At 41.4% G+C, this 59,963-nt stretch overlaps 1 protein-coding gene across 1 annotated transcript; it reads left to right on the plus strand.

Moving 5' to 3' along the window:
- Window positions 1-7,147: 7,147 nt before the first annotated feature.
- BLMH (bleomycin hydrolase) lies at window positions 7,148-54,627 on the plus strand. The gene is made up of 12 exons (XM_017855068.1): window positions 7,148-7,681; window positions 7,996-8,193; window positions 11,559-11,668; window positions 13,131-13,306; window positions 14,183-14,270; window positions 15,589-15,681; window positions 27,361-27,516; window positions 28,653-28,811; window positions 28,926-28,993; window positions 30,164-30,281; window positions 35,167-35,236; window positions 53,672-54,627. Exons 1-12 carry the CDS (start codon window positions 7,669-7,671, stop codon window positions 53,821-53,823), a joined length of 1,401 nt encoding a protein of 466 aa, XP_017710557.1. The 5' UTR covers window positions 7,148-7,668; the 3' UTR covers window positions 53,824-54,627.
- Window positions 54,628-59,963: the final 5,336 nt, after the last annotated feature.

Below are 59,963 nucleotides of genomic sequence, written 5' to 3' on the forward strand. Positions count from 1 at the left end.
TTTTTTTTTTTTTTTTTTTTTACTGATAGAGGAGGATTTTGTGAGTACAGTCATATCCCATGAGTAAAAGATGCATACTTTTCAAAGGGCTTCATGGTTTGACTATATTTTTTCAACCTCATTTCTTACCTCCTATATACATTTTTTCCCCTGCCATTTACTGTATGCTACTGCCACACCAAATTCTAGAGCAGCCGAATTTTCTGAAAGGGATACATTCCTGAAATCTTCACATAAAATTTAAAACTTCCAAAATTCAAGACTATTTTTCTCATAGCAATAAATGTGAATTTATTGAAGGAAAGATACTATTTTTCCAGCTAAAATGGCTCCGCCATGTGGCACTAGCATAAACAGTTTCTAATTCACTTTACCGCCACCAGGTTTGAAAAGTATGCAATTCCTGACAAATATTAAATATTACAAAGGTTTCACACCACTTCAAATTTTGTGTATATAATGAAGTACTATTAACGGTTTATAATGAATGATTCCAAATTTGCATATCTCAAGTGCTCATAAAACTCGACCAAACTTTCTATTTGTTCTTGAATCAGACTCAAGGCCATTCATGCCTCTACCTTTGCATGTGCTGTTTCCTCTGCCTAGAATGCTCTGTGAAGTGCTAGCACCTAGAGCAGTGACTAGCAGAAATGTTATATCCAGAGGTGAGAATAATGTGGGTGCAAACATCAAGAACATTGGATCAACATTCAAGAACATTGGATCATGTTACAAAAAAACCCCAGACATAACTACAACTAATGTTGAATATGCTGAAACATTTAAAACTTGAATCTAAAGTTCTCTGGGCTTAAGGAGGGGCCACAGGGTTGGGTTAAACCCACATGGAGTTTAGGAGTGTCGGGGAAGGTGGAAGTCAGAAAGCTGCCAGTTCTCCTGGACTCAGATGGGGGCATGCCACATTCTGGAGAAAAATTGTAGTGAAGGGATATAGGCTCCTTTGGGCCCCAAAATCCCCGGGATCCAGTATCTCAAAGTTTTGGCAGGGTCAGCACCTGCTGGCTTTGCTCATCTTAGGGAGGCGGGAATTACAAGCATAAGAATGGGGATGAGAGTGGAAAGGGAGAAATAATTTTCCCAAACTCCACCCAGGACATTCTAAATCAGGGGTTGAAAACATAAATATCCACAGGCAATAAATGTAACACTTTTTTCCCCGCTTTTGATGCAGAAATTACTATTATGGGAAAACAACAGTATTTTTTTTTTTTTTTTGACAGGGTTCAGTTCGTTGCCCATGCTGGGGTGCAGTGGTGCAATCTCTGCTCACTATAACCTCTGCTTCCCAGGCTCAAACCATTCTCCCACCTCAGCCTACCAAGTAGCTGGGACTATAGATACACACTACCACCGCCTGGCTAATGTTTGTATTTTTGGTAGAGATGGGTTTCGACACAGGATTTTTCTCGGCCACTTTGCCAGCCAGAGACCTCTGGCCAGGTCTCGCTTGGCACTGGGTTTGTCGCAGGAGGCACTCAGCCCACTCAGCCCATAGGCCATGCCTGATTTGTGTTCTAGCACAGATCCCACAGGCATCACAACTGCACGCTCAGTCCCCAGTGGGAAGGGATGTGTGGGCGAGCGAGTGCAGGGTCTGGCCAGTAACTCCAAGTGCTGGCACAGGAGCTGGCTCCATGTGGTGCCTGTGGTTGAACCACACCTGTTTCAAGAGACTCCTGCGGTGGACTCTGGCATCCAGGTGAGGGGAACGTGGTGGTGCCCAAACAGGGAAGCCTGTGACCCTGAAGCCCCAAAAGGATGTGTTACAACACGCTAACAGCTCTTTTAGTCTGAGGTTAACCATTCTGTCAGTCCCACTGCCCTGCTCTAGCCCATGGCTCTGGAGTTGGCTCAGCCCTGCCACAGTGTGGGGCAGCTGCCAGGTGCCAATGTGGGGTGGAGGGCTACAGTGTTATTGCCTTTTTGTATTTGCATTCAGCAGGGTCCTGAGTTTTTGTCCCACGTCCAAGAAGAATGAGACTATGCTGACAATCAAAGGGTGAGAAGGATGGAGAAGAGTTTTATTGGGCGATGAAATATCTCTCACTAGAGAGGGAATGCGAGAATGGTCTCCCACCTGAAGTTGGGTGGTCTCTCTCCCAGGGTGGCTGGGTCCAGGGCTTTCATGGGCTCAGAATAGGGCAGTGTGTGCTGATTGGTTTGTGGGTATGGCAAAAAGGCTAAAACAAAGGCACAACAGTGTAAAAAATCAATTAGGGAAGGGTAGGTATATGTAAATTATGTGAAGGATGGGGTTCAGTCAGAGGAAAGCATGCCAAATAGGAAGAGGGGTTCTCAATTCAGTCCATGGATTTATCCAAAACTTGTAGCTTGGCTTTCAGGCTTTAAACTATCTTTGGCTTGAAGGTGGGATTTCGCTGGGGACCCGCCCCTATCTGCTTAGGCATTTGGCTACCTCCTGTTGCTATCAGTTTCACCATGTTGCCCAGGCTAGTCTTAAACTCCTGGATTCGAGTGAGCTGCCTCCTCGACCTCCCAAAATGCTAGGCATGAGCCACTGCACCCAGCCAAAACAACAATATTTTAAAGAGAAGCCAGCTACTGGATTTGTATCCAAAACTTTCCAATTATAAATATTGTCTCAAAAAAAATTTTCTTTGAGACAGGGTCTTGCTCTGTCATCCAGGCTGGCGGGCAGTGGCATGATCATGACTCACTGCAGCCTCAACCTCCCAAACTCAAGCAACCATCCCATCTCAGACTGCCAGGTAGCTGGGACTAAGGTGCACACTATCACACTGACTAATTTTTATATTTTTTATGGACACAGGGTTTTGCCATGCCATGTTGCTCAGGCTGATCTCCAACTCCTGAGCATTCTGCCTGCTTCAGCCTCCCAAAGTGCTGGGATTCCAGGCGTGAGCCACTACCCCGGCCAGCTCAAAAATTTTAAATTACCATGCAGGCCAAACAAAACATCTCAAAGCTGAATTTGCTCCAATAGGCTACCAGTGTGTGAACTCTGAAGTTGACTATCACGTCTGGTGAAATATAAGAAGGTTTCCTAACCAAGGCAAATCTTGGAGTTAGTGGGACAACACTTAAGTATGAATGAGTTTCACAGAATTAGAGAATGTTTGTGTTAGATTCTAGCGTAGACTTCCATTCAACATAAAAACCTGGTCTTTTCTATCGAAATAGAAGTAGCTGCGGCCAGGCACAGTGGCTCACGCCTATAATCCCAGCACTTTGGGAGGCCGAGGTGGGCGGATCACCTGAGGTCAGGAGTTTGAAGCCAGCCTGGTCAACATGGTGAAACCCCGTCTCTACTGAAAACACAAAAATTAACTGGGTGTGGTGGCCAGGCGCCTGTAATCCCAGCTACTTGGGAGGCTGAAGCAGGAGAATTGCTTGAACCTGGGAGGCAGAGATTGCAGTGAGCCGAGATCGTGCCATTGCATTCCAGTCTGGGAGACAAGAGCGAGACTTTGTCTCAAAAAAAAAAAAAGAAGTAGTTGACAAACACATGTCGAAGATTGGTGGACAGCAAAGGAGGAGACACAGAGTGGGCAATCAATTTGCCTTGAGGCTGGCCTTGTTTGCTTTAACTTGGTAGAGTGGTGTGGAAGCAACAGGCAGAAGGCATGTCTGCTGTGGCAGATGGTGCTGCCTCACAGGATTTATAAAGATTTTCTTTTCTTTCTTTTTAGAGACAGCTGAGTACAGCAGTGTGATCACAGCTCACTGCACCCTCAAACTCCTGAGCTCAAGTGATCTTCCCATCTCAGCCTCCTGAGTAGCTAGGTCTAAAAGTGTCTGCCACCACATTCAGCTAATTTTTTTCTAAAATTTTTTCTTTCTTTCTTTCTTTCTTTTATTGCAGTGGTGGGGTTTCACTATGTTGCCCAGGCTGCTCTTCAACTCCTGGCCTTTAACTCGAGGCAGGAATCCTCCCACCTCAGCCTCCCAAAGTGCTGGGATTACAGGCAATATTTTCTTTTTTAATATTATGGACTTCATACTAGAATTCTGTTTCTGGTTGCCTTGTCCCATGAGGTGTCACTGGGCTGTATAACATCTATTCTGGCTGGAATAAGAGGGATAGAATATAAGAATTTTCTTCTTGGAGAAATGTCTTCCTGGGTGGGTCATTTGGGGGCTACCCACTGGGAAACCAGTTTTATTCTGTACCTCCTCACCATGCCCACATGGGGGCTGAGTGCATGGGTGGAAATCTGGTAATAAGGGTGCCACCCTGATGATGAGGACAGAGCAGAATGCTGGCAAAGAGATGATGATAGAAATCTCTGGGCATGGGGTGGAGAAATGTAATTGCCAGCATGGAAAGGGTGGCAATAGCTGTAAAACTGGTCCCCTCCACCTTCCCCAGTGATTCCATCTCCTCCTGAGCTCTTACTCTTGCAATTGTATCCTCTCTGATGTGTATTTAATCTCTCATCTGTCCTGATTCCTTCCTCTCATCCTCCAGTAGACATAAATTTACCCTTTCTCCCCAAAGAGCTTCTCTAATATTTACCTCCCTCTCCACTCACTACAATGTGGCTTCTGCCCACCCTTCCCCTCCACTAAAACTGCCCTCTCTAAGGTTGCCTGCAACCCACTTGCCAAAACCAATCTTACTTGACTTTCTGCAGCTTTTAGTTCAATTCACTGTCCTCGCCTTGCCTTCCTGGGATTCCAGGATGTAACTCCCCAGGTCTCCTACTTCCCTGACTGCTCCTTCTATTTCTGCTGGCTCCTCTGTTTTCATTCATACTTTAAACATTATCATTTTCAGAGCTAATGCTACCCCCATATGGCATCCTTATAAGAAGTCGTGAAAGGGGCCGGGCGTAGTGGCTCACGCCTTTAATTCCAGCACTTTGGGAGGCCAAGGTGGGCGGATCACGAGGTCAGGGGTTCAAGACCAGCCTGGCCAACATGGTGAAACCCCCGTCTCCCTTAAAAATACAAAAATTAGCCGGGTATAGTGGTGCGTGTCTGTAATCCCAGCTACTCAGGAGGCTGAGGCAGGAGAATTGCTTGAACCCAGGAGGTGGAGGTTGCAAGTGAGCCGAGATTACACAGCGAGACTCTGTCTCAAAAAAAAAAAAAAAAAAAAAGTAGTGAAAGGTACATCATACTCTGTGCACAGCCTTGGCCAGGGTGCATGGCTTGGCAAGCAGAGCCTGGACTGCATTTTAGTCTCTACTTACCACACTCAGCCTGGTGCCCTTGTGCCATGAACACCCTGTGCCACTGCACATTGCAGCCCAGGGCACTATCTGTGGTCTTCATCTCTTTCTCGCTCTATCCTCTTTCCCTCTGTAACCCTGCTGACTTTCATGGTTCCAACTTGAACTTATGTGTCTCACCTAATCTCTAGGTATCTTTTCATCTACCTCCTGAACTTCTCTTCCTGGGTGTCCTGTGGGCATCCTAATTTTGCTATAGCCCAAACTCAGTTCAGATCTGCACACTTGCAAATATGCCTATTTTTCTGTATGCCCTCTCTTGGTTAATGATACCACCTTCCATCTTCTTATTCAGCTGAAAACCTCAAAATTATCGATGCCTCTTCCCTTTCCGCAATTTAAGGCTTTTGTCCCCTCCCAGGTTCACTACTGGAAGAACCTTCTAAGCAGTTTCCCTATCTCCAGAGCCTCTCCCCTCCAAATCACTCTCCCCACTGCCACCGGGTTTCTTTTTTTACACGGACTTCAGTATGTTTTTCCTTTGTTTCAAAACCCATTTTGTCTTCTAATTAACCATAAGATAAAGTCCACATGCTCAGGCATTGCACATAAAACCCTTTATATCTTGGCCCAAACTCACACTTTTCCAGTCCTACACCTTGCCTCTGCTCCCAACACATGCCTTGCTCTTAGCCACATCTGATTATGATGCACCCTTTCTCGAACATGATTTTATTCTCTGTGCCTTCGCTGGTGCCTTGAATGCCCTTCTCCTGTTCTTTGACTTGTAAAAATCTCATCCACTCTTCAAAATCATGCTCTCTTGTTACTTCTATTTTCAGGCACCCTTTGGCCCTAATTGATGGTGCTCTCCTCATTGCTTCTACAGTCTACAACGCTAGTGGTATGCTACTACAGAGAGTCTAAAAGTTGTTTTGCATTTCTTTCCTACTACACTGAGCTTCTTAAGGGCAAGATTAAGTTTTGTACGTCTCTATGTCATCAGTAGTTTGTCCAGTGCCTAGTACATGTTAGATATTGAATAAAAATTTATTTGAATTGGACAGGATGCTTGAACATCATTTTGTGAAAAGACCAGTGATTTCTTTCTGTATAATTTTCAGCCTCTTCTTTTTCAGATATTGAAAGAACCTCAGAATATGATGGTTGATGGGCCCACTTAAAAGAGTTGCTATGTTATAGCCCCAGTTTTTAGCTGAGTCTCTCTAGGGACATAGAAACTGTGCTTTCTCGAATGACTGGTGCCTCAGTATGGATTTTTCCAGATATCAGAGTTCCTTAGAACTGCGATGATTTTCAACCTAAGAAGACCTAGATTCTAGGTTCCACACACACACACAAAACCCTATTGTTTTGAATAGCAGATACAGGGTTTCAGTGCTTTTGTTTTACCTTTTCTGGGTTCTATCCCAACATCTTACTAAAGGCTGAGATTTCAGGGCATGAAAAACGCAATCAACAAAAACAAGGTTTTTACAATCTCAAAACTTTGGGAAACTGTTATCTTGAAAGCCTAGAGGGGGAGCATCAGTTAGTTTTGTAGAGAACTCGGCAAAACAACATTGAGGCATAAGGCTAGCCTGTCATTCTCCCGGGTTAAACCCAACGGGACATGCTGGACTATACAGTGCTGGACTATACAGGAGACACTCGTGAACTCCGTGAAGACCAAATGGGTAGCGTTCTTGAAATGAGCAGATGTCTATTTGTAGAACTCTGGTAATAGCTTTGGAGTGGGTGGGAAAGAGCTTGGTTCCAATTTCCCCTCAAAGACAACTATTTGCTTCTGACGAGAATCCAAGCAACCAGTTGCCATTGAGAATGCAGTGATTGGTCAGCAAACGAGGCCTATAGGAAGAGCCTTCGGGTGCATTCCTTGTGACCCGTCCTAAGCCTGATGCTTAATTATGGGACCTCTCAGCTCCTCCCTCACGCCTCGAGCTCCCTTTTGGCTTCTCACAAGGATTCCTGGGGACGATTTCCCGATGCTAGAGTACTTGGGGTCTGGGCCCGTAGGGAACACGTCAGCCTTCCTCCTCGGAGCCGGCCTGATACCGAGACGGCGCCCGCGCTGCCCGGAGGCGGGAACCCGGGGGCGAAGGCTCCGGCACCGCCTTGCCTCGCAGAGCAACTGCGCGGTAGTGCGCGGGGGGCAGGCGCGGCCTCGGGCCCCGGGCACTGGCTGACCCAGCGCGTCAGCGAGGCCGCCCCCGTCGGCCCTCCCCCGGGCGGGGCCAGCCCCGACAGCGCTGAGTCAGCAACGCGAGGGGGGAGTTTTGTCCCTCCGCGGACCCCGTTTCTCCCGGCCTCAGCCTCCCCGCCGCTACCGCCAGGCCGGTTTCCTTTTTCCGGCGCTCCGGGTGCGAGAGGCAGGTCCGGCGCTTTAGGCAGGGAGCCGCAGCGCAGCCCCGGCGCTCGCCCGAGGACACTGGAAGCTACTGTTACCCCGCCGGGCAGCGTGGGCGCCATGAGCAGCGCGGGTGAGGTGCCGCCGTCCCCCGCCGAGGCCCCGCCGCGGTCCTCTCTGGAGGAGCTCCGCGGTCCCCGTGAGGCCCGGCGGCGGGGAAGGCCGGGGGCTGGGACCCTGGGCGATGGCGGGGAGGGAGCTTTCGGGGCGGGCTGGAGCGGCCTGGGAGGGAGACAGCGCCTTGGAGGAGGATGCAGCTCATGGGCTTCCCCGCTGCAGCGGGCACCCCAGGATGCGCCTACGAAGTTAGATCCGGGACGCGGGAGCCCCAGATCAGCCCTCTTCCCCTTCTTTTTGGCGTTAAAATCCCGTTTGGTCTCCCAACAGGACTGAATTCGGAGAAGGTAGCTGCTCTGATACAGAAACTGAATTCCGACTCCCAGTTCGTACTTGCCCAGAATGTCGGGACCACCCACGACCTGCTGGACATCTGTCTGAAGCGGGCCACCGTGCAGCGCGCGCAACATGTGTTCCAGCACGCGGTGTCCCAGGAGGGCAAGCCAGTCACCAACCAGAAGAGCTCAGGTGTGGGCTTCAACTTCTCCCATGCTTTCCTTGACCTTCTTGACAGCGTCCCATTTTGGTGTCTTACTTAAGAGTGGTCTTAAATTCGTACTGAAAGAACTGGTTGTAAATTCTTAGAGAGTGAGGCACAGGTACAGGCAGGTCTAAGAACATTACCCATGTGGTTTGTTTTGGTATTCTGTGGCTTGTTAGCACATGTTGTTAGAGTACTAAAGTGACATGTCCACGAGTATACATTTGAGTGTAATTGACTATATTATGTTCCTATGTTTTGTGGTTTGTAGCCCATGTCTTGGAGATGCATGGTTTTGGTCACAAAACAGAATATGTGAAAAGGTTCATATCCTTGGAGGACTCACCAGAAATGTCCTGAAGGCCCTATACTATGAAATAGAAAAGATACAATGTAATTACGTTAAAATGTCATCAGATGTTACTTTTAAATTTGCTTCTTGGTTACAGTTGAAGCTGATGTGCTGATGGGCCCAGTTCCCACCAGTAGATCAATTTGTAATACAGAAAAAAGTTCTGTTCTCATGCCTTACTAGTCAAGAAGTGTCGTTTTGCTATCTGCTTTCTAGCACCACTCTCAGAAAAAAACAGGTATAGTGAAAGATTAGATATCCAACCATCTAAATAAGGAGCATATTCTCACAACAAAATTGTACTAAAAGGATTTTTTTAAAGTCTTTATCTACTTGAAAACGACCCCCAGTCTGTCTATATGGTCAGGAAGCACATCATTGCTTGTTTAGAGTCGGTCAGAACTCACAAAGCACACATTTAACTTGAGTACATTTTATTGTATGTACATTTTACCTGAATAAAGTTGATTTTTTAAATGTTAAGGAAAAAATCAAGACCCTACAATAATTAATGTTTTGCTCTAGAAGAAAGTACTTGGAGTGGTATGGACTCTCAGGCTACAGATGATCCAGTTAGTAATGTCACAGTGGTCCTACATAGTTTAGATTGCAGTGACCTGTTAGGGAACAGGTCAGGTCTTACACATTTTGCAGTGTCACTTTTATATACAAAAGATCCAAATAGCATGTGAGCTATGTAGTTTATTTTCATGCAGTTTTCACATCACCAGTGCATCCAGATCCGTTCTACTAGAAATATATAGCATATAGAAGAGAGGTGACGTACAGGTAAATCTAAGGTAAAGAGTAACTAATAGTAAGGCACTAGTGACTTTCAAAAAACACTGTAGTTAACTAGAGTTTTCTTCTTGTTACAAAATTATTTTTGTTCAATGTAGAATATTTGCAAATACCAAGTGAATATTTTTCCTGTATATTTGTCAGGTCTGTGTGTGTGTATGTGTGTGTAATGTGGGTTGATACCTTATGCATTGTTATGTAAGCTACCTATCTTTTTCACTTACCAATATATTATAAACATATTTTCATATTAGTAAAAAAAATTATACCCAATACAAGTCAAAGTTTTTCCCTCAGAATTTTCCTTCAGAAAAGAGATAATTTGCCTATATTTAAGACCTTAAAGGATTTTTCTAATGGGCGCTCTCAGTTAATTTATTTTGAAGTAGAGTACAATTTGGAGAAGACATTACTCTGAAAAACCTCAGATGCATACTACTTTTGCATGCTTACAGAGATCCTTTGATTGAATCAGCTTTTTTTAAAAGGCGACAAATTTGAATAAATTGATGTTGCATATCATTGTAAATAGACCTTTTAAAGATCATTTAAGTCAGAACAGGAAGTGGTGACATGGAGTTTGTGATTATACACATACAGGACAAATGAAGAATCTGATTGTATAGTGGATGCTTGGCATAGAATTTTCAGGGACAGCATCATGCATGGATTCAAAACATTGACTCAAATGTGTAAGGAAGGGAGATGACGTGTGCTGACTGAAAGAATGGATCTAATGATGGCACAGACACTGATGGCTAGGACATGTGAAGAGTATGAATCAGTGTGGAAATGAAATGTGAAGTGGGAAAAATAGTACTTCTAAATCAATTTATGTTAACATGATTTTAAGTATATATTTAAATTTATAAAATATTGGCCGGGTGCTGTGGCTCGTGCCTGTAATCCTAGCACTGTGGGAGACTGAGGCAGATGGATCACTTGAGGTCAGGAGTTCGAGACCAACCTTGCCAACATGGCAAAACCCTGGCTCTACTAAAAGTACAGAAATTAGGTGGGTGTGGTGGCACGCATCTGTAATTCCAGCTATTCAGGAGGCTGAGACACGAGAATCAGGAGGCGAAGTTTGCAGCGATATGAGATTGCACCACTGCACTCCGGCCTGAGTGACAGAGTGAGACTCTGTCTCCTAAAAAAAATTTATTAAAATATTATGGGTAGACAGTTTACTACTCATATGTATTTTGAAGTGTTTATAAAATCCAGTTAGGGAAATATCTCCACTTTTTTGACTTACCACTGGGAGAATGGAGTATTGACTTACGTTAAGGTCAGCCTATACCGAAGCATATACTCACCCTATATGGAAGCATATTGGGATACATATTCCAGATTAAAGGGTAGGGACTTTTTATTTTTTATTTATTTTTTGAGACAGAGTCTCCCTCTATCACCCAGCCTGGAGTACAGTGGCACCATCTTGGCTCACTGCAACATCTGCTTCCTGGGTTCAAGTGATTCTCCTGCCTCAGCCTCCTAAGTAGCTGGGATTACAGGTGCTCGCCACCATGCCCGGCTAATTTTTGTATTTTTAGTAGAGACAGGGTTTCACTATGTTGGCCAGGCTGATCTCGAACTCCTGACCTCAGGTGATCCACCCGCCTCGGCCTCCCAGAGTGCTGGGATTACAGGCATGAGCCACCGCCGGATGGGTAGGGGCTTTTTAAAGCTTTTGCTAGGTATTGCCAAATTGCATTCAGGTATTTTATACCTATTTAGATTCCTATCCAGATTGATAGTGATGCTTATTTCCCCAAATGAAATAAAAGAAATGGTCTTTCCCCACTTAACAGGTATCTTATCATTAACTTTTCAAACTGCTTCTTTGTCAGTTTTTATCTTTTTTGGCCACTGAATGATCTATTTGTGGTCTCTGTTCACAGTTTTCTAGCAATGTTTCTTTTTCTAATGTGATTTTCTTGGGTGATATGTAATGGATTCTTTATTTGATATGTAAAGAATGTTTTTGTGTTAAAGATATTAAACCTTTGCATATATATTGCTAATAATAATCGCCACCTTTCTTGTTTTGTTTTGTTTTTAATTTTTCTGCTCTTTCTGATTTACTCTTTCTGAATTGTCCAGATCTTGTCGTGAGTTCATTGGTGGGAAATAACAGTTGGAGCAGTGCAGTCGATGTGAACCCTCATAATTTCTTGATATGCTTTCTTGTTTCAGGGCGATGCTGGATCTTTTCTTGTCTGAATGTTATGAGGCTTCCATTCATGAAAAAATTAAATATTGAAGAATTTGAGTTTAGTCAATCTTACCTCTTTTTTTGGGACAAGGTATGGGACGGATCTGGCAAGATTCTTTTCGTATTGATTTCAGCCTTGGTAGGGACTGCCTCTTCATTTGTTGCTTTTCCATTTATACCCTGCGCTTTCATAATGGGTGAGACACCTTTTATTCTGACTTCCAGAGTATCAAAAGTTGACTGTTTCAAAGGCAAGAACTGTTTTTGGTTGGTAGGTGGCTATTTTTTGCAATGAAATAAGTTTACTGACTCATCTTACTTGCTTGTCTATTTAAAATTTTAAATTTTATATTCAATATTCAATTCAGTGTATCTCCCTTTTAATGTCTTTTAGGTTATTTGTTCTTTTCTAGGACCTAATTTCCCTTCTCAAGTACTTGTCTGAAAAACAGTAAATAATGTTATTTCATTGTTTATTTATTTATTTATTTATTTATTTTTTGAGACCGTCTCACCCTGCCACCTGGGCTAGAGGGCTGTAGCACAATCTCAGCTCACCATAACCTCTGCCTCCTGGGTTCAAGCTCTCCTCTCAACTCAGCCTCCCAAGTAGCTGGAATCACAGGCACATGCCACCATGCCCAGCTAATTTTTGTATTTTTAGTAGAGACAGGGCATTTCACCATGTTGGCCAGACTGGTCTCGAACTCCTGACCTCAAGTGATCTGCCTGCCTTGGCCTCCCAAAGTGCTGGGATTACAGGTGTGAGCCACCACTCCTGGCCATATTCCATTTCCTAATCTTCAAAATGTATATTACTGACCTGGTTTGGTGTCTCATGCTTGTAATCCCAGCACTTTGGGAGGCTGAAGTGAGAGGATTGCTTGAGCCCAGGAATTCGAGACCAGTCTGGACGTGGCAAAACCCCGTCTCTACAAAAAATACAAAAATTAGCCAGGTGTGGTGGTGCACACCTGTCCCCCCAGCTACTCAGGAGGCTGAGGTGGGAGGATTGCTTGAGCCCAGGAGGTTGAGGCTGCAGTGAGATTGTACCACGGCACTCCAGTCTAGGCAACAGAGCATGACTCTGTCTATAAATAAATAAATAAATAAACAAAATATATATTCCATAGGTGCTCATTAAATGTCTATTGATTAAAGACTTTAGATATCAGGTTTTGCTGTAGCATTGAAATGTAAACACTGTACACATATATACAATATATTGGAATACATACACAGGTATAAGAAACTTCACATGTTCTGATGAAGTCAGATACTGATGTTTATTTACCAATTTTAGTTTACAAATACTTATGGTGCTTGTTTCAGCATCACAGATACCCAGACTGGAGTGATAACAGAAAAGATTAGCAAGACCTCTATACAAGGATGACATGTAAATTCGTGAAGGGTTCATGTTTTTAAAAATAAAACAAAAAACTATTATGTTGATTCCATGGTAATTCCAAGACTCCCATTCTGTTGATAATGCCAATAAAATTACTAACTCTTTTTTCTTTTAATTTTATTTAACTTTCTTTATTCTTTAGGTTGAGCGCTGTTATTTCTTCTTGAACGCTTTTGTGGACACAGCCCAGAGAAAGGAGCCTGAGGATGGGAGGCTGGTGCAGTTTTTGCTTATGAACCCTGCAAATGATGGTGGCCAATGGGATATGCTTGTCAATATTGTTGGTAAAAGTTCTTTCTTTAATGGAACTGAAACTCAGCGTGATTAAGTAAGCCTGTAGTTAGACATTGGCCATTTCTTTGATGGTTATGTACAGAGTAGAATTGGTCTCCAAGAAGGATATATCATTATTTCTAAGAACCTTTAGTTCACATTCTCACCTGTAAAGTGCCTTTCTTAAATGAGGAGTAAGGAGAGAGCTACTGTGAAGGATGGGTTGGAGAAGAAAAGGTAGTATTAAGTAGAACTAATTTTCCATGAAAAAATTGTTTTCTTCTCCATTGATGTAATCAGGAAACACCTGAAAACTGTAGCTGTTTTAAAATGTCTTCAAAACATCTTTTGGGGAAATCTCATCATGCTGAGCACTTCACAAAAGTATGATAGATACACTTCATCTTGACCAAAAGTCTGAGAAGTGACAAAGTATAGTAGATAAAAAGAATAGAATTAATTCTAACATAGACAGATAAATATGCACATTAAAAACCTACTTAGGCTGAGTGAGGTGGCTCAGGCATGTAATCCTAGCACTTTGGGAGACCAGGGCAGGAGGATTGCTCAAGCCCAGGAGTTCAGTACCAGCCTGGGTAACATAGTGGGACCCTGTCTCTACAGAAAATAAAAAAATTAGCTGCACATGGTATCATGCGCCATAGTTGTGCTACTCAGGAGGCCAAGCCTGGGAGTTCAAGGCTGCAGTGGGCCAGGATTGTGTCACAGCACTCCAGTCTGAGTGACAGAGCAAAACTCTATTTAAAAAACAAAATAAAAAAAAACCCTGCTTAATAATATGAAGTATAAGATTTTCTGAATTAAGCCAGCAAAATATGGCCTATTTTTTGAAACAATCACTATTTTGCCAGGGTTTCTAATCTTTTACCTTATTTAACACTGGAATTTGTTTTCTTTTAGAAAATATGGTGTTATCCCTAAGAAATGCTTTCCTGAATCTTATACAACAGAGGCAACCAGAAGGATGAATGATATTCTGAATCACAAGGTACAATATATGAAGCAGGGTTGGATTGAGTTTAGTGTACTTTCTTTAAAACTTATTTTTTAGAAGGGGTTCCTGGGTATTTCAGTGTATACCGTTTGTGTACAAGATAACTACTGATGTCAATGTCTGTCATAAGCAATGTAACTATGTAATAACTTTAAAATAATTAATATTAGAGGGTTTTGCTTTTAAAAAACTTCCACTTTTATTTCCGTTGATGTTAATGTCTTCTTAGGGGGATAGTTAGGAAATAAAGTCCCATGTCCAATTAATACTGGCTGCAAGCACTCAGGATGCTGTGTCTCTCACTTGGTTCTAGTGGAGGTGGGCTAGGACTGCTTTATGTGCTAGTAAAACCAAAAGAACTATTCGCAAGGTTCCCTTAAAGAGTGTGCTGTGTTCTGAGACTTCCCCAGACCACATCAATGTGGTTTATCCACCCACTAAAGAGTTGTTGTAGTTATTGAACTGCTTTTTATTTGCTTCAGTTATCTTAATGAATCATTGTGTCTTCTCTACATAACCAGTTTTCCCGAGGAGAATTATAATTCCTGCAGGGATGCTGCTTTGCTAGCCAGGCCTTGTTTTTGAGAACTGGGAGTTGCCAGAATCTGCTGTCCTAATCCATGAGGCCAAAATTGGATTTTTCATCTCCCTGGGAGAAAGATTACATTTTAAAATAAACTATAGGTGTGTCTCCCCAACGTTAGAAGTGGGCTATTTTCCACCCTGGAAACGCTGGGGATTTTTGTCCAAAGGCTAAAAGATCATTAATAATATAGCATTTGATTCCATTTGAAGTGAGAGCAATGTCTTCTTTAGCACTGTGGTTAAATTTCAGACTCACCTTTATCTTAGTGAAAAAATGAAAATTTATTGGGGGCTGGCATAACCATAGTCATAGTCAGTTGGCAGAGAAGGAAAAATGGACAGCTATTGAAATCCTAAGTAAAAATCTACTAGAGTAACATAGTGGCATAATTATCTTGTCTCCTGCTTTTTCTGAGTGATAGGCATTATGTAATCACGTGTTTTCCCCATGCCCAGACACATAAAACATCTTTATATGATGTTTGCAGAACAGGAGCAGTTCCATCTAGTATTTTGGAGGAATAATTTATGCCTTTGCTCCTTATGGAAAGCATTTTTAGCTATGTGTTTAAGTGGACAAGTTGAAGAAAAACACATTTGCCTTTATGAACTTTGCCATGGGTCTGGCCTGAGTTATACTTCAAAATAGAACTTGCGTTGGTCTATGAGACTCATTTACAATTGAATTTGGGTAACTATTGGAGTGCTAAATAAGTTTCTGTCATAGATGAGAGAATTCTGTATACGACTACGGAACCTGGTACACAGTGGAGCAACCAAAGGAGAAATCTCAGCCACACAGGATGTCATGATGGAGGAGGTAATAACAAAATTTGGATTTTTTTGTGACCCTTCTAAAGAACTCTCAGAATATTCCCATCTGTTAAACTAATGATTAGGAAGCTTTAGTCATGGCAATGAATGTTTAATTGAATTGAAAATTACTTATTTTACACTGAAAAAACTGAAATTAAAACTTACTTTGCCTTTTATAAAAGTATAGGACTTGGACTTAGGTTTTCTAATGCCTAGTTTAGTGGTCTGTATAATCATTCTTTTATCATTTCATAAATACTAAATACCTTCTATGAGTTTGGCACTGAGGAAAAAGATGAGAAAGACATAGTCACTGCTCTTAAAGAGCTCAGTCTCTTGGGAAAAACACATCTCTAATTAGAATAAATCCTATGCTAGATGTGTAAAACTGATTTGGTGGTCATAGAGGAGGAAGTGACTAGCTCAGTGAGCTGAAGGTTTCATAGGGAAGATAGCTCTTGAAAGAGTAGTCACAATTTACCAGGTAGATAACAAGACCATTCTAGGCAAAAGGAATTGTATGAACAGTGCCATGAACAAAGATAGAACCTTCAGGGAATCGTGTGGCTGAAACATAACTTTTGTCAGTGTGATGGGTAGCAAATTAAGCTAGAAAGGCAGAGATGTAAGGGATGTTAGATAGATACCAGAATATTTGGCTTCTTTCTGTAGAAATAAAGACAGGGAGCTATTGATGGTTTTATTTGTTAAAATAATGTATGTAAAAACATTTTGGAAAATGTAAAAAGCACTAAAATATATGGTGGTAATACTATTTATGATCAAGACAGTTAAGAATCTTTATTATTAATACTATCCATGTCCAGAATGAATACGCATAAAACTGAAATTGGTTTGAGGAAAGAATAAATGTATCCGTTTGTCAGCCAGTGGGCCCTTAATTAGGCTTTGTTTCAAGACTGTATGGAGTTAAAATGGCCTACTTTTTTCCACTGCGATGGAAAACACTAATGCTTCATTCCTGTTTTCCTTTAAATTTTAGAGATGCAGCATAGTGGAGTAGTGGAGGGTGTAATCTCTGAAGTCGGGCTATCTGAGTTCTAGTCTTCTCATTACTTAATAGCCATATATCCTGGGACAAGTTCCTTAAGCTCTAAAGACTCCGTTCATGTTTAACATGTCTAGCCTAGTGCTTGACACAATAGCTGTTTCTTAAATATTTGTTGAGTGGATGAATGCAGAAATTTCATTTACCAAATGGATTTAAATAATATCATTTTTATCTCTTAAATTCTTATGGAAGAGAGGCATCTTAGTATAGTAGGAAAAAAATAGGCTTTGGAGTCAGACATACATGGGTTTAAATTCTGACTCTTTTACTTAACAGTCTGTGATCCTAGGTAAACCTGTCTGAGATTCAGTTCAGGATCTGAAATATTTTCCTTATTGGATTTTTGGGGAATCTGTCTTGCAGAGGCTACATCTGCTACATAATTTGCCTTTATTTAGGGTTAGATTAAGATGGTGGGGGCCAGGCACAGTGGCTCACGCTTGCAATCTCAGCACTTTGGGAGGCCGAGGCGGGTGGATCACAGGGTCAGGAGATCAAGACCATCCTGGCCAACATGGTGAAATCCCGTCTCTACTAAAATACAAAAAATTAGCCAGGTGTGGTGGTGTGCGCCTGTAGTCCCAGCTACTTGGGAGGTTGAGGCGGGAATCACTTGAACCGAGGAGGCGGAGATTGCAGTGAGCCGAGATCATGCCACTGCATTCCAGCCTGGCAACAGAATGAGACTCCATCTCAAAAAAAAAAAAAAAAAAGATGGGGTCATAGTAGGAATGAAGGTTCTGCAAACAGTTAGGGAAAAGGGCCTAGATAATACTTGCTGTAGATCATAAGCATCCTTTTGGCCTTTGATGTTTGCTTTAATGATCTTTGAACTAATGATGTGTCTAAGATTGATGTCTTCATCATTTGTAGAGCATGGTAATTGGCTGATAAGAATTAGGGCAGATATGTTTCACATATTTTTTTCCTCCCCTACTCCTGCCTCAGAGAAATAGTAACATCCAACTTTACCAAGTCCTGAGTATGAGTGTTTTATAGGATTATTTACTTAATGATTCTGCCTAAACTATTTACTACAGAATTCTATGTGTAAGGGTTTCTTCCCGCTTAGTGACAGAGCTCACTTTGTTGCCCAGGCTGGAGTGCAGAGGCGCAAACATAGCTTACTATTACCTTCAACTCCTGGGCTCAAGTGCTGCTTCAGCCACCCAGGCAGCTGGGACTACAGGTGCATGCCACCATGCCCAGCTCATTTATTAAAAAATTGTGTAGAGATTCAGTCTCACTATGTTTCCCAGGCCTATCTCCACCAGCTGGGCTCAAGCAATCCTCCCACCTCAGCCTCCCAAAGATTGCATGTATTATAAAGTGTGAGCCACCATGCATGGCCCTGTATATAAGGTTTTAAAATTTTTACAATCCCCCAGATGACTCCTTTTCATTGAACCTGACTCTTTGGTAATGAAGAATCTAGCTGCAGTTTTAAAGCCACAAATTAGTACCTATGATTTGTGTAACCTTGTAGGCAAGTCAAAATGATGACTTAATCAACAACCATGAAGCTCAGATAGCTTTGAATAAAATGTGTTTATGCTAAAGGCATTCTTACTGAGAAGTGAGGTATAGACTGCTTGTTGAGATGACAGGCAAGGCAGATTTGTTTTGGAGATGTGTGGTTACCTCTATTGCAATGTTATCTCAGTGTCCATTTTTTTAGCCTGCAGATCCCCTTAAGATTATTAATGTATTCTCAGTTGGGCGCAGTGGCTCATGCCTATAATCCCAGCACTTTGGGAGGTCGAGGCAGGTGGATCACTTGAGGCCAGGAGTTCAAGAACAGCCTGGCCAACGTGGCAAAACCCCGTCTCTACTAAAATATGAAAAAAATGCCTGGGTGTGGTGGTGCACGCCTATAATGCCAGCTGCTTGGGCAGCTGAGACATGAGAATCACTGGAACCCCGCATGTGGCAGAGACCAAGATTGTGCCACTGCACTCCAGCCTGGGTGCCAGAGCAAGGCTCTGTCTCAAAAACAAAACAAAACAAAAAACTTTGTTAAAAAGCAAAGCATAGCCAGGCATGGTGGTAACACTTGTCAATTTTTTGTTTTGTAACAAAAAGAATTCTCACTTGTAGTGCCAGCTACTTGGGGGGCTAAGGCAGATCACTTGAGTCCACATGCCCAGGAGTTCAAGTGCTACCTGGACAACACAGTGAGACCTCATTTCTAAAATCAATCAATCAATCAAAGACCAAAAACAATATTTGTCGGTACCACAAAAAGGGAAAAGAAGCCATTATGATTGACTTAGGAAATTCTATAGCAGTGGCTCTCAGCTATTAAAAACAATATATAGGCCTAACTTGTCCCAGACCCACAAAGTCAATTTCCCTGAGAATAGAACCTAGTTATCTGTATTTTTATTTTAAAGACATCTTTGATTAAAAAATATATGTTTAACATCAAATATATAAAATGTTCAGATGTGGTGGCATATGCTAGAAGGAGGCTGAGGTGGGAGGATCACTTGTGCCCAGGGGTTCCAGGCTGCAGTGAGCTATGATTGTCACCACTGCACTCCAGCTTGAGTGACAGAGCGAGACCCCATCTCAGAAACAAAAAATTTTTCAGGGTATTATTTTGGAAGTGAAGCTTTTGGGACTTGCTGATGAATTGGATGTGGAGGACGAGGAAAAGTATTGGGATAACGTCCTGGGATCTTGAAGGGTGGACTTACAGATAGGAAAGAAGGCTTTTTGGCAATTAGGGCAGTGTGAGGGAACCAATGTGTAGAAAAGGATAGCAGGTGTGAATGAGAGAAATAATAATTGAAGAAGCAAGGTTTTGGAAGAGAGAAAGAGTAGATGTGGTCTAAAGTAGTGCCATCAGACTTTAATGTGCACATGAATCACCTTGGGATCTTGTTAAGATGCAGATTGATTCAGTAGGTGTGAGGTGGGGCCAGATAGTCCACATTTCTGTTTCTTTCTTTGATATAAACACCTCTAGAAGTACTCTCAAGATCATTTAACTATTATCATCTATATGAGTTCATTCCCTTTAACATCACAGAAGTGCCTGTACTTTTAAAGTGTACCTTTTTATGTCTTTATGTGCCCGAAAACATATTTAATGCCTCCAGAAGGCATCTGCTTTTTTGCCTGCTTTTGCAAGCTTAGGTGTTTTACTTTAAAAAAAAAAAAAAAGGCCAGGCGCAGTGGCTCACCCCTGTAATCCCAGCACTTTGAGAGGCCAAGGCGGGCGGATCACGAGGTCAGGAGATCGAGACCATCCTGGCTAACACGGTGAAACCCCGTCTCTACTAAAAATACAAAAAATTAGCCAGGCGTGGTGGCGGGCGCCTGTAGTTCCAGGTACTCGGGAGGCTGAGAGGCTGAGGCAGGAGAATGGCATGAACCCGGGAGGCGGAGCTTGCAGTGAGCCGAGGTTGCGCCACTGCATTCCAGACTGGGCGACAGAGCGAGACTCAGTCTCAAAAAAAAAAAAAAAAAAAAACAAAATTTTGCCCTTCTTTCATTCCCTACCAGAAAGCAGTAGAGAGCTGTCTTCCCTTCTCCTCTTCCTCTGTGAATAAATAATCACTAAGGTAGGTTCCTTACTCCTCTCCTATAACTGGCTCATTGACCCACGGCACTAAACCTTTTTTCAGAGTTGAGCTGTTTTCTGTGACTACTTTAGTGTTCTCGTGACCATTCTATTCTTTGATCAATAGGTTATTTTACCCTTGAGACTATTTTCTCCATCAGTAAAACTAAAAAAAGCTAGGGTAGGCTGTGCACGGTGGCTCATATCTGCCTTGGGAGGCCAAGGCAGGAGGATCACTTGAGCACAGGAACTTGAGACCAGCTTGGCCAACACAGAGAGACCCCATCTCTACAAAAAAATGAAAAAATTAGCTGGATGTGTTGGTGCGTGCCTGTAATCTTAGCTACATGGTAGCCTGAGGCGAGAGGATCACTTGAGCCCAGGAGTTCAAGGTTGCAGTGAGTGCAGTGAGCTATGATTGTACCCCTGCACTCCAGTCTGGGCGACAGAGTGACACCCTGTCTCTTAAAAAATAAGTTGGGGTAAATGATTGTAGGGCTTTGCATTTTATATAATAGAAGTAACTAATATTTTTACAGTGCTTTAGACTTTACTGTACTACTTTCTCAACAACCCAGTATTTCAAATACAAATGAATACTTAAGATTCTGTCTTTTCTGCGGTGGTTTCAAGCACTGAAATCTTTTAGCCTTAACAGTGGAAAGGTAACATTAGACATAGATAGTAAGAACTTAGAGTACGAGCATGAGAGTTTGCCCCAATTCGATAGGCAATGAGAAGTCAGGAAGATTTTTGAGCAGAAGAGTTATATGAAGTTTTGCTATCTTTCAAGTAGTTTGGTTGTCATCTTCGAACTACCTTACTATTCTAACCTCTCCTTTTTTCTGTGTCTGCCTGTAGCTGCCTTAAAAAACTGTTTCAGGTTCTCATGCTTCTAAGATTTATGCCTGACTCTCAACTGCTGCATCTTTCCTTCTTCCTCTCATTTGATGTCTGTCATGGGTATGGGAATTAACTAAGTCCAGTATCATTTGTCTTTAAATTGGGATCTACACTTTCTTTCCCCTTATTTCATGTCTCATTCTTTTACCTTTCTCTCCTGATTCGGCTTCTTTTACCGTGTTGTACTTCAGCAGGTTGTTTAAGATAAACAGATCTCTCCATTAGAGAGATTTATTTTTTTATTTTTTTGAGATAATGTCTTGCTCTGTTGCCCAGGCTGGAGTGCAGTGTTACGATCACAGCCCACTGCAGCCGCAACCTCCCAGGCTCAAGTTATCCTCCCACCTCAGCCTCCCAACATGCTGGGATTACAGGCATGAGCCGCTGCATCTGGCCTGAAAATATTTTTAGAGATCAGTTACAATGGAGCTCCTTTATAAAATGAGACTTGAGAGGAAAGACCCTTCTTTATAACTCATCTTCTTATGAAATATATTTAAACTGGAAATAGGGCTTGGACCTTTCTGGCACCAGCTGCAGTTTTTCCAGTTACAGGTTGCTAGAAAGGGACTATATATAATCCACATTGTTGTAGGTTAGTTTAAGTTCCCTATTTAATTAGCTAAAGATACAAAATCTTAATCAGAAGATAAATGGCCCCAAGAGACAAGTACAGATGCACTCAGCATAGCTTCCCTTGACATACACCTGCCCCCAGGGTATAATTGAAGGGTCTCCATCAATCAAAAAATTTAGCTCAATTTTGGGCACGCTGTCCTTTATACTCTGGGACTCATATCACAATTTTAGGGGACCTTTCTCAGTAATCTATATTTAAGGGAATAATTAGAAATATTGACTGCTTCTGTTCTTTTTAAACCAGATTCAGAATTAATAGGATCACATCATTATTCGTTTAAGGAGTTGAGGAAGAGCAGAATCTGTTGCCAGGTGTCATTGAGCCATGTATATCTTTGCCTTCAGCTTTCCAGCATTTTGGAAAGCCCATATTCCAAGTCCACACCCTTTATCAGTTTGGTTCTAAATTTGGTTTGAAATGACAAAAGTGCTCGGGGCTGGATGTGGGGCTGGACGTGGTAGCTCACGCCTATAATCCCAGCACTCTGGGAGGCAGGTGGATCACGTTGGCCTGGCCAACGTGGCGAAACCTTGTCTCTACTGAAAATACAAAAAATTAGCCAGGCCTGGTGGGTGGCGCGTGCATGCAATCCCTGCTACTTGGGAGGCTGAGGCATGAGAAGCGCTTGAACCTGGGAGGCAGAGGTTGCAGCGAGCCGAGATCATGCCACCACATTCCAGCTTGGGTGACAGAGTGAGGCTTTGTCCCCCACTCCCCCCCGACAAAAAAGGAGGCATGTGTTCGGTAAATATTTCTTAATATATGTGCCTGACACTATTCTAGGCATTGGAGATTGAACAGTGAACAATGCGGAAAAGAATACCTACCTTTGTGTAGTTGATGTTCTAGTAGGGAAAGACAAGTGTGTAAGACGTATAGTATGTCAGAAGATAAGTGCAATGGAGAAAAATAAAGGAGAAAAGATGTGAAGTACTGGGATGGGAAGTGAGCAATTTCAATTAAAGTCACAAATACATTTCCCTAAATGGGCTAATTGTTGGTTTTAATATTAATTTAATGTGTAATTATATTCTGAGGGATGTGGTTGTACTCTTATTTTATTCAATTCAATATAATCTCTTGTGTTCAATGTCCAGTATCTTTTTTTGTGCTGAATGCCAAATAGATCTTGTGAGAAGCAGGTGACACTCCGGTGTTGCCCACCAGAGAGCAGACTTGGATATCTAAAGCTCACTGCCCAGGGGATGTTATTTCAGAACTGCAGAGTCTCTTATCAAAAAAATCTAGTATCAGAGACCATGGAAATTATTCTTCGGAGCATTTTTTTTTTTTTAATGAGAGCTTATTTAATTAACTAGTGTTGTTTGACTCAGAGTCAGATATTCCTTACAAAGTGTTACAAACTGACTTAAGTATTAATGACTTTGGATAATTTATAGTCATTAGTGTACAAATAGTATATATATATAGTCATATAGTAAACAAATAGTATAAAGCAATGCAACATATCTCAAGTTACAAAGTTTTACTAAAATCTAAAAGAGGCCGGGCGCGGTGGCTCAAGCCTGTAATCCCAGCACTTTGGGAGGCCGAAACGGGTGGATCACGAGGTCAGGAGATCGAGACCATCCTGGCTAACACGGTGAAACCCCGTCTCTACTAAAAAAATACAAAAAACTAGACGGGCGTGGTGGCGGGCGCCTGTAGTCCCAGCTACTTGGGAGGCTGAGGCAGGAGAATGGCGTGAACCCGGGAGGCGGAGCTTGCAGTGAGCTGAGATCCGGCCACTGCACTCCAGCCTGGGCCACAGAGCGAGACTCCGTCTCAAAAAAAAAAAAAAAAAATCTAAAAGAAAGAAATATCACCCTTATCCTTACTTATGCCTTAATTATATCTTTATTAAAATTCAGATTTATAAAATATATGTGAAGGGCATAAGTATTGTCTTACAAAAGGACCCACTGTAGAATTCATTTATGTATTTGGGAGAAGGAGGAATTTAACACTTTTTACTTTAAATAGGGAGTCAAGTACATAATAAGGTATTTTGCAAATTATAGTGTAAACATTTGTATTTATCTTTAGAATATGTTTAAAAATAAACAGAAATTCACTTAGTTATCTTCATCTTAATTGGGCCTGGCCTTGCCTCTCCTTTTTTGACCAGAACCTGGCTGAGCTGAATTTACCACCCTTGGATAACTGAGAATTGATCGAAATGATTCCACTACTACATGTAGATACACATGTAACAGTAGTTACTAGTTGAAAATACACATCATTTAGGTCTTTAAAACCTTTCTAATCTAAGTATGTTCTGACTGTACATCTTCATTGTCATTGAGTTGACCATAGTTACCAGTGGCAGTGTCTTCTTCATAATGACAGATGCCTAAAGTTGTCATTTGTAGTCTTGGCACTGAGCAAATGCAAAATGACTGTGAATCCCAAACAGAGCTCATTAATCCTTGGCTAGAGTAACTCAATTACAGTTGCTTATGTGATACTGTGCCTCCTTTCTGTGGTAGAAACCAACTTGAGAAGGATATAATGTTAAAAGAGAGATGGTTTAATGACCAGATGTTCAGGCTCATAGCACACACAGTAAATCTTAATAAAGGAAGGTTCTATCTTGGAAAACAACAAAACAAAACGACAGGCAAGCATAACTTCTTCTCTAAGTTAACTTACTTCTCTTAAGATAGAATCACAGCAGTGAAGAACAGATTGCTCACATACACAGCAATGTGTGTGAATCTCACAGACATTATGTCAACCAAAGGAAGCCAGACACAAAAGATATGTTCTATGAATACTTTTATACGAAGTTAAAGGACAGGCAAAACTAATCAATGGTTATAAAGTAAAAATAGTGGTTATCTGGTGGAAGTTGTGGGTTACTTAATAGCAAAGGGACCAGAGAACCTCCAGAGCCTGGAAATGTTATGTATATTGATGTGAATGATGGTTACATGGGTATATATGTATGTTTTTAAAAAACGAATTGTTAGTGTGTTTTACACACTTAACATATGTTATGCCTAAGTTAAAAAGTAAGAAAAAGGAATTAGGTCACGGAGTTTGGATTCGTTGTGGGAGGTAATAAGGAAACATTGGATCTTCAACAGGGACGTGAGTTGAGAAAAGTAGTCCTTTTAAAATTCTCCTGTGGTGATATGGAGAATGGAACAATGTTCAGATCAGCTGGTATATCTATGTCATGTCGCCAGCATTGCTAGATGCTATAAAGGACACGAAATATCCATGATCTGGTTCTTATCTTTAAGAAGTGTATAATCTTTTATGAGAGACAAGTTATATGAAAACTAGAAAGTTACAGTAAATGGCAAATAGATGGACTTTGGAAACAGCATATTAAAGTCAGCCCTAAGTTCAAATCCTGATACTGCCTTTTACTGGCTCTATGACTTCAGGAAAGTGATTTATTTCCCTGAACCTTGATTTCCTTATCTGTAAAAGGGGGATAATATCCACCATCTTTGCTGAGAGGCTTAAGAGATATGGTAATGAAAGATAGTACAGCAAAGTAGACGGTCGGTACATCTTCCCTTTTTAAATCCTGTAGCCAAGGAGCAATACTTTGTTGTTGTTGTCATTGACAGCATGTGACCTCAGTTTAGATTGTGGTTTTCCACTTGCTGGCTGTGTGACTTTAAGTAAATTATTTGGTTTCTTTGTGTCTTAATCGCTGATTAAAAAAAAAAGAAGAAGAAAAAGAAGAAAAAACAAGGTGAAGCGGAAGTGGAGGGAAATATACCTTGAGAGGGTATTACGAGAATGAAGTGGACCTAGCAAGTACATAGTATCTAGCACAAAATAGGCACACTTGGTAAATGTAAAATCTGTTTCTCTTGAATGTGATAGCAGATACAAATGTGTGGCGTAAATAATGCAGGTAGTAGATGATTGGATCAGGGTGGTGACTGTGGGTGCAAAAGGGAGAGGCAGATCATAGTGTTATGTTTTTAAAAAGACAAGGACATTTGATATAGAAGATGAAATACTTTTATTCTGTCCTTGTGCAGGGTGTATCTCTTTTTCTATTTTTGCATTGCTTTTTTTTTCTTTTTGAGATGGAGTTTCGCCCTGTCACCCAGGCTGGAGTGCAATGGCATGATCTCAGCTCACTGCAACGTCTGCCTCCTGGGTTCAAGCGATTCTCCTGCCTCAGCCTCCCGAGTAGCTGGGATTATAGGCGCATGCCACCATGCCCAGCTAGTTTGTTTGTTTGTTTGTTTGTATCTTTAGTAGAGATGGGGTTTCATCATGTTGGCCAGGCTGGTCTTGAACTCCTGACCTCATGATCCACCTGCCTCAGCCTCCCAAAGGGCTGGGATTACAGGCGTGAGCCACTGCACCCAGCCTTATTTTTGCATTTCTATAAAATGAAAAAAATATAAAATATATCCTTGGATTGTAATGTTAACTTGAAGGTGTTGTGACATCATTAGAAAATATGTTGTCTCACAACCCAAAAAATTATACCTTATTACTAAAAGTTACTCCTCTTTTTATTTTTGAGACAGGGTCCTCACTCTATCACTCAGGCTGGACTGCAGTGGTGTGATCTCAACTCACTGCAACCTCTGCCTCCTGAATTCAAGTGGTCACCCCACCTCAGCCTCCTGAGTAGTTGTGACCACAGGCTCAGGCTACCACGCCTGGCTAATGTTTGTACTTTTTTTTTTTTAAACCCTCAGGAGATCCTGAGAACATGTGCCCCTAATTTTTGTATTTTTTGAGATAGGGTCTTGTTCTGTCACCCAGGCTGGAGCGTAGTGGCACGATCATGGCTCACTGAAGCCTCTGCCTCCTGGGCTCAAACAATCCTCCTACCTCAGCTTCCTGAGCAGCTGGGACTACAGGCATGAGCCACTGCATCCAGCTGATTTTTTTCTTTTTTAAGATGGGGTTTCACTACGTTGTCCAGACTGGTCTTGAACTCCTCAGTTCAAGTGATCCTCCAACCTCAGCCTCCCAAAATGCTGGGATTACAGGCATGAACCACCGCACCTAGCCCTCCTCTTCTAATACTTTTGATAGGCATTGTCATCCAACTGCAGCTGAAAAATTAGTTACTTTCCTATGAGTAGAGACTCCTGTTGTAATAAGGAAAACATCAATGTAGAAAGGGAAGGAAATCCATTTATAAAATTTGTCATTATTTGTTACTTGAAAAATAATCAGCAGAGCAGCAACTCAGATCTTGCTGGGTATCAATGGTAGGCAGATTCTTGGCTAAGGAAGTTTTAATTTTCAGGACAAGTACTAAGCACTAAATGTTAACATTTCAGAATTGCATTGTTCACAGTGTTTATTTGAGAACTCATAAGTTGACTGGTACCAAATCTCAGACATCAGCTTTCCAATTTTTGACGCAGTATTAGATTTCTTGTGAAATTTTAGCTTGAATTTAGCCACTAACTTCTTGTGTTTCCTAAGCTTAAGGAAAAGAAGAGGTGAAAAAAATAACATTTCCCCCTAGCCATTTCTCGCCTTTCCTCCTCCTCTCTTCCAGATATTCCGAGTGGTGTGCATCTGTTTGGGTAATCCACCAGAGGCATTCACCTGGGAGTATCGAGACAAAGATAAAAATTATCAGAAGATTGGCCCCATAACACCCTTGGAGTTTTACAGGGAGCATGTCAAGCCACTCTTCAATATGGAAAATAAGGTTGGTGAATGGCACTGGTAGTCACTGGCTGTTTACTTTCAAATGGCTGGTAATCACAGGGAATGGTATAAGATTCTTGGTTAGCATGCATGAGTATCAAACTAGACAGCAAACATTTTTCCTCACTTCTTGGAAGTATTTTATGTAGTTAATGAAGTTGGTGGTGCCAGGATTTATCAGCCTTTCCCCAGTGTTCCTCTTCAGAGACTTTTTAAACTGTAAGCCAGCAGTGATTTTAATTCCCACATGCGCCCCTGTCTAGGACCAGAATCATTCTCAAGTGCAAAGACAATGAAAGTGTATTGGGTATTTCTTATCATGGAGTCAGAGCACTTTTGCACTGAGGTCCCTTGGGGAACTCTCTTGTTGAAGGGAGCAATCTTCGTTTTTCCTGTTCCCTTTAGGTCTTCCTCATCTGCCTAGCAGGATGATCAGAGCCTCTTCCTTTTATTGGCTTCTTGATCCTCTTCCAAGCAGATGCCTGTCTTGTAACTTGAGAATAGGGGCCTTGTGATTAGCTCTCCAGTTTTTCTTACTCAGTGCATGTAGTTTTTCAAAATGCGTTTTGAGGGCCGGGTGCAGTGGCTCACGCCTGCAATCCCAGCACACTGGGGGGCTGTGGTGAGTGGATCACCTGAGTTTGGGAGTTCGAGACCAACCTGGCCAACATGGTGAAACTCCGCATCTACTAAAAATACAAAAATTAGCCAGGCGTGGTGGCGCACGTCTGTAATCCCACCTACTTGGGAGGCTGAAGTGGGAGAATCACTTGAACCCAGGAGGCAGAGTTTGCAGTGAGCCGAGATCATGCCACTGCACTCCAGCCTGGGCGACAGAGTGAGACTCTGTCTCAAAAAAAAAAAAAAAAAATTGCTTTTGGAGCAGTTCTTGCTAGTAGGAAAAACAGGTAGATGTGTCTCCTAAGTGTGTCTCTTACACGAATTAGAATAAGCAAGGACTTCTCTCACATGTATTTTGCCACTTTTTGTTTCTTTGTTACTTAACAATGTGGCTGTAGTACTTAGCTTGTAGGCAGAGATGATGAGCTTGATGCAAACATGAACCTAGAGGAGAGCTGTGTGTTGCTTGACATTCCTGGTTTTGTGCCCTAATCAATATGTTTTTGCTCTCAATAGATTTGTTTAGTGAATGACCCTAGGCCCCAGCACAAGTACAACAAACTTTACACAGTGGAATACTTAAGCAATATGGTTGGGGGGAGAAAAACTCTATACAACAACCAGCCCATTGACTTCCTGAAAAAGATGGTTGCTGCCTCCATCAAAGATGGAGAGGTTGGTATTGTTTTTGTATTTTGCACATTGGGGTTAAAACATCTTTTACTTCTTTGGTATAATAGGAAGATGGGGTTTATGTTGACTTTCTTTCTCTCTCTCTTCTGTTTCTAGGCTGTGTGGTTTGGCTGTGATGTTGGAAAACACTTCAATGGCAAGCTGGGCCTCAGTGACATGAATCTGTGAGTTCAGGAAATTTAAAATAGAAAGTCATTTGTGGGTTGTTGCTGTTAGAGTGTGCTCTTGGTACAAAATGACTCTGCCGAGGTTCATCCAAAGATGAAGGTTGGCCTAAGGGCGAGTCTCTTTCTTTGCATCCTGTAGAGTTTGAGGATTCATAGCAGAAACTCCACATACTTAAATACTCTAACCCAGGACATCAAGATCACAATACTTTCTATCTGAGTAGAAATCGTTGAGTGTTCCTAAAAAGCCATCCTCTATGAGAAAGACACTTTAAAAAAATAATTAACTAGTGTGTAAATGTGTTCAGTACATTTGGGAATGTAATGAAAGATTTTGCAGGGCTCCCGTTTGCTGTGTTACTTTGGTAGCTTTGTATTTTGTCTTTGTGACAAGTGGGACTAATTTGCGTGCATACTTTAAAGCATTCCTCCTGGTCATTTATGACAATGAAGGTTAATTTGTAAACTGAATCATAGGATTCCTTGACAGTTCAGCATTCTCCATTTTAGGGTTACTTTTAAGTAGTTGTTACTTGTAGGAAGTTGAGTAAATATCTTGATAGAGAAATCTGCTAAAAAGAGAATTAATGAGGTTTAAAAATTTTTTGAATGCAGGTAGATGCAACTCCCAAGTGTCTCTCACATTAACTAGAACATGCAAGGATGTCTCTCACATGTATTTTGGCTTTTGTTTCTTTGTATTTAACAATGTGAGTGTAGTGCTTATGCAAAAACATTCCCCAATATTTTGGGCATTATTTATTTAAATTTTAATCAGCAATGATTTAAATGAATTCAGAAATTGGTTGGTTCTACCAGCTCAAAAGAGACCAGTTTTCTAAGAAGTTACTTCAAAAGCTTTTTTCATTATTTTTTAAAGTTTTCTTGCCTCAATGACAATGTAAACTTGTCAGCTCCTGATGTGGAGAATTTATGTTTAATCATCTCCTTTTTTTCCTGCATACTCTTGTGACACGTAGAGAATGGACTCCCACTGAGAGACTAAGTTCTGCATGTTCCATATTCTTTCTGAAGAGCTACAGCTAGAGCCTTATTTATTTGGAGCTGTTGAGCCCCTTTAGTTTATTCTGAATTCCTTTTGCAACCAAAAGCCAGTTTTCCCTATGATCGTACTCCCTTTATTTTGTACTATCATTCTTTTTACAGCTATGACCATGAGTTAGTGTTTGGTGTCTCCTTGAAGAACATGAATAAAGCGGAGAGGCTGACTTTTGGTGAGTCACTTATGACCCACGCCATGACCTTCACTGCTGTCTCAGAGAAGGTATGACCCTCAGCATGCCTGCTGGAGTGTTTGCACAGATGGATCTACATTCTCCTGCAGACTGTTTACCCAACAGAGCTTCATTTATAGTGTATATGATTTCTGTTAAAAGTTAGTTTCCGGCCGGGCGCGGTGGCTCAAGCCTGTAATCCCAGCACTTTGGGAGGCCGAGACGGGTGGATCACGAGGTCAGGAGATCGAGACCATCCTGGCTAACACGGTGAAACCCCGTCTCTACTAAAAAAAATACAAAAAACTAGCCAGGCGAGGTGGCGGGCGCCTGTAGTCCCAGCTACTTGGGAGGCTGAGGCAGGAGAATGGCGTGAACCCGGGAGGCAGAGCTTGCAGTGAGCTGAGATCCAGCCACTGCACTCCAGCCTGGGCAACAGAGCGAGACTCCGTCTCAAAAAAAAAAAAAAAAAAAAGTTAGTTTCCAAGTAAGACATTGTACCTGCGTCACTTGGGGCTTGCCTGTGTGCTTAGAGGTAATATAAAAATAGAAACTTTCTATGAAGAGAATTCGGGTCAGCAGGGAACGACCAAGTAGCTGTGTAACTTTGGAAGGTCATGGTGTGAAGAGAAATCAGCAAGGGAACTTGAGAGAAGGTAACTTCTGCTTTATAAGGAATCAAAATGTGCCCTGAAAGTGTTCATATCTTGATGACGTATGTTCAGATTTCCCTTCATTTGTCATTCAGATTCTTCTTCAGTAAAATGTCAATAACAGTAATTTGTGGACTCCATACCCATTACTAGTTATATACAGAGCTTCAGGAAGTTGGATATAAAGTATTTTGAATTTCCTGTGAAATAGTGTGTATAGTAATACCGCTTTTTTAGGATACACAGTTGGAAACAACTGAAATTTTATCTTTCACAAATAAAACTCCTCACTTCCAGTCAGTAAAAATAGATATTTTCCCCTCTGTGCTCAGGGATCATCAGAAAGGAAGAACTCGAACTACTTTAATTCCTTACCAGCACAAGCAAAAATTTTCTCTTTCTAGCCTAATTCCTGGAAACTCACAGAATAACTACCTTGTATAAATTGTTCTAGAAAATCGTTTTGGGTTTTTTTTTTTTTTTTTTTTTGAGACAGAGTCTCACTCACTCTGTCATCCAGGCTTGAGTGCTGTAGTGTGATCTCAGCTCACTGCAACCTCCACCTCTCAGGCTCAAAAGATTCTCCTGCCTCAGCCTTGTGAGTAGCTGGGATTACAGGCGCCTGCCACCACGCCCAGCTGATTTTTTGTATTTTTAGTAGAAATGGGGTTTTGCCATGTTGGCCAGGCTGGTCTCAAACTCCTGACCTCAGGTGATGTGCCCACCTCGGCTTCCCAAAGTGCTGGGATTACAGGCGTGAGCCATTGTGCCTGGCTAGAAAATAATTTGATAGAGAATTGTTTCTGCTATTCTATCCACTAGGTTTATGATCTTTAAAATGTTTAGAAATATCTTAGCATATCATTATGCCACATTTTCATAACTAGCCTATCTAAAAGTCCTGATTTGTTTTTTATACTCTATGCAGAATTGTGAGTGGAATGGCATTTTCTGTCTGTACCTTTTTCTCACCTCTTCCAACTACTTCACTTGTAGGGTGCCCTTTCAACCCCACAGCATCTAAGATCCCTGTGCTCTCTCCGTATTCAAAACTTGGTCTTAAAGGTTTAATTACATTCCTGCAAATTATAAGGCCAGTGCTTTAAGTAGTAGAACTCTGAGGTATTCTCAGTTTTATATGAGATCAAACAGTATGGTGTAAAGGTGCCCTGAACTTAAGAGTCAGTCTTAATGCTGATATTTCTGATCCTCATGTAGTTTTCATAAATAAATGTAAAGATTGAGGTCTTATAAACCAGCGAGCTGTTTTCCTCATTATTCCATTCGTCGATAATCTCAGCTCTGTAGTTAGCGAGACTCCCACACCAAGAAACAGGTTTTCAGGGTTACCCAGGAGAATGTGTAGAGTATAATTTGCATTACTTATGTAGATCACGAAAAGCCATTTTAAAATAGCAAAAGGTGATTTAAAAGTGTTATCACCCCAATTTAACAAAATTCTCACATTTGAATTATAAACAAAACATAAAGTTAGGTTATAAAAGGTTTTTTAGACCGAGTGCAGTGGCTCATGCCTAAAATCCCAGCACTTTGGGAGGCCGAGGCAGGAGGATCACCTGAGGTCAGGAGTTCGAGACCAGCCTGGCCAACATGGCAAGACCCTGTCTCTACTAAAAATACAAAAATTAGCTGGGCATGGTGGCACAAGCGTGTAATCCCAGCTACTAGGGAGGCTGAGGCAGGAGAAATGCTTGAACCTGGGAGGTAGAGGTTGCAGTGAACCAAGATCATGCCACTACACTCCAGCCTGGGCGATGGAGTGAGATTCTGTCTCAAAATAAATAAATAAATAATTTTTTTTAAAAAGGTTTTTAGCTGGGCACTGTGTCTCACGCTTATAATCCCAGCACTTTGGGAGCCCAAGGCGGGAGGATCACTTGAGGTCAGGACTTCAAGACCAGCCTGGCCAACATGGTGAAACCCTGCCTCTACTAAAAATACAAAAATTAGCTGGGCATGGTGGCATGCACCTGTAATTCCAGCTACTCTGAAGGCTGAGGCAGGAGAATTCCTTGAACCTGGGAAGTGGAGGTTGCAGTGAGACAAGATGGCACCACTGCACTCCAGCCTGGGTGACAGAGCAAGACTCTGTCTCAAAAAATATATATAAATAAATAAATAAATAAAATACATGAAAAGGTTTTTCAAATAAGGGTGCTTTGTAACTAAACTAAAGCTCTTTAATTAAATTTTTAAACTATATATAGTTTTTTTTTTTTTTTTTTTTTTGGGAGACTGAGTCTTGTTCTGTTGCCCAGGCTAGAGTGTAGTGGCACAATCTCAGCTCACTGCAACTTCCACCTCCTGGGTTCAAGCTCTTCTCCTGCCTCAGCCTCCTGAGTATCTAGGACTACAGGCATGCACCACCAGACCTGGCTAATTTTTTTTTTTTTTTTTTTTAAGTAGAGACAGGGTTTCACCCTGTTGGCCATGCTGGTGTTGAACTCCTGACCTCAAGCGATCCATCTGCCTTGGCCTCCCAAAGTGCTGGGATTACAGGCTTGAGCCACTGTGCCCAGCTGAGAGTTCTTTTTTTTTTTTTTAAACAAACCAACAATACCTGTTGTAATTTCCAAGAGAAATTCTGCTTTTTATCATTTCTGTCTCTGTTACAAAATATTCCTATTTTCAGAAATAAAATAATGAATAACACTGTCATTTTCTTGGGAACTTCCGTTCTTTGATTAGCATGGTTTGTTTCCTTAGGAAAATGGAGCTACCTTACATGCTAATGGTATAAAGCAGAATTTATATTATTATAACAAGAATTTTATATTGAACATTTTCTCTTCATTCCACTAGAGTTTTTGATCCCAAAAACGAGTTTGAACTGCACTTGAGTAATAGTACACAGGTAAATGCATACTAATGGTTGTATTTCCACAATTTTCTTTCTGTTGTCGCTGATATCATGAAATCCCTATAAGGGAGTTCCAGGTATTAATAATTTTGTAATTGTAGATGACCCAGAGAACAATTTGATCTAGGTCACTCCAGGAATTCATTGGCCAATGGGAAAACATAGGAAACATTTTAAGACTGAGAGTACAGATAACTATATCACTTTAGGTGACATTGATTCTAAGTGATATTTAAAAGGAAAGTAAAGTTGGACTACAGTGGGAGGAATAGAAAACCAAAACAGATACACGCCAGCTGCAGAATGTACAGTATATAACGATATGGTTTTAAAGGATTTGGGGGCAAAGAATAAGGATTAGTACAGGTAAGGGTGTCTGAAACTTGTGAGTTTGTTGGCGCTATTTGTGAGACAGAAAATTACTGAGATCCAAGAAAACTCACAAGAGTGGAGTGTTTGGGTTAGCAGAGCCAAAGAGAACCAAATCCCATATAGATGAGACTCATCATATAGTTATTTGCAAGTGGGAGTTGACAGATGAAATCATTAGGCGATAATACAGGGGTCAGTGCTTTTCTCATGGTACAAAGATTTAAGTTGCTTTGACATCAGTAAATGTCCTGAATAAACATGAAAGAGAAGTCTTTTCCCAAATGGAGCCTTCCTCTTGTCTCTCTCTGTGTCACTATAGTAAAGGCTGTAAATGAAGGTTATCATGATGAGTATCACTGTACCTTTAAGAAGACGAAAATTGAGCTTAGTTTAATAATGAAGATGGAAGAAGGAGAAAAGTAGAACTGCCTGGCTTTTGTTTATGAAAATGGTCTTTTTACTTTTGCTTTGCCATTCAGTCTCTTCTATGAAATTCAATATTTGTGTAACTGGATCAGTAAAAGAATGCATTTGGAGAGTATCATTATTTGGTTTCCCCAAGTAGAAAATCAGGCAGTATGATGAGTTTATTTTGTTTTGTTTAAAAAGACTCTGACCAGGTTTTAGAATTATTCCTAAAATAAAGTAGGATGCATTTGCTTTAATCAATATTGATTGATTAAAAGCAAGAATCCCCAGCTTCAAATAGTGTTTACTGCTTTTAATATAGTTTTCATAGTCAAGTAGCATTTTACATGCTTATTTTATGTATAGAATAGAATAGAAAGGATGAAATAGTATTTATTGCTTTGTTAGTTTATTATGTTTTTACCCCAAGAGATTCAAATTCCATTTCTATTGGAGTATCCCTTTAGTGATAGTAGGAAACTTATGGCCTTGACCAAGTACATCCTGCCTGTATAGAGCAGGCTGTTTCTTTCAAGTGGCTACAGAAGAGCTAAAATTATATGACACCTCAGCAGGGAGAATCTGGCTTCACACTACTCACCGTCATCCACTTTTTTGCAGGATGATCAGGATGGTGCTTTCACAAAATGGAGAGTGGAGAATTCATGGGGTGAAGACCATGGCCACAAAGGTGAGCTCAGTTTGGTAATACTAACTCCAGGTGACTGAACCTGCTCTACTCTGCCTTTCTGGGTGTCAAGCTACTCTAGTGTGGAAGATTTCTCAGTAATTGGCTCACTGACTAGACTATTCTACAGAAAAATCTGAAGATCTGATTTACCCCCAGAATTCCCTTGACCATTATGGCGTGCCTGAACTCCCAGGTTGACTCTGAGACCGCTATGTGCTGCATTTGTTCCAAACTATGTTGATCCTCCCCTCTTTGTAGACCACTTGGCTAGTGAGGAGGTTGAGGTTGAGTGCCCTTGCCAGGACACTTGCTATATGGCGTTTGATGCATTTTCTTTCTTTTTTTTTTTTTTTTGAGACTGAGTCTCGCTGTGTCACCCAGGCTGGAGTGCAGTGGCATGATCTTGGCTCACTGCAAGCTCCACCTCCCAGGGTCACGCCATTCTTCTGCCTCTGCCTCCCGAGTAGCTGGGACTACAGGCACCCGCCACCACGCCCGGCTGATTTTTTGTATTTTTAGTAGAGACGGGGTTTCACCGTGTTAGCCAGGATGGTCTTAATCTCCCGACCTCATGATCTCCTCTCCTCGGCCTCCCAAAGTGCTGGGATTACAGGTGTGAGCCACCGCGCCCGGCCTTGATGTGTTTTCATCTACTACATCAGTACTCTAGAAAGTCAGAAGCCTTCTGTATGGGAGAATGGGACTGGCAAGAAGCTTTCTTTAGGCATTTATTAGAGACTCCGTAGAAGTTACCATTGCCTAAAGTGGAAATGAACACTTTGCTTACCACTTAGAACTTCTTTATACTAACAAATCAAAACCTAGGGAGGTCATAACTTACACTAAGTAAACTAAACAAAATAACATAGGTAATATGTGAGTTGTAGAAAAATTTTAAAATATAGATAAAAAGTCTCTAATAATCCAACCACCTAGAGATCACCATTGATTAACAGTTTAGGGTGTATTATTGTAAAATTTTGAGACCATATTTTTAAAGGCTGTCTTTAGTAATAGCTTTTGAAGGAGATTTTACATTTTAATTTTTAGGGTTCCAAACCAAAAGTGGCGACCACCATGGCATATGTGTACATGTGAACACGTAGATGTGTGTGTGCTGGGGGCATTTTGTAGCCAGCTCTTCCCCAGAGTCCTTTTTCTTTTAACCAATGAATTCTGGCTAGGAAAAACATTAACTGCAGCTTAGTAGACTAGTTAGAAAACTGAGAGGAACCAGGTAGGAAAGCCAGAGAAGTGACATGCAGAGATACTTGGAAACAAACTTGAGCATACATTTTACCCAACAGGAATTAGGCATTTGATTTTTAAAAAAAGAAAGAAAAATAGATTTTAGCAACTCTTTGTTGTTGCCCCTCTCTGTGTTTAGAATAGTGATTTTCCAGCTATGTTCCTCACAGCCCTAGGATTTCCAAGGGTAAAAGGTAGAGGACGGGATGTGGAGGTTTGGACGTGAGCGTATCTGACTTCCATAGCTCGTATTTGAAAATTGCTGTTTTAGAAGAGTCTGTTAAGCTAAGTTTTGAACTTGACAGCACTTTAGTATGCTGATTGGGCAGCACAGGCTTGTATATGATAGCCAAAATCTGAAGACCATTTATTTGTCATTCTAGGGCTTTTCATCTTCCTATGAGAAAAATCACTGGTGGGTTTTGGCTGACTGTCCCTGGAATCTGCTGTGAAACTCAGCAGCCCAATGTTTATATGTAAACAAATACAAGTGCTGTTACTGCATTTCTTTTCATCAGATAGTTGCATGTCTACCTTCTGTGATTTCTATAATTGTTCTGTGATTTCAGGGGTGCCAAAGTTAACTATTATGAATTAGAATGCAGCATTTTAAAATTGGCAGTCTCTCGTAAGGTTAATTTTATTTTGAGACAAATACACATTAGGATCAAATAGAGAAGGGTTTAAACCTCAGCAAAGCTAGCAGACAGAGTAAAAATAACTCACAATTTAGTTGTATCTGTAAGTTGTTGATAGTTAAGAGATGGATACTTGTCTTAAATTTGAAAGATTTGATTATTTGTAGCAAACATAAGATACTGAGTTAAAGTTTCCTGTTGCTTCCAGTGAACCCCCTGCAGCTTCTGTTTCATTTCTGGTCTAATTTGGTTCCTGTAATTGGGTTTGTTATCATATAGCTTACCACCTACGAGAAGAACTAAAGTTATATTTGTTTAGAAGAGCCTGGTATCCGTCAGCTTGCTGCGATATTTTTCCATCTGTAATAGTCAGTGAGTTTGAAGATAGTAGTGTTATCTGGTTAATAGAGGATAAACACTTGTAAAATCAGGAAAATGTGTTTTATGTAGTGTGAGTTACTGTCTTTATTATTTTGAACCTAAATACTTAATTTTAGGTCACTTTACTGTATATAATTTTTCCATTTAGCTTTACCTCTTAAAAGTTTTGCTTCTGCTAACTTACTCATTTCATTATTATGCTGAGAGAACTGTTTAATACAGGATCTTGCTATCCCTGTAACTCTCCTATAATCCTTCTTAGTGAAATCTGCAGCTATGTAGTAAAGATTAACTTTTTTGTTCTCAAATAACTGAAATGCCTGTTATTATACACAGCAAAGCATTTCAGTAGAGAGCCAAAAGATAAGAAACAGAACTGGAGTGGGGGCAGGGAATCGTTCATTCAAGCCAAAATAAATTATTCTTATGTATTTCTTGGTAATGTTCTTTCTAACTTAACAGGAAGGAAGGAAAGAAAACATGATCTAATTTAATTGGCACACTTGGCCTGACCTTAGGAGAGTGCATAGTATGTTATTATGTTGGCAATATGTGTTTACCCCAGCAGGGCCTTCTTGTCTGTCATCCTAGTGGACATTGGCTGGCACGTCTGAGGCAGGACCTCTGTTTATGCTCTCTTGGGAGACGTGACAACCTTAAGAAGCATTGCTGGGATTTTGTTTCTGTAGATAACATTGTTAACAGTTTGTTGCTGTTCTCTTTGGGATTTCTTACTGTTAAGATTGATGTTTCTGAAAAAGCAGTGTTGATAATACATGCTGGAGATAAACAGAGCAAAGACACCTGGGCAAGCTGCCTTTGCCCAGCCCTGGCTTTGGTTCTCCCCATTGGTTATGTTCATGGCCCTCCTGCCCAGAAATTGTTTTGTAACAGATAACCTGACTATTTCATAAAATGGACAGAAGGTTTCTTCTGACCAGGAGGACATAAAAGGAGAAAATAGTTTTTGCCTTACTGTACCAGTTGGATTACTTCAAGTTGATGAATTCTAGTGTTCATAGTCAGTTGTACTGAAAATTGGATGCATATCTAACATGTAATACCAACATAGGTTTCTTTTCTCCCCTCCTTCTTAAAATACTTGACTATCCATTTTGTACCTTGTTAGTGGATCATATCAGAAATGGATTTCACAATTAGATGAGGGAACAGACTTTGGGATTTGATATATTATCTTTCATTTTGAAACGCTGATAAAAATATTTTGTAAAATATTTAAGAATTTAAAATCAAGGAAGTCACCTTTGATTCCTCTCACTATTAGTCAGAAATTCATCTGAGAAGAGCCTAATCTTTAAGCCAAAGTGACCTGCAGATCCCCTAGCTAGTAAATGATAGAGCCAGAATTATAACCCAGATGGCCTGATACCAGAGCCAGTTTTCTTAACCACTAAACTGCTTTTTCTCAGCTTCCCTGTTCTAGTAGCGTGTCATCCACTCATGAAATAACAGGTCAGTTCATGGTCGTTGGTGACCAGAAACAGTGGATGAGGGATATAAAACTGTGTGAAGGACCTGGAGATGTTATGTAAATGTCTGACATTGGGAGAAAAGGCCCCTAGGGCATCATTTGTGGCTGGGAATCTGAGTAAAGAGTGAAGAATGGGGCGTTCTGTGAGGGTTTGTCCCATGTTAGCACATTTGTGACTTAGGCAAGTAAGAAACTATGCAGCCACCCAAAACCTCCCTGAATTTTGTCCATGCTGCTTTATAGTAAGGTTATTTAGTTCCGTTTTTTTTTTTTTTTTTTTTTTGGATGGAGTCTTGCTCTGTCACCCAGGCTGGAGTGCAGTGGCGTGATTCCCAGCTCACTGCAGGCTCTGCCTCATAGGTTTCATGCCATTCTCCGCCTCAGCCTCCCGGAGTAGCTGGGGACTACGGTGCTCCCACCATGCCTGGCTCATTTTTTGTATTTTTTAGTGGAGATGGGGTTTTTCACCAGGTTAGCCAGGATGGTCTCGATCTCCTGACCTTGTGATCCGCCCACCTCAGCCTCCCAAAGTGCTGGGTTTACAGGCATGAGCCACCGCGCCCGGCTAAGGTTATTTAGTTGTTAACTTTTTATCTTGGACAATTTTAAACATATATAAAGTAAACAGGATTGTATTAAGGAACCCTACATACGCCTGTCACCCACCTTCAGTAGTTATCAATATTCTGTCATGCAAATAATAGTGTATTTGATAGTCAATAAATAAAATTCCTAGATGGTCTTTCTAATGAACCAGTCTTACTATGAAACTTTACTTCTTTGTGATTGGTTCACTTAGTTATGAGATTGTATTCCGTTTCTAGAGCCTGACACAGCAGAGCTCTAAATGTGGAATTATCATAATATAGTTCTTAATGCTTATTTGGTGTAGTTTCTCAGTATGATAAGTAACAACTTTTAAGTGAAGATATGAGGGATATTTTCTCATTCTGCAATGTTCACTGAAGGAAAATACTTACCTTTTAAAAATTCAGTCTCTTCCGATTTTCATTTTGAACCAAGATGAGTTTTCCATTTTTCACATTGCTTTTGTTCCTTTCAGATACATGAACATTTGAAATTGTTTTAACCCACATTTTAATCTTTTCTTACAAATGAGCCTCTGTGTTCCTGATTTCTTTCATTTTAGTAAAATTTTCAGACTTCCTTCTAGAAAGGAGCCTCTAAATGGTTTCAGTTAAAGTGACTTTGGCATGTTAGAGATTAGAAAGAAACATGTTACCAATTCAGATTATATCTAGATTTCTGCTGCTTCCTAAAAACCAACATTATGACCTTTAATTGTCTCACCAGCCAAACTGCCATGTGTGATTTTGGAGATGGTATATTCAAAGCTAGGCACAAAAACCATCATATTCTTCATTTAATGCTATGTTGTAGAACCAGATGAGTTGGGAGACAGTTACTAATAATTAATTCTTGATTTTAGATGCTGGGCAGTAATTTAACTCATTATAGTGTCACATTTCTATATCAATAACATGGACAATTTGTTTCTTTATGAGCTCCTACAGTTTGTATGTAGCCATCAAATGAAATAATGAATGCAAGCATTTTTCAAACCGTATACTGTTACATAAATCTAAGGAGTTATGAACAGCCCATATTTCTTTTGGAGGTAGTCGAGACATAAAGCTACAGGGCATCTTGCTTCATGAGAATTCAAAGTTCGCTAATAATTTCTATTTATTTATCCTCATGACATCAGAGTAGAGTAATCAGGATGTGAACAGGGCTGATTATACCCAGGTTTTATGTGAAGAAACTAAAACTTACTGACAGTTGTGTCTTGTTCGGGTTCCACAGAATCAGAGAGAGAATTGGAATTCAAATCTCTTAATTTGACACAGACAGCTTCCCTAAAAGTATATATTACTTACAAAAGACAATCAGTTATTTGCAGGTCTCTTTGAGGTTCAGTTCTGGATCTCTAGTACAATAATGGAAATTATAGGCAGTGTTGGGCCAGACTTGCTGAAACGAGAGTGAATTGTAGAACTTAAAACCTCAGGTTTCTGATTTCCGAGAAAAGGGCAAGATGCAAATTTGTTTTGTCACCTTGGAGGGTTTCATGTCTCTCCAGGCTTGGGAAAAGTGCTGCTACCATCACATCTGGATTCTGGGTTCTTTCAGAAGGGCTTTTTGTTGCTGTTGTGACGGAGTGTTGCTCTGTCTACCCAGGCTGGGGTGCAGTGGTGTGGTCTCGGCTCACTGCAACCTCTGCCTCCCAGGTTCAAACGATTCTCATGTCTTGGCCTCCTGAGTAGCTGGGATTACAGGCGCCCACCACCATGCCCAGCTTTTTTTTTTTTTTTTTTTTTTGTGTGTGTGTGTGTTTTTAGTAGAGACGGGATTTCACCTGTTGGCCAGGCTGGTCTCGAACTCCAGACCTCAAGTGATCCTCCCACCTCGGCCTCCCAAAGTGCTGGGATTATAGGTGTGAGCCACTGTGCTCGGCCTTCTCAGAAGGGCTTTTCATCATACATCTTTATTAACCAAAAAGCCTGCATGACTTTGGCTGAGAAATAGTGTATGTAGATGGAATAGAGGAAGCATGTACTCTCCAGTTCACTGGTGCTTCCTGATCAAAGTATGTGACTAAGAGAGGATTATTATGTGGGCAAGGACAGACTGTGTGACAGAGCTCTTAACCTGCAATGAGGCATCTGCTTCAGAGAGAAATCTCCTCATATCTAATGTAGAGTTTTGTGTATAGATGTGCTTTTACCTGTAGATAGGATCTATAATTTTCACCAGATTGTCTCCAAGGTGTGTTTGCATTGGCTTAAGAAGGATGGAGGCTGGCCGGGCACGGTGGCTCAAGCCTGTAATCCCAGCAGTTTGGGAGGCCGAGACGGGCGGATCACGAGGTCAGGAGATCGAGACCATCCTGGCTAACACGGTGAAACCCCGTCTCTACTAAAAAATACAAAATCTAGCCGGGCGAGGTGGCGGGCGCCTGTAGTCCCAGCTACTCGGGAGGCTGAGGCAGGAGAATGGCGTAAACCCGGGAGCCGGAGCTTGCAGTGAGCTGAGATCCGGCCACTGCACTCCAGCCCGGGCGACAGAGACTCCGTCTCAAAAAAAAAAAAAAAGAAGGATGGAGGTTTAAGCACAGAATCTGGAGCCAGACCACCTGGGTATGCATCCTGGCTAACCTATCTATATTGGCTGTGTCACAGTGGTTATTGACATTTAACCTGTCTGAGCCTCAGCTTTCTCATCTGTGAAATAGGGATAATAATTGGACCTATCTCATAGGGTTGTTGTGAGAACCATGCCAGGTGCATAAGAAGTGCTTAGAAATATTAGAGCTCCCATTGCTACTGTTGTTAATGTTTTCTATAGACTAATGAGGGCAAGAGAACAAGAACATGAAGCTCACTAACCTTTCCCTTCTAGAAGAGGGCATCTAACTTGCCCCATGATTCCAGTTTCAGATCTCTAAATTCAGTGCCCTAGTGTGATCATTATGCTACATCACCAGTGTACTGGGTGGATTACCCATAGTGTGGGCTTAGTGTCGTGAGAGAAAGCAGTGAAGGTGAATAAACCTAGTGCTGAGGAAAAACCATTAGCAGTAGCATCAACTCACATTTCTTGATGGGATGCAAGGAACCGTGCATAGGCCATGGTGTAATGAATGTCTCTGACCCTCAGAGGAATTTATACTTACCCACCTGTGACACAGGAGGGGGATTTGAAGAGGGCTGTGATGTGACAGAAGTGGCATTCATGGTGTGCTCCTCAGACTGTAAGATATAGGATAAATAGACCGAGAAAAGCAGAGAAGGGATGAATTTTTTTCCAAGAAGGCAGTTGACAGAAGAAGAACTAGGGAGTACCTTCCCTCAGTGGGGAGACAATAGGAAGACATGGAAGCTGAGGTGATTGAAAAGGGTGAGGGGTTGGAGAGAGCACTTTGGAAGCCCAGGACTAGAGGGCGTCAGGATGAACATGGTGGTACATAGTGGAACAGCAGAGCAGACAGAAAATGGGTCAAGGAGAAAAGCTGTTGGGTTGGACTTAAGGTAGTTTTTTGAAACTTTAGGAGGGGTCAGGGTGCAAGCCCAGCTATCCTATTATGCTCCATTGGCAGCATGTCAGTACTTCATTCCCTCAAAGGCTACGTACAGTGGAGTTGCAAATAATTGAAGCTGGGACAATTAAGGCTGTTAGTCTTGGCCCCATATGGTGTTTGTAACCTATTGTAAGAAAAAATCTGTAAAACATAAACACAAGAATAAGTGCAGAGTCACACACGGGATAAACTGCAAGGGATGTGGTCAGTGACTAGAACTGTGAGGCCTCCGTAGGGATTCTTCAAGGGTGACCCTCTTTAGGGAGGATTTTAAGGCTGTGGCTTTTTTTCTGAAAGGGGAGAGGGAGGCCAGCCAGAGAAATGGTGGCTGAGAAGTGCAGCTCTTGGCATTTGGAGCATGCGTTGAACAGGTCAGAGGAGTGAAGCCAAGAAATAATGTGACTTGCCATTCATAGAGCTTTTGAGGAATGACCAACAAGCAGACTTCATCTGAAACAAATAGGAGTAGCGATAGTTTGGGGTGAGAGAAAAGTCACTGAGTTTCAGTGGGAAAACAAGACCCTTGAATGGCATCTAAATTTGTGCTTTCCTCTCTGGGTTCACCCTCAGAGATCCTGGAGAGCTGTGTGTGCCCTCAGGGCTGCCTGGCTCGTGCTCATTGGTCTAGAGAAAGAAGTCAGCCGGGAGGTGAACAGGCTGCTTCTGGGCTCCTTAGCAGAGGGCACTTCTCAGGCTGTGGACACTTCTGCTGACTGAGCTTTGTGGTGGTTTAATGGTTTAAAAAATACAAACCAAAACAACTCCTTTTCTCTACCACATTTTCCACCCTGCATTTTTCCTAATATATTTACTGGGGAAATGGTACTTTCTAACCTTTGTTTCTGAAAGAGGCCACAAGTAATATCCGGCTATAAGAGTATCTCTTCTTTTATCAGCAAATGGTTTATGAATGTAAATGTGTCCCCACCACATAGCCAGACTTTTATGTTTCCTCTGGAGGAAAAAGAAGCCTCTTCTCTGATCACTGTTTCAAATGGCAGTCATAATTATAAGTGGTGGTTTTGATTCCCTTCCTCTGGCCTTTTTTTTTTTTTTAAAAAAAACATCCAACCCATCCTGTTACCTATCTTTCTAAATACATGCACTTAGAACACATGGTGTCTCTTGTCTCTTTCATTTAAACAGACAAAATAGCTAGCCAAACATGGTAGTATGCACCTATAGTCTTAGCTACCCAGGGTGCTGAGGCAGGAGGATTGTTTGAGCCCAGGTGTTCAAGTCCGGCCTGGGCAAGATAGTGAGACTCCATCGCTAAAAAATAAATAAATAGAAGACACAAAATACATTATAAATGGACCCAACAAAAACTGGGTTCCTGTTTGTTGATATGGGATTTGTGAGCAGATGGAGTTGGTTTCAAAGTTAGGTACCTAAGCTAGACTAAATGCTATCTGTTGCTGAAGCCATAACTACCTCCCAAGTCTCTTTGCCCGCAGAGTGCTCAACTGGAGGAAGCTGAGCCCGATGAGAAAGACGGAATTTGAATTTAAGACCTGGGTTTGATGTCGGGTTTACTTACTGCCCTCCTGTCTGACAGTACTGTTGTGAGGATTAAAATCAAAACCAGGATAGTGATGTGAAATTGCATTGTGAAGTGTAAAGTCCTCACAGGGTTTTGGGCGTATATATGTGTGCATTTTTTTGTTTTGTTTTCTAAAGTGTAATTCTTTTAGTAGATAATGAAATTACATTGTTCCAAAATCAAAATATAAAAAGGTATATGAAAGAATTTTGTTTCCATCTCCGTCACTCTTCATTCCCCTGCCTCTCTCTTAGGTTATTATTTCTGTTTCTGGTATGTCTTTCCTTGTTTTTTTAGTACTAACATTACACGTATTTAAGTATATTATTGCCTCCTTTTCTTACACTAGTGGTAGCACACTAGGTCGCCTGCTCTGCATCTTGTTCTCACAGCGTATCTTGGGGACATTTCCTTATCAGTACATCAGTACAGCTTCATTATCTTCCATTGTCTGGATCTACCACAGTTTATGTAACCATTTCCCTTACTAATGGGACTTGGGTTGTTGCAGTCTTTTGCTATTACAAACAATATTGCAGTGGGTTATTATATATATGTACAGTGCTTAGAATAGTGCCTGGCACATCGTAAGTGCCAAATAAATATTAACTTTGTTGCACATAAATTCATACTGTATGCATGTAAGTATTGTGTATCTGTAGCATGAAGTCCCAGAAATGACATTGCTTAATGAAGAGGGTAAATGCATTTGTAATTTTTCTAGATACTGAAAAGGACAGATCTGACACCTCTGGACACCATTCCATAGGCAGTGTGTCATTTTGCACATTTGCAACATACCCTGTACAAATTCAAGGAAGTATAAGGTCATGCTTCACCCAGTGGATACCTAACAGAAGTGGTTGACAAATTATCACTACTTAATTATCTGTGAAATTGTCTGGATTCATAGTTGGGGACTATGCCAAGGCCTTAGTGAGTAATGGAGTTTTTCGTTGAGAGTCTTGTTTCTGATGTTTTCTCATCAATTATCCTTCTTTTTTCTTGTATGTTTTCATTATAATAGCAGAAAATGTTTGTAAGCATAACACCAGTTAGAAACCAAAAGAAAAGATTAATAAATTTGACTTAATAAAACAAAATGGGCCGGGCACAAAGGCTTAACACCTGTAATCCCAGCACTTTGGGAGGCCGAGGCAGGTGGATCACCTGAGGTCAGGAGTTTGAGACCAGCCTGGCCAAAGTGGCGAAACCCCATCTCTACTAAAAATACAAAAAATTAGCCGGGCATGGTGGTGGACACCTGTATTCCCAGCTACTCAGGAGGCTGAGGCAGGAGAATCGCCTGAACCTGGGAGGCAGGGGTTGCAGTGAGCTGAGATCACACCACTGCACTCCACCCTGGGCTACAGAGCAAAACTCTGTCTCGAAACAACAACAACAGCAAATGTTAGTAGGCTAGAAAATATAAACTAAATTAGAAGGCAAATTACATAATAGGAAAATAATGTTTGCGACCAATATAAATATAGAGTGTACTGTAACTGATCACTATGAAAAAGAAAAAAGCTCCAATTTAAAATGTGCAGAGGGCTAGATATAGTGGCTCACACCTGTAACTCCAGAGGTTTGGGAGGCCATAACAGGAGGATTGCTTGAGCCCAGGAACTCAAGACCAGCCTGGGCAACATCGCAAGACCCCATCTCTACGAAAATTAAGAAAATTAACTGGATGAGGAGGTGCATGTTCGTAGTCCCAGCTACTTGGGAGGCTAAGGTGGGAGGATCGCATGGCCGCAGGAGTTTGAGGCTGCAGTGAGCTATGATTGTGTCACCCAGGCTGGAGTCCAGTGGCATAATCTTGGCTCACTGCAGCCTCTGCCTGCCTGATTTAAGCAATTCTCCTGCCTCAGCCTCCCAAGTGACTGGGACTACAGGCACATGCCACCATGCCCAGCTAATTTTATGTATTTTTAGTAGAGATGGGTTTTACCATGCTGGCCAGGCTGGTCTTGAACTTCTGACCTCGTGATCTGCCCGCCTCAGCCTCCCAAAGTGCTGGGATTACAGGCATGAGCCACCATGCCTAGCCAGACCTTGTCTGTTAAAAAAAAAAAAAAATGAACAGAGTTCTCAGACACTTTAGAAAATAAAACTGTCAATAGCAAGCAAACACATAAAAGGAGAAAAGACTCAAATTGGATCCAAGAAAAAAGTTAGTAATTATGTATACCAGATATTGATTAGGATATAAGGAAATTTAATACAGTGAAGCATTACTTAAGACAGGGATCTTTTCTGAGAAATGCATCATTAGGTGATTTTGTCATTGTATGGACATCATGGATTGTACTTACACAAACCTTGATGGTGTAGCCCATTGCCCCTAAGCTACAAACCTGTACAGCATGTTACTGTACTGAATACTCTAGGCAGTTGTAACATGGTGCTAAGTGCTATTTGTGTATCTAAACATAGAAAAGGTACAGCAAAAATACCTTATTATAATCTTATAGAACCACTATCATATATGTGGTTCCTTGCTGACCAAAATGTCATTACGCAGTGCATGAATGTAGATGATTAAGAATGTGCACAGGCCGGGCGCGGTGGGTCAAGCCTGTAATCCCAGCACTTTGGGAGGCCTAGACGGGCGGATCACGAGGTCAGGAGATCGAGACCATCCTGGCTAACATGGTGAAACCCCGTCTCTACTAAAAAATACAAAAAACTAGCCAGGCGAGGTGGCGGGCGCCTGTAGTCCCAGCTACTCGGGAGGCTGAGGCAGGAGAATGGCGTAAACCCGGGAGGCGGAGCTTGCAGTGAGCTGAGATCCGGCCACTGCACTCCAGCCTGGGCAACAGAGCGAGACTCTGTCTCAACAAAAAAAAAAAAATGTGCACAAAGATTTACCTACAGAAATGTTTATAACAGTATTGTTTCTAAGCATGAAAAAACAGTCTGGATTCCAAAATAGGGGACTGATTTAAATGTGTTTTGATTTAATAATGTAGATTCAGTACTTAAAAATTATGACGTAGCCGGGCGCAGTGGCTCAAGCCTGTAATCCCAGCACTTTGGGAGGCCGAGACGGGTGAATCATGAGGTCAGGAGATTGAGACCATCCTGGCTAATACGGTGAAACCCCGTCTCTACTAAAAAATACAAAAAACTAGCTGGGTGAGGTGGCGGGCGCCTGTAGTCCCAGCTACTCGGGAGGCTGAGGCAGGAGAATGGCGTGAACCCGGGAGGCGGAGCTTGCAGTGAGCTGAGATCCGGCCACTGCACTCCAGCCTGGGCGACAGAGCAAGACTCCGTCTCAAAAAAAAAAAAATTATGACGTAGATAGATGTATTTCATTATCAATAAGGAAAGAGATTAATTGGAAAACAGTATGTGTATTACTTTGTAATACAAGACCACCATGTAAGATGTCTCATTTTTATGAAATTTATAGCTTCTAGTACATGTGGAAACTTTATCAAGGATACATGTAAAATTTGACAGAGCTTGAACATGTGTCCCAAGGTGGTGGGATTGTAGGCAGTTTAAAAATTATTTGTCTTCTCTTTCTCCTTTCATGTTTCCAGAATTTTTTATGATGAGTCTTTGGGTAATTTTTAAGGAGTTAAAAAGCAGTGTAACATTTCAGAAATTTTGGAGAGAAAATCTCCTATCCCATGGCATAAAATTCTCATGTTTTATTGCTGTTCATGGTTTTTTCTCATGTACATCTGTATTTGTAACGTAGTTGTAATTATACAGGATATGCCACTTTATTTTTATTACCTAAACATTTTTTCATGTTGCTACACAGTCTTTACAACTTCATTATAAAGTGATTCCTGTTCTGTGAGGTGGTTTCTCCCTGATGATTAGGAAGCTTGAAATATAAGACAAGTGCCAATGAGACTTCTGCTTTCCTTTCTGGGAGCCTTTTTTCAACCTTGAGTTAACAACCGCTAGGTGAAAGATTGGCAGTGACTGAATGAAGGGTTGGTAGTCCGGCTTCTTAGTTTCATGCTGCCAGACAGACCGTTAGAGCAGAGCAGATACCTTCATTTTGTCATAACTTTTTTAAAAATGGCAAAAAATAACAGCCACATATAGTTTGTTAGTGAGGTGAAATACCTCATAGAACAAGACAACAAAGAATATAAAATATTTCTAATATGTTAAAATATAAGTATTTTATATTCTTTGTATTCTTTAGTCTGAAAGGCTTAAATCTTACATCTCTGGTGGAATTTCAGGGAAAAAAAAATGTTTTCTTAGGTAAAGCGTCTTTTTTCCTTTAAACTAGCCCATGTGAAACTCTTCTGTTTCTGAATGAATTTCACCTAACCTGTCTACAGCTATATTCACAGACACTGTTTTTCCCTTTACAGACCGACCCTACCCTTTCTGTTACAAAATACAGAAACATTGCCAGTGTTTTTTGGTTGGTTGGTTGGTTGGTTGGTTGGTTGGTTGGTTGGTTGGTTTGAGGTGTTTTGTTTTGAGGACTGTTCACTTTTCTTTCTTTCTCATTGCATGTAAACAAGACATTAAAGTTTAAACAAAATTTAATTTCACCTTAGTTCCTAAAGCTGACTTTCTTTATCTATTTATCTATTTGTTTCCCTCAGTGTAACCTTGGGATCCCTAGAGCAGGTTTTTATTTTGTTTTCTTTTCTTTTTCCCTTGGAATGCTTGTGTCTCGTGGCCAGTGGGCCTAAGGGTTAGGAACTGTACCTTCCCACAAATGAAAAGTGCCACCCGAATCCTGCCTGAGCCAGTGCTTTGCTGCTTCCTACACAGATTTCAGACACGCTGATCCTAATCTTCTCAAACTCCAAGACACACAGTATCAACAGTTATAGCAGCCGCAAGTTCATTATCTACATAGGGTGCAATTACTTGGCAGCTACCTAGACTGTGAGGATTTTGTGGGTCCCCAAAGAACTCATATCCTGAAGAGAGAGACTAATCAAGGTGGGTCCTCTTGGCAGGGACATTGAAAGGGTGGATTACAATTGATAGGAATTTTAATTTGTGAGGACTTAATCTGATATGCTTTTGGAACAAGATAGTGTAGATGTACTTATTGTCCATATTCTGGGACCATTCTTTGAAGATTCATTTGATTGTATGGTGATAGTATTGTTGAAAGGACACAGAATTTTATTACATGAATCTGCTTCTATCCTTCACCTGCCTAACTGCCCAGGGCTACTGCAAGTGTTTATTTAGCCTGCATTGTGGTGAGGGAAGGGATGACTAATGTCTCAAACAGTGTGGTGTTCCCTAGTCTGCTCTCCTGCTTGCTGAAAGCTCCTTTTTGGGAAGGCAGATGCTGAGTTTTCAGGAAGCACTCACTTAGGATGCAGTGTTTTAGTTTTAAATATATGCACTAGTTGACCTTTGAGCGGACAGAACTTTTGTTGCCAGAACCTGGTGGCGCTGGTGTGAGTGATGTTAATTAAGGGCCAGGTCCTGACACCAACAAAGCCAGGAAGTTTGGAATATATAATCAAGACAAGCCAGAAGTAGCACAGGCTGCAGAACAGGCCTGTACCCTCCTTCCGGCTCTCGTCTGGGTCCAGGAGGCCAGCTTATCAAGAGACAAGGATGCATTCCTTTACCTGCCTTGGTCGGAACACTTGAACACTTTTACAGAGCACTCCCAACCCCCGCCATTCCCACCCCCAAGACAGGATCTCATTCTGTTAGGGCTGGAGTGCAGTGGTGTGATCTTGGCTTACTGAAACCACAGGCTCAGGCCACCACACTGGCGAAATTTTTTTATTTATTTTTATTTTTATTTACTGATATTTTTTGTAGGGATGGTGTTTCGCCATGTTGCCCAGGCTGGTCTTGAACAACAGGGCTCAAGCAGTCCACCTGCCTCGGCCTCCTAACGTGCTGAGATTATAGGTGTGAGCCACTGCACCTGGCCTCCAGAGTGTTTTTGAGGGTAAATGTATGCTATGCCACATCAGGATGATCTGTCTCTGACTTCTGTCAGAGGTGAAAAACAGGATTGGGCAGGGCATAGATGACTTCACCAAATCAATTGTGTTTTCAGGTTAAATAATGCCCTTTGTCACACCATTTAACACACAAAATTAGACTTACCACTATCGTTGCCTTTTAATTATTTAAACCAGTCTTGCCTCAAGAGCAGCAGTTCTCCCTAGGGCCCTTTCAGGGGGTGTGCAGGGTCTGCCCTTGAGCATCATATCTGTGTGAGGCTGGATTTCCTTCATCTGCTTCAACCAGAACAACATACTGCAACAGATTAAACACAGATGCAGATACCGGAATTCAGCTGTCTTCTACAAATCCAGATATTAAAATGTAAAACAATGCCACTTTTCTAACTAAAAATATTTTTTTACAGAATATAATTATTTTTTCCTTAAAATATATTGTTTATATTCATTTTCATACTTATTTTAAATGAATTAATATTTTAGCTTTCTGTTTTAGTTTCTGGTATAGTAAATAATGATAGATATTAGTCCACATAAAGAATGTTTTAGGTCCTTAATAATTTGAGGAATGTAAAGGGTAGGGCTTGAGGCCAAGAGGCTTGAGAACTGCTGCACTAGGGGACCCTCTTGGTAGAAACACCTACTTCTCCTTTCCCTGGGTCCTGTGTAGTGGGAAATGGTATAGCACAGGTCTAGGTTGATACAAACTTTCAGAGAAAAATGGCTCCAGTGTCTACTGTAAAGCAAGTATCAGATACAGTCAGATGACAGCCGTGGTGCTGATGGCCATTGCTAGTCTGGGTAGCCCTTGGATGTGTGTGCCTGCATTGCTCTTGGTTCAGTACACATCGTTTGCTCTGTGTTCTGTCTGTGGCCCAGCAGCCCATTCTTGTTAAATATATGGACTTCAGTCTCTCACTTTAATTTTGCTCTTCTTATTAGCAATGGCTTGGGTAAAGCATTTTTTTCCCACTTAATTTTTTTTGGAGATCTGTTCCTGAAAGAACAGATTCGTTTGTTTTTGTTTTTTTAACTTTCAATCGTTTTGGGGGAACAGGTGGGTTTTGGTTACATGGATAAGTTGTTTAGTAGTGATTTCCGGGACTTTGGTGCACCCGGCACCTGAGCAGTGTACACTGGTATGTTGTCTTTGTTTTATCCCTCCACCCCTCCCACTCTTCCATCCTGAGTGCCCAGAGTCCATTATATCATTCTTAGGCCTTTGCATCCTCATGGCTTTGCTCCAGCTTATGTAAGTGAGAACATATGATATTTGGTTTTCCATTCCTGAGTTACTTCATTTAGAATCATGGTCTCCAGCTCCATCCAAGTTGCTACAAAATACATTATTTTTTTCCTTTTTATGGCTGAGTGTAATATTCCACAATATGTAAATGTCACATTTTCTTTATCCACTCGTTGGTTGATGGGCACTTAGGTTGGGTCCATGTTTTTGCAATTGTGAATTGTGCTGCTGTAAGCATGCGTGTGTGCATGTGTCTTTTTCATTTAATGACCTCTTTTCCTTCGGGTAGATACCCAGTAGAGGGATTGCTGGATCGAATGGTAGATCGTTAGTTCTTTAAGAAATCTCCATACTGTTTTCCTTAGTGTTTGTACTAGTTTATATTCCCACCAGCAGTGTAAAAGTGTTCCCTTTTCACCACATCCACACCAACATCTGTAATTTTTTTGCTTTTTAATTATGGCCATTCTTGCAGGAGTAAGGAGTAAGGTATCACATTGTGGTTTTAATTTGCATTTCTCTGATAATTAGTGATATTGAGCATTTTTTCATGTGTTTGTTGGCTATTTGTGTATCTTCTTTTTCAGATTGTCTATTCATGTCCTTTGCCCATTTTTTGATGGGATTTTTTTTTTCTTACCAATTTGTTTGAGTTCCTTGTAGACTCTGGGTGTTAGTCCTTTGTCGAATTCATGGTTTGTGAAGATTTTCTACCACTCTGTGGGTTGTCTGTTTACATTGTTATTTCTCTTGCTGTGCGGAAGGCTTTTAGTTTAATTAGGTCCCATTTATTTATGTTTTTGTTGCATTTGCTTTTGGGGTCTTAGTCGTGAATTCTTTGCCTAAGCCAATGTCTAGAAGAGTTTTTCCAATGTTATCTTCTAGAACTTGTATTGGTTTCAGGTTTTAGATTTCAGCCTTTGACCATCCTGAGTTGATTTTTGTGTAAGGTGAGAGATGAGGATCTGGTTTCTGAAGGGGAATTTGTGTTGGCCTAGTGGAGCCTGAGATGCAAGTTAATCCTCCTTATGGAAGACGACGATTACTAGGATGGGTACCCGATGACACCACACTTTTTCTCTCAGCTGAGCTCTCAACCTTAAATGGGGCATTAGTGCCAGGACACCTCTGTATAGTCCTAACCCACTGGAGAGGCCTTCCTAAGGAGAACAGGTTAAGCAGATGTCTCACTCTTCTAGTTCTGCCTGATCCTCATCATAGATTTCCTCCTAGGAAAGCAAGGACTGTTTGATCATTTTACTCCAACAGTATCATCTGCAAATAAGTGTGTATCTAGGAATGATGACATGACCCTATCAAAATGCTCACAGCAGCCTACCTGATTGTTGTAGGAGTGTGTGATAGAAAGGAATGGGGGAGAGCAGCCATTGACACTGGTAGGATAAGAAGGGAAATGGGGTGCTTGCCCTTCTGACCCTAGAGATTTATGCCCTAGGTGTGGCTGTATGAATGAGAAGTTTTTCTGCCTCCCTACTAGTATACAGGTAATCACTCACCATCACCAAGGCAGCTGAGGAAGAGAGCAGCAGCACAGGATCTGGTGTTAGCCTTGGGTCCAAGGCTCAGCTTCAAACCTCACCATGTGACCTAGGCACATCACCTAGTTACTCCAAGACCCAGTTTTCTAATTTTTCTAAAAATAGAGCCATGCCTGTCCTGTCTGCTTCACAGAATTGCTAATAAGGTTTAAATTAAATGAAATTTACAGATGGGAAAGCTGAAAAATATGTATGAATATCAGTTTTGTAAAAGGTTTATCCTACAAAAAGGGTTTCTGCTCTTTGCCCCTTGCCCTCTGTACTCATAAGTCTTCTGTTTTTTTCTCCAGGTTACCTGTGCATGACAGATGAGTGGTTCTCTGAGTATGTCTACGAAGTGGTGGTGGACAGGAAGCATGTCCCTGAAGAGGTGCTAGCTGTGTTAGAGCAGGAACCCATTGTCCTGCCAGCGTGGGACCCCATGGGAGCTTTGGCTGAGTGATACTGCCTCCAGCTCTTTCCTCCTTCCATGGAACCTGACGTAGCTGCAAAGGACAGATCCAGGGACTGAAGCCAAAGTTATGCAAGGGACTAGATGTTGCCACAGTCAGATTTCCAGTCTCCACCAGGAACCTCTTTGGGAAGTGTGGTTTATGCTGAAACAGAATACTCTTAAAGGAAAAAAAAGAGGGGGAAAGATCAGGTCATACTCCCTACTCTCCTCATCTCTAACAGCTCAGGATCTCTTAGCATTTTAATCAGATGTAATTGTTTGTCTTTAACTGTCAAAAAGTTTGGTTCTGTGTCTGTGTTTTAATAAGATGAGAGGATGAGCGATTGAGGTGTATGGAGAGAAAACAGACCTAATGCTCCTTGTTCCTAGAGTAGAGTGGAGGGAGGGTGGCCTAAGAATTGAGCTCTCGGAACCGCATGCTGCTGGACAGTATCACTGTCTTTCTTAGATGGCAGTCACTGAATTCCATTTTTTCAAGGTAATTTCTGGTGCCTCTAATAGCCCAAGAATGGGAGGTTGATCGGGTCTGACATGATTCCTTCCTGTTCTGAACTGTGGGGTGCACATCTCTGCTTGCGTCGGGTTTGAGTAGAGGCTTAGAGACAGTTGGGTGAGAACAACCAAAATCTTATCATGGTCTCAGTTACAATCATTAGGGGGAGCTCCAGCCAAATGGTTTAACTTCTGCCTTTGGAACTGGGGATTGGGTGGGCAGGAAAAGGTGATATCCATTCTTTCTGATAACTAGATGGTGCTGAGAAGCTTTTGAATAAAAACTTTGCTAAATGAAAATAAGCTGATTTATGTGATCTGTCTAAGAAGTGTTTGTTTAACTACAAAAGAAAGCAGCCAGGTGGTTGGCTTATGTTCTTGAAAGTGAAAAAACAGGAACAGGGCTTCCCTCCTCATCTTCTCTGCAAGATGTGTGCTCTTTCCCAGATTGCCGATTCTCACCGGCATCTGCAAAGGGCTTCCAAGTGCCTATTTAAGGACTGTTCCCTACCATGTAAATGTTCTACCCAGATCCAGGGTCCCTGCAAGGGTGGGGAGTGAGGCTCTGTTGGGCCCAGCCTTAGAATAGGTCAGTAAGTTATCTTACTGAGATTGGCCCACCCTTTCAAGAACAAGGGTGAAATAGAAGACATTTTCACAAAAAAACTGAGTTGCCCCAACAGAAGGGAGGTGATCATATGGAAGGGTTGAAATGTATCAAGGAGGCCGGGCGCGGTGGCTCAAGCCTGTAATCCCAGCACTTTGGGAGGCCGAGACGGGCAGATCACGAGGTCAGGAGATCGAGACCATCCTGGCTAACCCGGTGAAACCCCGTCTCTACTAAAAAATAAAAAAAAATTAGCCAGGCGAGGTGCCGGGCGCTTGTAGTCCCAGCTACTCGGGAGGCTGAGGCAGGAGAATGGCGTGAACCCGGGAGGCGGAGCTTGCAGTGAGCTGAGGTCCGGCCACTGCACTCCAGCCTGGGTGACAGAGCGAGACTCTGTCTCAAAAAAAAAAAAAAAAAAAAAAAAAAAATGTATCAAGGAATGTAGAATAAAGAACATGATTGTTATGTGGATCAGCTACACAAAAAGCAACTGTAGATGAGTCTTACAGGGTTTGAAAAAAGGTGAAACTAAAATCCATGAAGGTAGCAGATAACTAGGGAGGGGAGGTAATAGGAATGAACATACTCTAAGATCCTTGTGTCTTTCAGGAAGAAGATAAATACATTGTTTAACTTCAGACTTTGGTGTGTAAACGTGTGCCAAAACTTCTGTAGTATCTACTAAAAATAAGCAGAGGATACAGTTTCCAGTCAAGAATAAATAGAATGGAAAAATGCAATCAGTCCATAAGAAGACAAGATAGGGTAGAGAAGGAAAAGGCAGGACAAATAGAGCATCCAAAATAAGATACTAGAGAGAAATCTAAATGTGCCAATAATTATATGTAAATGAACTAAATGTTCCAGAAAAAAAAAAAATGCCACACTGGATTTTTAAAAAATCCAACCATATGTGATGACAAGAGAGAGACATAGGCAACCTAGAATATAAGAAAGGATAGAAAAGATACATCAGGCAGATACTAACCAAAATAAAACTGAGAAGTTATATTCATAACCCACAAAATTAAGGCCACTCCAAATAACGAAACAGATGGTCTAATTCCAGGGTATGCTATTTGCATAACTGTAATGTGAATGTCCTCCCTAGAGCTGTGGAACACTGCAGCCCTGGAAACAGGCTTTAAGACAAAAAGCATTACTACAGATAGAACCACTACATAATGATACGCTTACCCAATTCTTCAGAAAAACATAAAGATTCTAAGTTACGTACCTAATAACATTGCCTCAAAATATGTAAAACAAAAACAGCTATATGGAAAAATAAGAAATCCAACATCATAGTGGGGGATTTTAATATACTTCACATAGACCAAGCAACAAAAAATTCAGGTAAGTATGTAAGAGATTTAAGCATTTAGCGAGTTTGGTAAAATGGACGTGTAGAAGACCACATCTTCATCCTGAAAGCGCAGATGTGTGGAAACCAATGACCGAGCATAAACCTGTTTAAAAAAAAAAAAAAAAAATGCATCTAACAACTGCACTTTCATGTTGATCACATATGGAAGTTTTTCAAAAATTGACCACACACTGGACAGTAGAGTCAACCTCAACAAATTTGAAAAGGTTGTTGCCATGTAGACCACACTCCAACCACAGTGCAATTAAGTTAGAAACCAAAATTAAAAGATTACAAGATGACCTCTCTATGTTTAGAAATTAACTCATGGGTCCAAGAAGAAATCATGAAGGAAATTTAACCTGAACAATAATAAAATATGTAAAAATGAGGGATGCAGCTACAACAGTAATTTAAAAATTTTACAGCATTAAATTAATATTACATTAATGTATTAAGATTACAGAATTTTATAGTTCTTAATAGAATAATGTAAATTCTAAATCTAAATATAAAAATTATGCTAGGATGTAATAAAGGCTGAAAATTGAGCTAAACATCTTTCAAGAAATTAGAACAGCAAAATAAACCTAAAGAAAGTAGATATGCACAGAAATTAAGCATAGCATCAACAAAGCCAGAAGAAGTTGGTTCTTTTAAAGAAAAGTTGACAAATTTTTTTAGGTACACATGGAATTAAAAGGATATTATAGATGCTGCAAATATTAGAAAAATAGAAGATACCCTCAAAGCAACTTGTTTAGAAGACAAATCCACAAGCTCGGGAAGACCAGGAGAGGAGTCAATGAAATATTTAAACCCAGAAAGCAGATGGAGACCTTGGAAGATTTAGCAGAGCTGAAAAACTTGAATTTCATTGAGCCCTGGTGGAGAAAGCCAGTGATAAGCAAATCAGTTTACAGTGCATCGTCCCCCGAAAAGCACAGATACGGTAGCAACAGAAAGCATGACTTCCCCAATTGGGTGTGAAGGGAGGGTTACCAAAGAGTTGAATGTCTGTTGGGTCCCCTTCCTATACCCACCAGCTTGGTGACTGCCCTTCCTCCATTCCTCAGCCCATTAGAGAGAGAAAAAGTGTAGTCTAGGCGTCAGGTGAACCCCCAAGGGGATTCAATGAGCATTTACATTCTGAATCTTCTTGCCATCCTTGGCTCCTAGAACTCTAGCAGCCAGGAAGTTGAAAGTCTTCTCGGGAGCAACTTGATTAGCTCAATAGGCAAGATGTAAAAAATGACTTTATGGCCTAAAGAATGATTTTACGAGGCTGATACAACCCTGATAAGGATAGTGGAAAAAATACATGTAAACCTCACCCATAAACATAGATGCAAAGTCCTAAACCAAATGCAGCAATATGTAAAAAAGATAATCTTCATTACCAAATACTTAATAAAATCCATTTTTCAAATGAAATTAGGATCCAGAGGGGAGAATTGAAGCATGGTGGGTTTATCTTCTCTGCTAAACAATCAGGGAAATGGGATGAAGTTATAGCTAGAGGTCTCAGTTGGAAGAAACTGCTAATATTTGGGTGACGAATGAGGAAATGGGGAGGCATGGAGTTGTCTTTTGCTTTAACTCCGAATCTTACAGTGTCACCAGAGGAGAGCTTCATGACTGTGGCCTCTGGGAAGTCCTGGCCTGAGTAATGGTGACCCTACATGTCCAAGAAGCCAAGACATGATAATGAGACATGCCTTCAGGATGTGGTGTGGCCCCATCTGCTTGCCTTGGCTTGTCCTTAAAGAGCAACTTAATTGTAATTTGCTGTTGGCGGCACCAGGGCACTCGTACTTGAAGTCCCGTTCCTCCAGTGTGCGGGTGAGCACCGCTGCCCACTGTGGCTCTGGTTAGTCATTTGTTAAGTTAGATTCCACTTTTTAAAGTAATTCCAGATGAGCATGGTCATATTTAGGACAACTTGTTCAGAACCGTTGTTGATACTCATGAAGCCAATGCTTCCTTCTTGGGGTCTGTGACACAAATGGGTTGAAAACTAGGATTAAACTGGCCTGGGTTTTTCTGTTTTTCAAACTCCAAGTCCTTTCCACGTTATTGCAGAGGGAAAGGAAATAGGGAGGGAATGTTCAGTTCACACCAGCTGCAGCTCTTTTGTCTTTGTTTGTTTTGTATTTTCTTTTGAGTCTCATTCTGTCACCCAAGCTGGAGTGCAGAGTGCAGTGGCACGATCTTGGCTCACTGCAGCCTCCACTTCCTGGGTTCAAGCAGTTCTCCCACCTTAGCCTCCAGAGTAGCTGGGATTACAGACGGGCGCCACCACGGCTAATTTTTTTTTTTTTTTTTTTGTATTTTAGTACAGACAAGGTTTCACCATGTTGGCCAGGCTGGTCTTGAACTCCTGGCCTCAATTGATCTCCCCTCCTAGGCCTCCCAAAGTGCTGGGATTACAAGCGTGAGCCACCACATCAGGCTAGCTGCAGTTACTTGGAAAGAGGATTGTGTGCAGATGGGAAGCCCTCCACATCTTCTTTCCTGGATATTGTTTGAATATTCAGTGCTTTCCCTCTTGCTGACTCCTCTAGAAAAACTCTAGTTTGGTAGCACATCTTGAAGTGGACAGAATGAGTTCTGGAGCCATCTTTCAGGCTACCCCATGACAGCTGTTTGGTTTTTAAACATCAGCTGCTGTGCAGAAGGCTAGGGCAACCGAGGAAGGGTGGCCATTTGGTGGAGTACGGAGGGTGCTTGACTTAGAATTGCAGCATCCCTATATCTCACCTGGCGGAGGAGACCTTATGGGTTAACCTAGTCCAAAATTCTCCACAACGAGTACGTCTTTTAAGTTCTACTTGCACACATTGAATGACAGGAACACACAGTCTCTCATTGTGGTCCCTGCCCACCTGTCCACAGTCGACTTACTCCCCTTCTTGTACACTCTGTTCAGCCAACCACTGACCACCTCCCACCCTGTCCCGCACTTTGTCCCTCAGACACACCATGCTCATCTCCACCTCCTTGCTGTTCCTCCTTGCTGTTCCTTCTACCTAAAGCTCTTCCCTCAGGTCTCTGCATGGCTGGCTTCTCATTTGGGTCACGCCTTCAGTGTCAAGGCCATCTCTGACCACCTTATCTAGGGAGCCAACTTCCTCCTCCTCCTGCCTCTGCCACCTCCATGCTGTTACAGGGTCTATTTGATTCACAGCACTTACCACTTTCTGGAGGTACCGATGTATTTATATGTGTATTGTCTGTTTTCCCCAAAGTCAGTTACTCTCTGTCCACTCCCAGGGGCGGGAACCTTGTCCTGCTAGTGACTGTATTCTCAGTGCCTGGCTCATAAGAAATATAGGGTAGGCTGACACTGAGCACACCCTCCATTCTGACAGCTATAATTAATGAACAGTTTTTACATAGACCTGAAGTCAGCTTCACTATAACTTGCTCAGTAGGGACAACTAGAACGAGAACAAAGCCCCCGGAGATCTTTGTATTCCAACATTTCACATTAAGGTCTCAATTTCTTTTTTTTTTTTTTTTTTAATTATATTTTAAGTTCTAGGGTACATGTGCATAATGTGCAGGTTTGTTACATATGTATGTATACTTGTGCCATGTTGGTGTGCTGCACCCATCAACTCGTCAGCACCCATCAATTCATCATTTATATCAGGTATAACT

Source organism: Rhinopithecus bieti, unplaced genomic scaffold, assembly GCF_001698545.2.
Source record: "Rhinopithecus bieti isolate Rb0 unplaced genomic scaffold, ASM169854v2 scaffold_38691, whole genome shotgun sequence".
Taxonomy (NCBI): domain Eukaryota; kingdom Metazoa; phylum Chordata; class Mammalia; order Primates; family Cercopithecidae; genus Rhinopithecus; species Rhinopithecus bieti.

What these genes read in the sequence shown, in the direction of transcription:
- BLMH (XM_017855068.1), top strand. An exon ending in TCACTGCTGTCTCAGAGAAG is followed by an intron (nt 30,282 to 35,166) that starts GTATGACCCTCA and finishes ACTTTTTTGCAG; the next exon opens with GATGATCAGGATGGTGCTTT. An exon ending in TGAAGACCATGGCCACAAAG is followed by an intron (nt 35,237 to 53,671) that starts GTGAGCTCAGTT and finishes TTTTTTCTCCAG; the next exon opens with GTTACCTGTGCATGACAGAT.